The 72089-nt window shown below is 39.3% G+C and overlaps 2 protein-coding genes across 2 annotated transcripts; one reads left to right on the top strand and one right to left on the bottom strand.

Annotated features, from left to right (window-relative positions):
• The first annotated feature begins 24214 nt into the window (after positions 1-24214).
• On the top strand, positions 24215-33154 carry LOC107830021 (phosphoinositide phosphatase SAC8-like). Its single transcript, XM_016657494.2, has 20 exons — positions 24215-24509; positions 24606-24680; positions 26035-26162; positions 26269-26360; positions 26450-26507; positions 26934-26990; positions 27165-27198; positions 27321-27401; positions 27498-27604; positions 29888-29974; positions 30054-30131; positions 30598-30662; positions 31138-31236; positions 31360-31459; positions 31596-31704; positions 31792-31864; positions 31948-32041; positions 32143-32229; positions 32584-32650; positions 32786-33154. The coding sequence occupies exons 1-20, from the start codon at positions 24356-24358 to the stop codon at positions 32911-32913; spliced, it is 1773 nt and encodes a 590-aa protein (XP_016512980.1). The 5' UTR covers positions 24215-24355; the 3' UTR covers positions 32914-33154.
• Positions 33155-33863: 709 nt separating this feature from the next.
• On the bottom strand, positions 33864-39435 carry LOC107827551 (acyl-coenzyme A oxidase 4, peroxisomal). The gene is made up of 13 exons (XM_075254188.1): positions 39230-39435; positions 38581-38685; positions 37880-37986; positions 37644-37721; positions 37441-37564; positions 37243-37316; positions 37093-37152; positions 36860-36969; positions 36374-36533; positions 35691-35767; positions 34586-34757; positions 34417-34509; positions 33864-34260 (listed from the first exon to the last, which is right to left on the bottom strand). Exons 1-13 carry the CDS (start codon positions 39255-39257, stop codon positions 34129-34131), a joined length of 1320 nt encoding a protein of 439 aa, XP_075110289.1. The 5' UTR covers positions 39258-39435; the 3' UTR covers positions 33864-34128.
• Between the last annotated feature and the right edge of the window lie 32654 nt (positions 39436-72089).

The raw sequence follows: 72089 nt of genomic DNA, 5'->3' as shown, positions 1-72089 counted from the left end.
ACCATTTTAAATTTTTCTTATATAGGTGTGTGAATAATTGTGTTAAGTATTGATTAATGGGTATTTCAAATTCATTTTTAATTTAGTTGTATTTCAAAAATTAGAAAACAAAATAAAAAGTGCAAGAAATCGGATTGGGCCCATGATATTTCAAATTCTGAAGGCCCAAAACCAGCCCAAGTCAGCCAACCCAAGACCCATCCACCGGTCGTCAAAACGACGTAGTTCGATACCAAGACTACGTCGTTTCAAGGGCGGCTCATCTCAGCCGTTCCAATCAATCCAATCCAACGGTCCAGGATCACTATCAGTAACCCGTTTCAAAACCCAACCCAGGAACCAATCCGAACCAACCCCCCAACTTAGGCCAAACGGTGTCGTTCCGTTCTAAGTAAAAGATCCTGGCCATCAATCTCGATGCATCCAACGGCCAGGATCTAATTACACTTTACGTATATAAACATAATTCATTACCCAGCCCCCCTATACGAGCACCCCCATCCCGTCGTCCCCAAGTTCAAACCCAGACCTCCCATTAGAACCCTAGCAGCCGCCCTAGTCTCCCTCGCCATTAAAGCCGGCGGCATGGACGCCGGTGACCACCTCCTGAACACCCTAGGACCACCTCACTGTCCTAAACATGGATCTGCTATCCATTTGCCTCGAATCACCTTCCTTCGTCTCGAATCTTCATTTGAAGATTTGAGTCGAAACTCTGATCTATACCAAACCACCCCATCTTCATACCAGACACTCCCCTGACCCTCCTCGTGACCAAACCAAACTTGGTTTGGTCCGAATCTACCCACAACTCCCCAAAAACCAGATCTGAGAATCCAAAACCTAGAACACGGATAGCCTTGGAATCCAGCCGACCTTAACAAGGGTTCGAGGTCTAATAGACCTTAATCAAGGTGTTCTCATGTGAGAACACCCTGATTAAAGTTTGTTCGGCTTCAAATGGTCAAAGTTGAGTCAGTTTTGGGTCAGTTTGGTTTAAACATTTTTCGGTAAGTTTTTCTTTTCCTTTTTTGTTTATTCAACTGCCAATTAAGTCGTTAGCATGCTTTGTTGTATTTGTTTGTTATTTTCTGATAGTTTTCTTAATTTCTTCCATCTCTGTCAAAGACCTTTTTATTTGGTCGATTGTTTTCTGTGTATGATTTGAATGTATCCTGTGATAAGCATGTCCGATTAGGATAGTCGTCGCATAAATAACTTATATAGGTTCCCAGTGATCGACCAAAGTTGTCCGAAGCCCTTTAGGTCCCTGTATGTGTTTGTTTATTTGAACGATTGATTATTACCTGTTATAATTAGTATAGTCGACTCGATAAATGTCGTCGATTATTTCTATATAACTAATGGATCAAATAAGCTAATAATTTCACATGACTAAATGAACCATGTCACTGACTGAATGCTCGACATTGCCTGAGATTAGCCTATAAACTGCATTACAAAACAGCTAAAAGATTCAGTCTAGGGCAGCTTCGATTTTAAATTTTTCAGAAGTCCAAAATAACCCATTATTGCAGAGGGTCAAGACAGTGATAACCAGGGTTTAACAGGGGTAGTCTGGGGTTTGAAAAGAACAAAAAATGATTAGTTTAAATGAGCTGACAAGTAGGGTACTAATTTGGGATTAAACTAATACCAATGGGGAACAAGACACAAGAGTATGGGGTTTAAAATGAATACTAAAATGAGCCCATAACTCTTGATTAAAGAATAAACCAGGCGTGGGGAACCAATGGCTGGAATCAAAAGATGTTTAAGCATGGGTTTAATGGGTATGGGCAGTCTGCAAGTGGGAGGATCCAGGCAGCTTAGCTGCACTGGGTCGTTTGGCTTATAAATAGGCCATTAGAGAACTTAAAAGGGGTTGGACTTTTGAGTCTTCAGAAAAGAGAAAACAAAGTGAAAATTTTCAGAATACTTTAACTAAACACTGCCCAAAACTGCACAAGGAACTAAGTTGGTTGAGCTGTTCTGGCCAAGTCAGTTATTCTAACTAGGGTCATTACTGTTCCGTTAAGAGAAGGCTGTGTGTTTTCTGCTGTTGATTGTTACTACACTGAGTTTTCTGTATGCTGTGGATTGAGTTTTAGCTTTCTTGATTGTGGGAACTGTACTGGGTATTTGCTGAGCTTTGTGGTTATTGGGTCTTCTGTTGCTGTTACATTTGGTATCTTGGGTTTTCGGTTGGTTCGTTGCTCTTTTTCTGGGATTTGTCTGTCTGATGCTCAAGCACCTGTGGGCTACATAGTTGTTGTTGGTTGCGTTGCTGTGTTGTTGCTATCTGTTGTTGCTGTTGGTTACTTGCTGATGATACTCTTTCTCTTCCTTTTCTTATTGTGCAAACATCCAGGTACACGATTAATACTGTCAATGTAACTTGAAGTTGAGTATGAATGCAAAAAAGAGAAGAATTGAAGATTGTTTACTTTAAGCATAGACTGTTATATTGAATATCATGTAATGCATGATAGTTTACATTTTGTTTGGATACTGAAGGTAACTTGCAAGCCTAGTAAATATCAATGTATGAGGATTGAATGTTAGTTGTATATGTATGCTGTTAGATAAATATTCCTAATGCAGTAGGTTGTATCCCAGACTTAGGTTTAAATTGTGTAACATACTCTTTAATGTAGGCCAAGCATGTAAACTATCCACTACTAGTATAGTTCTTCCCCTTCCGATAAATTGGCTCATATAACTGTTTAAACCATACTTTAAGACATAGAACACAGAGCTTGCAATCTCAACCTCACAAAGGTTGAGCCCAAGTCGAGCAAATCAAGCAGGCTCCCAGCGAAAAATAGTGGCCTAGGCCCAACCGCTACTGCTTGGTTTGGGATTTGGGCCCTTAATATTCGTTTGGCTGATTGTGTACGTGGTCGTGCTTCTGAATTTGCGCAAGTACTCAGAATTCTGTTATAGATAACTTACAAGCATGTAATTAATTAGGACTATCTACTGTTTTCGATTAGTAGAGACAAACGCGACAAGAAACGTAGTTGCTATAGGATACCCTTTTAAAATAAAAACGAGATGAGCCTCGACAAATAAATAAAAACGCACAAGCTGCGGGGACCTCGTTAAATGTATATTATCGAAGCATTCAGTTTCCAGGATGGGTCGTTTAGCAAATCTCACGGCCCTCCCAGAATAATAACGCGATAGTCTCTTTAAGCGCGTACTTAATAATGTTATCTCCTTAAACGCGGGTGCACATTTATGTGACCCAAATCCGAATCTCAACGGAATGGAAATGTGTCTCTAACCACGGGTACATTGATTGTAGCGTGGTCTGAGATGCGTTTCCATGACGTTGCAAATTCTTTTCATAAGGAATGAGACGAGCCTCGACAAACAAAGATGTACAAAGCGCGGGGCCCTTTAAATGCATATGTATAAAAATACTTAGAATTCGGAACATGCCGTTTAGCGAATTTCATGGCTTTCCCCAAAAATAACAATACGCTAGTTGCTTTAAGCGCGCCTTTAATAGTTTATTTTCCTTAACTCGGGTGCACATTTATGTGACCCGAATCCAAATCTCAACCGAGTCGAGATATGTCAACAATCACGTGTACATTGATGTAACGTGATTCGAGGTATGTTTTCACGACGTTGCAATTCCTTGTAAAAATAATAATAATTATGAAAGCGGTTAAAAGATAAAATTTGCACACAAGTTCATATTTGTATAAAATCAGATAATTAAGCCGAATATAATAGTTGAGCGACCGTGCTAGAACCATGGAACTCAGGAATGCCTAACACCTTCTCCCGGGTTAACAGAATTCCTTATCCGGATTTCTGGTACGCAGACCGTAATATAGAGTCATTCTTTTCCTCGATGCGGGATTAAAATTGGTGACTTGGGACACCCTAAACCTCCCAAGTGGCGACTCTGAAATAAATAAACAAATCCCGTTTCGATTGTCCTTTAATTGGAAAAAACTCCCTTGCGCCCTCGCGGGAATGTAAAAAGGAGGTGTGACAGCTCTGGCGACTCTGCTGGGGACGCGACCCAGAACCACTGGTTCAGGGTTAAGAATTTGAGCTTAGAATAATTGTTATTATTTGGCTTTATTTATTATCTGATTTTATTACATGTTTTGAGCCTAATGTGCTAAATGTTGCTTTTACTGCTTTGATATTGTTTGAACTGTACATATAAACTGTGCCGAAACCCTTCTCTTCTCTCTTGAGGAGCACACGCTGGTCGTGGCTTCTTTCTGTTAGTGTCATATGCCAAAATAGAACGAGGATTCGGAGGAGTTTCAAAATCGGATGGCCTTTTGGTTACCGGTACACAGCTCCCATCCTTGGCTCGAGTTGTCCGCTCGGGTAAGCCAGGTCTAGAACAAACACCTAGGTTTTACAGCTTAGTATAACTTAACTTCATGCCGGATCCCTAGTAGGAACGCTTATTTGCATCATATGCATTTGACTTAGGGGACTCAGCACAGGGGCTGGGTCCGTCTAGGACAAGCAACCTGAGAATAAAGACTATCCTGCTACATCCTGCTTGCTTTATGCATTTACTTGTTTCAAGGCTTGCATGTTGACCGGTTTCTGAATATCGGGAATGTTTGAAAAAAAAGAGAGAAAAAAAAGAATAACGGATAGGGAGATAATTCTTGAAAGATCAATACCCAGAAAATGGTTAAAGCTCTGCCAGAATTTTGAAAAAAAAAAAAGAAAAAATGTGTGTCTTATTAATTTGTTTTAAAAAGTAAGAGTCTTTGATTCATTTCTAAGAGAAAAATAGTGTGTCTCCAAAATTCGGCTTATGCCTGAACTACGTCAGTTTGATTCTCGCAGGGTGCGAGATACGTAGGCAACCCCCATCGGGCTCAACTTGTTTTTCAAAATATAGGTACAATCCAAAGAACGAAAGTTTTTAAGGTGACATCATACTTTTCGGAAACAACCAAATTTCGTTTTTCTAGGGAAAAAAAGGGGTGTGTCAATTTGGTATTTGAGTCCAATGAGTCTGGATCTTTGCTTAAATCACCCCAATAAACATGCAGAATGAGCATAAGTCCAAGTTTGCCGGTAACAGTTAGAAGCAAAATCCCTCTGGAAGTGCGATTATGGTGGGAGGATTGGGAAAAGTCAGAACAGGACAAGATCAAACTGCACCTGGGAGGTTTGGTTAATTTGTTGAACGTCAGGCCTCGGTGCGACATCATAAAGGCTTTGGTTACATTTTGGGATCCGGCCCACAACGTGTTCCGTTTCTCGGATTTTGAACTCACCCCAACCTTAGAAGAAATGGCGGGTTACATGAACGTCACTGAAGGTTTGAGACACAAATACCTGATCGCTCCAAGAGCTGTGAATTCACACAAATTCATGGATCTGTTGAAGATAAGCAAGGGAGTCCCATACGCTGAACTGGATAGAGGTTTTTCTACCCTACAATTCATATACCATAGGTACGGGAGCATAGGAGGATTTAATGATCCAGAAAGTGGTGTTTGCAGCAGGGGAAATCTGGTAAAATGGAATGAGCATAGGCAGTTCGCTTTTATGGTGGCATTTTTGGGCCTTGTGGTGTTCCCCCGAAAAGATAGAAATATCGACCTGAAAGTGGATGGAATTGTCAAAGTCCTGATCACCAACGATAAAAGCATCCTTGCTCCTATGATAGTGTCAGAAATGTACCGAGCCCTCACGGCTTGTAAGGCCGGAACAGACTTCTTCGAGGGGTGCAACTTGTTATTACAGATGTGGATGATCGAACACTTGTGTCACCATCCTCAGTATATGCGCTACATGTCTACAAATGGGGGCTGCATCGAGGGTTATAACCTAAGGGTTTCAGGTTTCCGATCACCGGGAGGGTTTGAAGAATGGATATCCTATCTCCGGGTCATCACCGCAGATCAAATAAACTGGACTTTGGGTTGACTTTCTGTGGAAGAAATCATATACATGCCCGCCAATGGTCCTCACTTCCTCTTGATGGGACTCAGAGGTATTCAACCTTATGCCCCTTACAGGGTGATGAGACAGTTAGGAAGATGTCAAGTACTACACCCGGACGAAGATCTCAGCACTTATGCAGTCGAGGTCAGCAGTGACGGCCAATTTCCTGAAAAGACAGTTCGTTGCATATGGAGTGAATGCCAGTACCTGACGGAAAATACTCGGGTAGGTGATGTGTCTAGGGGTGAAGTCTCGCCGGCCTATCTCGCTTGGCATAACAAGAAGAACATTGTGAAACGGCCAACCAAACGGCCTCACCTCCAAGATTTTGTTGAGTCATCACAAGAACAATGGGACTGGCTCGCAAAAGAGGAAGGTTACCTGGTTGAAATCAGGAAGCTGAAGCGACAAGTTGAAAGGATTGTATTCGAAAACAACGTGCAAGTCGCCCAAGAGCAGGCTGAAAAAGACAAGCTAGCCCAAGAGAACCAAACCCTGAAGGCCCGCCTTCGCCAAGCCAGTAAGAATAACATCGACCGACAGAAGCGTTGCTCCGACGAAAGATTGATAGCCAGTTTGAGAAATCAGGTCATCCAGAGCCAAGAAGAATTAGACCAATCAGAGGCTTGCATAGCAAGGATGAAGGTCAAATGGGCAAAAGGTACAATGGCCCGGAGGAAGCGCCTACAGCAAGTCATGAGGGATTGTGAACTGAGCGTCAAAGCAGTAAAGGAAACGAATTCCGCTCTGCAAGAGCAAATATTCAAGCAAACACAAGATGCCCAAGCCGATAGGAGACGATATTACAATGCAATGACCAGGATGGAAAGGCAAATGGAGATGTTCCAGGATCAGCTCGCCACCAATGCACAAACGCTAGGATTAAAGAGCCGACAGATAAGGCAGTTGTTCGTAGAAAGGGACAACATTCGAGCAAGAATTGACGAAATCGGGCATTACATCTACCTGAAATGCTTGGCATGCGAGCAAACACCTCGGGAAACCCTCATTGTCTCCATCATGGGCTGCGTCCACCGGATTATGAACGAGTTGAAGAGCTTGCAAAGAGACCTTACACCTAGGGCCGCGAAAGGGCCGAAAGATGCCTCGTGGGTCCCTAAGTTGGAAAATTAGTCGTTGATCGAGTCCTGTTCGTTTTGTTTGTTGTTTCCCCATATGTTGTTTTCTTTTCTTCAAACCAAGTTTAAAACTGTGGAGTCTGTACTGTTGCTATTTTGTTTGAAGCAATGTGTAATAGCAAATTTTGATAATGAAATTAAGTGACTCCGGAAGAATTTCTATGTGTCTTTACTTTGAGGCAGAACTACGCCTGGTCTGATTCACGCGGGGACGTGATACGTAGGCAATCCCCATAAGATTTGACCGCTTTTAATGAATAAAGAAAAGAAAATACAAATAAAATAAAACACAGGGTTTTCCAAATACTTTAAAGGGACGAATGAGCAAACCGGGATGACGCATGTTGTTTGAAGCAAAGCATGTAGAAACGGTTAACTGCCTAGGTGCATTGCATCCTCTATGTGTTATGATCAAATCTGTTAAACTCTAACGCTAACAAAGTTTGTTGTTGTCTGATCCAGACAAGTTAGTTGTTAAAGAACTCTGGCAACACACTCATACCAAACCAGATCCAAAGGACCGGTAGCAACAAGCATGACTACTTCAGAGAATAGTAATGAGGAAGAGAGGCCAATGAGCCAGTTGCTAAAAGAAGCGATGGAAAAGATTGAAAGGATGGGACTAGAGATGAATGCAATGCAGCTAGCCCTAGCCAAAGCCCAAAAGAGCCCTGAACCACTGGGGCACATGCCGGAGTACCCTCACTCCGGCCCTTCCACAAGCCGCCCAAATCCCCTTTATCATCAAGAAAGAAGCCCTCATGATTCCCAAGCTCCACCACCCCATCAACCTCTCCCAACACCCAATATTCCCATTTTTGTGGGACCAACATCAGCCCCTTTGCAAAGGACGACCAGTGAGCCATTGTTTCAGGCTCACGATACACAATACTATCCCCCCGAGCCTACGTTTCATGCCCCCGAACCACAGGCTTACAATCCACATTTGGAAGTGCCGGCAGAGATTGAGAAGCCGGCTAAGGCCCCTGAACAGGATGAAGTATTGATAAAGTTCAAAAGCCTGGAGCAGTCCTTCAGGAACTTGCACGGGCTGGGCAATCAAGTCAACGTAGCATACAAAGATCTGTGCCCTTTCCCAGACGTCCAACTCCCGGCTGGGTTCAAGATGCCTAAGTTTGATTTATATGAAGGGCACGGTGATCCCATGGCACATTTGCGGGGATTCTGTAGCAAAATGAGAGGGGTAGGCGGCAAGGATGAGCTGCTGATAGCTTATTTCGGCCAAAGTCTGAGCGGATCTGCACTAGAATGGTATACCAGGCAGGATTCCAGCAGGTGGTACACGTGGGATGATCTGGCGCAGGCTTTTGCAGGTCATTTCCAGTACAATCTCGAGATAGTCTCCGACCGTCTCACATTATTGAGAACTGGGAAGAAACCCGGGGAAAGTTTTCGCGAGTTCGGGTTCCGCTGGAGAGAACAAGCAGCTAGAGTCGATCCTCCCATGAGAGAGGGAGAGATGGTGGACTATTTCTTGCAGACACTAGATCCAACCTACTTTGGTCACTTGGTGACAACAGTTGGAAAATCTTTCAACGAGGTGGTCAAGATAGGGGTCATGATAGAAGAGGGTCTGAGGTCTGACAAAATCTTGAACTATTCGGCACTCAAAGCCACAACCCAGGCTATTCAAAGCGGCACGGGAGGTGCGCTGAGAAGAAAGAAAGAAGAGGTTGCCACGATCGAGGCAGGCAGTTGGTCCAGGGCTGGCAGGCCGCACTACAACCAACCCAGACCTCACAGGTCAGAATACCCATACAACCCACCACAAAATTTCTATCCACCTCGAGAACCACATTGTTCCGTACACCAAGCCCAGGCATACACTCAGCCTCCGGTTCGCCCACAATGGCGCGCACCGGCTCCCCCAGAACATATATGCACCACCACAAAACACCTACCCTCCACCAAGGGCGTATAGAAACCCTTCAGGGGCAGGTTTTCGGGGAAATCCAGATGCTAGGAATGACAGGTTGCGGAAGCAGAGAACTTTCACGGAGCTGGGAGAAACCTACACCGCTTTGTTCCACAAGCTGAGGCAATTGGGTTTGGTTAGTCCTGTCCAGACTCGAGAACCAAATCCCCCACCTCAGAATTTGGATCGATCAATAAGTTGTGAATACTGCTCAGGGATGCTCGGACATGATACCGAGAAGTGCTGGAAATTAAGGCATGCCATACAGGATCTTATTGACACCAATAAGATCGAGGTCCAGACACCGGAGGCTCCTAACATCAACCAAAACCCACTGCCAGCGCACCACGAAACTCACATGATTGAGTTGGTGTGTGAGGGAGGAGAATTGAGAAAACCCTCACAAACAGTGATGATGATCCAAGCCGCCCCGAAAGAAGTCTCAACCAGTGGAGGAACGAGTGTACAGTCGCAGGGAGAAGGCGTCAAGCCGGTAGTGATATTGGGAAAGAGCCCGTCCGCCATAACAAGCAAACCCGAGCCAAGCAAGTTGGTAATATCAGGGATCCCGCCCACACCGGCAGTCGTGTTAAAAGGGGTATATAGAGAACTGGTAACCATAAAGCCTGTGGTCCAACTGCCGATGATTGACAGCAGGGCTGTGCCTTGGAAATATGAAAAGGCGGTGGTGATGTACAAAGGAAAACAGGTGGAAGAAGTCAGTTGTGAAGCGTAAGGGTTGACTCGATCAGGTCGATGTTTTGCTCCGGTGGAGCTAAGAAGAACCAACCCAGTTGCAACCAAGAAACCTGTGTCCGAAGAAGAGGCTGAAGAGTTCCTGAGGAAGATGAAAGTAAAAGACTATTCTGTGGTCGAACAGCTGAGAAAAACACCGGCCCAGATCTCACTGTTGTCGTTACTGATCCATTCTGAGGAGCATCGTCTGGCCCTGTTGAAGATATTGAACGAAGCTCATGTACCCAATGAGATTTCTGTAAACCACCTGGAAACCATTGCCAGCAAGATTTTCGAGGTGAACAGGATAACATTCTCAGATGATGACCTGCCGGTGGAAGGTACGGAGCATAACAAAGCTCTATACCTAGCTGTCAAATGTGAAGACTCGATGGTAACTCGAGTATTGGTGGATAACGGCTCAAGCGCCAATATTTGCCCACTATCTACCTTGAACCAGTTAAAGATCGACCACGGAAGGATCCACAAGAACAGTATCTGTGTCCGAGGGTTTGACGGAAACGGAACGGCCACTGTGGGGGATGTTGTACTTGAACTGACCATTGGTCCGGTCCTGTTTACCATGGAATTCCAGGTGTTGGACGCCACAGTATCTTACAACCTGCTGTTGGGACGACCCTGGATTCATGCAGCCAAAGCGGTGCCTTCCACCCTACATCAGATGGTGAAGTTCGAGTGGGAAAGACAAGAGATCGTGTTACACGGCGAGGATACAACGTGCACCATGGGCGGAACCATTGTACCTTTCATAGAGACCGCTGATGACAAAGGTCCTTGGGTCTACCAGATTTTCGATACAGGGTCGGCCAACAAAATTTCTGAAGGAGAAAGCATCCCGCACCCTAGGGTAGCTGCCGCAACAGTCATGATGGTCTCAGAAATGCTGGGTAATGGATTTGTGCCGGGAAAAGGCCTAGGAGTCGAGCTTCAAGGGATTGTCCAACCTGTCTCCCTTCCTAAAAATCTGGAAACTTTTGGATTGGGGTTCAAACCGACCGCAGCAGATAGGAAGCAAGCGCGAAAAATGAAGAAGAGGGTTTGGTTTCTGCCTAAACCAGTGCCACGCCTCTCAAGGTCTTTTGTCAAAGCAAGTGTCAAGGGGTCGCCGGTCCCAAAGATCCTATGGCCTTTGATCGGTATAAATGAAGACCTGAATCAGAGTTTTGAAAAGCTATTCACGGATGTCAGTATGGTGGAAGCTGGAGAAGGTTCCAGCAGAGCAGAGATACAGTTTGTGGGGCCTGAGGCCAAGACCAACAATTGGACAGTTACTCCTCTTCCTGTCCGAGGGGAGTCTTGGTAGTAGGCTTTGATTTATGTTTTGTGTGTTTTATTTTGTCCGGATTATTCAAGGGTGTAATCCAAATTTTACTTTAGTTTTTGTAAAAGTGTGAACCCTTTTATCCTGCAAGTTTAATAAAGTTCTTTTCTTTTGTCCCATTTTAATTTTGTTTTGTTCTTTTTCTTTCTGAACAGTTCTCTTTTTACTGGTTCTAACGACATGGCATGCACAGCGGATCTTCGACCTAGTCTAATAAATCAACCTGAATCCGACTCAAGGATGCAAAAAGTCGTTTGTGATGATGAATCTGAATGTGACGAAGGTGAAGCCTTCGAAGAGATAAACCGAGAACTGTGCCAATTTGAAGAGAAACCCAAGCCTAACCTAAATGACACTGAGGCTGTAAATCTAGGAGACGCTGATAACGTCCAAGAGACCAAAATTAGCATCCACATTGAGCCGAATGTCAGAGAAGAATTGATCAAAACCCTCATGGAATTCAAAGATGTTTTTGCATGGTCATATGACGATATGCCTGGATTAAGCACCAATTTAGTGGTTCACAAATTGCCCACTGACCCGGCATACCCTCCGGTCAAGCAAAAACTAAGGAAGTTTAAAACAGAAATGAGTGTAAAGATCAAAGAAGAAGTGATTAAGCAGTTGCAAGCGAAGGTCATTCGGGTAACTCGATATCCCGAGTGGTTGGCCAATGTGGTACCAGTCCCAAAGAAGGATGGAAAAATCAGGGTGTGCGTCGACTACCGCAACCTCAACAAAGCAAGTCCCAAGGACAATTTTCCATTACCCAACATTCATATCCTGATCGATAATTGCGCTGGGCGCGAGATCGGATCCTTTGTGGATTGCTATGCGGGTTATCATCAGATCCTAATGGACGAGGAGGATGCTGAGAAGACAGCGTTTATTACGCCATGGGGAACCTACTGCTATCGGGTAATGCCGTTCGGGTTAAAGAACGCCGGGGCAACATACATGCGAGCAATGACTGCTGTGTTTCACGACATGATACACAAAGAAATCGAGGTGTACGTCGATGATGTGATCATCAAATCTTGGCGTCAGGAAGACCATGTAGCAGACCTAAGGAGATTTTTCCAAAGACTCCGAAGGTATGATATCAAGCTCAACCCGGCCAAATGCGCATTCGGGGTTCCATCAGGAAAGCTGCTAGGATTCATCGTCAGTCGACAGGGGATTGAGTTAGACCCATCCAAAATTGAATCCATCCGAGATTTGCCACCGCCAAGGAACAAAACAGAGGTAATGAGTTGCTGGGTAGACTCAATTACATCAGCAGGTTCATCGCTCAACTCACAGCAACTTGTGAGCCCATATTTTGGCTGTTGAGAAAGGATGCTGCGGTAGGTTGGACGGCAGAGTGTCAGGAGGCTTTCGACCAAATCAAAGGGTATCTGTCTAATCCACCCGTATTGGTCCCGCCTAAGCCCGGGAAGCCCCTAATTCTTTACCTGACAGTCTTGGAAAATTCATTTGGTTGTGTATTGGGGCAACATGATGACACAGGAAGGAAGGAGCAAGCCATCTACTATCTTAGCAAGAAATTCACAGTACATGAGGTCAAGTACACTCAACTCGAGAAAACATGTTGCGCCCTAACTTGGGTAGCTCAAAAGTTGAAGCACTACCTGTCTTCGTATACTACTTATCTCATATCCCGTTTGGACCCATTGAAGTATATCTTTCAGAAACCTATGCCCACGGGAAGGTTGGCAAAATGGCAAATTCTGCTCACAGAGTTTGATATCGTCTATGTAATGAGGACGGCCATGAAAGCCCAGGCGTTGGCAGACCATTTGGCAGAGAATCCCGTTGATGAAAAATACGAGCCCTTAAGAACGTATTTTCCTGACGAAGAGGTAATGCATACAAATGAGTTGGAATTGCCCGAGGAACCGGGTTGGAAGCTTTTCTTCGATGGAGCTGCAAACGCGAAAGGGGTTGGAATAGGAGCAGTACTCATTTCCGAAACAGGACGGCATTATCCTGCTACGGCTCAACTACGCTTCTATTGCACCAACAATATGGCCGAGTATGAGGCTTGCATTCTGGGTCTGCGCTTGGCTGCTGACATGGATGTCCAAGACGTCTTGGTCTTGGGAGACTCGGACCTCTTGGTACATCAAATTCAGGGTGAATGGGAAACACGAGATCTAAAACTCATACCATACCGACAATGCTTGCATGATCTGAGCAAGCAATTTCGATCGGTGAAGTTCAAACACATCCCGAGAGTTCACAATGAGGTTGCGGATGCCTTGGCCACCTTAGCATCAATGCTGCACCACACTGACAAAATGTATGTTGATCCTCTGCACATCCAGGTCTGTGATCAGCACGCCTACTGCAATGCCGTAGAAGAAGAAGCAGATGGCGAACCCTGGTTTCATGATATCAAGGAATACCTCAGAATGGGGATATATCCAGAACATGCCTTTGGAGACCAAAAAAGAGCCCTTCGGCGTTTGTCGAATGGTTTCTTCCTCAGCGGAGGAATATTGTACAAAAGAACCCCGTATTTGGGATTGTTGAGATGCATAGATGCCAGTCAAGCAGCGACGGTTATGGCAGAGGTACATGCTGGAGTTTGTGGGCCACACATGAGCGGATATGTATTGGCAAGAAAGATCCTTCGAACAGGGTGTTATTGGCTCACCATGGAACACGACTGTATCACTTTCGTAAGGAAATGCCATCAGTGCCAGATACATGGAGATTTGATTCATTCTCCGCCAACGGAGTTACATACGATGTCAGCACCCTGGCCGTTTGTGGCATGGGGCATGGATGTCATTGGGCCCATCGAGCCGGCAGCATCCAACGGTCATAGGTTCATTCTAGTGACCATTGATTACTTCACCAAATGGGTTGAGGCTAAAACCTTCAAATCAGTAACCAAAAAGGCAGTGGTGGACTTTGTTCATTCCCATATCATCTGCAGATTTGGGATCCCAAAAGTGATCATCACGGATAACGGTGCGAATCTTAATAGCAGCTTGATGAGAGAGGTATGCCAACAATTCAAAATTACACACCGCAATTCCACCCCATATCGTCCCAAGGCGAATGGAGCAGTCGAAGCAGCCAATAAGAATATCAAGAAGATACTGCGAAAAATGGTGGAAGGGTCCAGACAATGGCACGAGAGATTACCCTTTGCTTTGTTGGGTTACCGCACTACCGTCCGAACTTCCATAGGCACAACTCCTTATTTGTTGGTGTACGGAACTGAGGCCGTAATACCAGCGGAAGTCGAAATTTCGTCCCTCCGAATTGTCGCTGAATCCGGGATTAATGATGATGAATGGGTCAAAGCTCGATTGGAACAGTTGAGCCTGATAGATGAGAAAAGATTGGCAGCAGTGTGCCATGGTCAGCTGTACCAGAAGATAATGGCAAGAACATATAATAAGAAGGTGCGCCCCAGGAAGTTTGAAGTAGGGCAGCAGGTATTGAAGAAGATCCTCCCACATCAGGTCGAGGCAAAAGGCAAATTCGCCCCAAATTGGCAAGGGCCTTATATCGTGACCAGAGTATTGTCCAACGGTGCTTTGTGTTTGACAGATGTCGAAGGTAGATGTGTCGACATGGCTATCAATTCAGATGCAGTCAAGATATATTATGCGTAATTTCTTTAATTATGGCAATTTTTGGTTTATTTTGTTTGTATTTGGCATTTATTGGATAATGAGATGACGGAGGCAATTTTTTCTTCTATCCAAACACCTTTTAACCCTTGCTTCCCCCTTTGAGCCTTAAGTTATTCTTTCATACCCCTCTTTTGGAATCATTAATGGAAAAGACGTGGAAAAAAAAAGAAGAAGAAGAAGAAGAAAAAGAAAAGAAAAAGAAAATGAAAAGAAGGAAAAGAAAAAAAAAAGATAAAATCATAAGAAATACAAAACCGTGGGAACTACGTTTGACCTGATTCCTCGAAGAGGATACGTAGGCGCCTCACGGCTCGGTCATAGTATGCATCATAGTGAATATAGGATGCATAATGTACATAGTGTGCATAATAGGCACAGTGTGCGTAACGCACATAGCGCAACATAAGTGTAAAAAAATAAAAAATTCCCCAAGCAAGAAAACTGGGGCAGAGGTTATGTTTTAAGTTCCAACAAAGGTTTGATTCCAAAGTTGTAGCACATCACCCATCAAATTATTTTCATTTTTATAGCCTTTCTTTAACCCCACACCAAAACCAATATCAACATCCAAAAGACCTCCCGATCAATGTCCAAGAGATGCCAAGTCAAGCAAATAAAGCCGAGAATGATACCCCAATCCCCAGCAAAGAAGAGATCATAAGACTGGGATTGAATTGATGGTCAAAGGGATCTCCAGAAGAAAGGGTCGTATCTACAACACCCCGATTCCTCGAAAGAAATAAAATGAGAGAGTCTTATCGGTGAAAACCTTCACAGGCACCGAGAGGCGATGTAAGATGAGGGATATGAAATGAGAGAGTCTTATTGGTGAAAACCTTCACAGGCACCATAAGGCGCCGGGAGATGAGAGAAAAGAGAGAGTCTCATTAGTGAAAACCCCTCGAAGGGCACTATGAGGCGACAAGACAAATCAACAAAAGCTACCACATTCGAAACGAAATGGACACTCCTTTATCATCCCCAGCAAATCAGACCATCGGGCAAATCGATTGGTACAAATAGACTGGGTCGGGAATCTGTGGTGCACGTCATGATCACGGGGACCAGTCATGTCCTCCAGATAAGTTCTTTTGAGTTTCTTCTCCCACCAAATATTGGTTCAGAAAGACTTTCTCCTATTTCTATCTTTTATTTCTTTTCCTAAAATTTGTCTTGAAAGGATTTTTCAAAGCTTACTACCAGAAACCGGAGGGGAATTCATCCAATGCAGGATAATACAAACAGTCTTAAAAGCCGATCCCAGGCAATGCAGTGATCGTGCCCGGCAATTTTGGAGGAAGTAAGCTCCTAAAGGGAGTGGTGTCGGGAGTTAAAAGCAGACTCCCACAGCATGTGCTTAAAGAGAAAGCAGAAAAGGGGATTAATTGAAAGCCAATCCCCAGCAGGCTAGAGACCCCCAGCAGGCAACTCTGCCCACTAATCAATTATGGGGACATAGAGCAAGAAAAGAGAAGAAAGGCAAAATCATCCGCCAGAAAGGCACCCTCTACCACCACGATGAAAACTAATTAAATCCTTTTGTCTGCTGCAGGAAAACAAAGGATTGATGATGGCAGCAAGATGCAACGCCAGGGAAGTCACCAAAAACCGGGGCATAAAATTTTCTATCGATTGTCAAAATTTTCTCGGAAAAACGGGGAAACAATTTCGAATACATTTAAGTTCTAGGTCGCCCACTAGTATAATGCGGGAATACTTTTAAGTTCTAGGTCGCCCACCAGTAAAATGCGGGAATACATTTAAGTTCTAGGTCGCCCACCAGTAAAATGCGGGAATACATTTAAGTTCTAGGTCGCCCACCAGTATAATGCGGGAATACATTTAAGTTCTAGGTCGCCCACCAGTATAATGCGGGAATACATTTAAGTTCTAGGTCGCCCACCAGTATAATGCGGGAATACATTTAAGTTCTAGGTCGCCCACCAGTATAATGCGGGAATACATTAAAGTTCTAGGTCGCCCACCAGTATAATGCGGGAATACATTTAAGTTCTAGGTCGCCCACCAGTATAATGCGGGAATACATTTAAGTTCTAGGTCGCCCACCAGTATAATGCGGGAATACATTTAAGTTCTAGGTCGCCCACCAGTATAATGCGGGAATACATTTAAGTTCTAGGTCGCCCACCAGTATAATGCGGGAATACATTTAAGTTCTAGGTCGCCCACCAGTAAAATGCGGGAATACATTTAAGTTCTAGGTCGCCCACCAGTATAATGCGGGAATATTTTTAAGTTCTAGGTCGCCCACCAGTATAATGCGGGAATACATTTAAGTTCTAGGTCGCCCACCAGTATAATGCGGGAATACATTTAAGTTCTAGGTCGCCCACCAGTATAATGCGGGAATACATTTAAGTTCTAGGTCGTCCACCAGTATAATGCGGGAATACATTTAAGTTCTAGGTCGCCCACCAGTATAATGCGGGAATACATTTAAGTTCTAGGTCGCCCACCAGTATAATGCGGGAATACATTTAAGTTCTAGGTCGCCCACCAGTAAAATGCGGGAATACATTTAAGTTCTAGGTCGCCCACCAGTATAATGCGGGAATACATTTAAGTTCTAGGTCGCCCACCAGTATAATGCGGGAATACATTTAAGTTCTAGGTCGCCCACCAGTATAATGCGGGAATACATTTATGTTCTAGGTCGCCCACCAGTATAATGCGGGAATACATTTAAGTTCTAGGTCGCCCACCAGTATAATGCGGGAATACATTTAAGTTCTAGGTCGCCCACCAGTATAAATGCGGGAATACATTTAAGTTCTAGGTCGCCCACCAGTATAATGCGGGAATACATTTAAGTTCTAGGTCGCCCACCAGTATAATGCGGGAATACATTTAAGTTCTAGGTCGCCCACCAGTATAATGCGGGAATACATTTAAGTTCTAGGTCGCCCACCAGTAAAATGCGGGAATACTTTTAGCTCTAGATTCTGGAATCGGTAACCCCACCTGAAGACGGAAGGTTACAACAGAGATCCCCAAGCAGGAAACAACAAAATCCCCAGCGCCAAGAAGCAGAAGGCTGCAAAAGCAAGCGCGATTCAAAAGGAAGAAGGAACGCGTCTCAAAAGAAGCAGTTTGGGAACGTTATAGCACGCCCAACATAACAAACTGTGATACCACTGAAGAAACCATTGGAAGAATTAAAGAAGAGGGCCATGTTCCCAGCAGATCAAGCAAAGTGATGAAAACTGGCATTCAGAAAAGGCGAAGGACCAGCATCATCTCCCAAGCTCGCAAAATAAAGGCATCAGAGGAAAGCGTTAGCCGACAAGAAAGCAAGGCAACAAGAACAAGTTGAAGATAGATGAGATCTCACACTCTAGCTTAGCTTCTTGTTTTTCCTTTCAAGAACAATGTAACAAGGAGATCAGTGAGCAGTAGCATCCTACAGCAGCATGCAACAGCGCACAACAATAGCAAGCACTACAGTCACACGGTAGTCCCATCTACCAAAATTTCCCGAACTACATTGACCTGATTCCTGTTCAGCCCAGGATATGTAGGAAACCTCTGAAGCAAAGGTTCGGTCAAATCTTTTTCAAAAAATGCTTCACGCGGAGTACTCGGACGAGCAAAAATCGCCCGCTTTATCTTTGCGCGAAAACACTTCGTGTCTTCGGGCAAAGAGGGGCAGCTGTAAGCACGTGATTTTTGCTTCACGGACAATCGCTCCAAAAGAAAATAAAAATAGTGACAAATGACTTCGCTGTACAATCTTTCGAGTTTTCCGTGACATGTGTTGTTAGTCATTTGTGGGTCTGTCCATCTTGCATTTAATCATTATCAAACAAAATACAAAAAATATGTATGCATTTCTAGGTTGTAATTTAACCATTTAAAAGTTTTTATATATATGTGTGTGTGAATAATTGTGTTAAGTATTGATTAATGGGTATTTCAAATTCATTTTTAATTTAGTTGTATTTCAAAAATTAGAAAACAAAATAAAAAGTGCAAGAAATCGGATTGGGCCCATGATATTTCAAATTCTGAAGGCCCAAAACCAGCCCAAGTCAGCCAACCCAAGACCCATCCACCGGTCGTCAAAACGACGTAGTTCGATACCAAGACTACGTCGTTTCAAGGGCGGCTCATCTCAGCCGTTCCAATCAATCCAATCCAACGGTCCAGGATCACTATCAGTAACCCGTTTCAAAACCCGACCCAGGAACCAATCCGAACCAACCCCCCAACTTAGGCCAAATGGTGTCGTTCCGTTCTAAGTAAAAGATCCTGGCCATCAATCTCGATGCATCCAACGGCCAGGATCTAATTACACTTTACGTATATAAACATAATTCATTACCCAGCCCCCCTATACGAGCACCCCCATCCCGTCGTCCCCAAGTTCAAACCCAGACCTCCCATTAGAAACCCTAGCCGCCCCATCTCCCTCGCCATTAAAGCCGGCGGCATGGACGCCGGTGGCCACCTCCTGAACACCCTAGGACCACCTCACTGTCCTAAACATGGATCTGCTATCCATTTGCCTCGAATCACCTTCCTTCGTCTCGAATCTTCATTTGAAGATTTGAGTCGAAACTCTGATCTATACCAAACCACCCCATCTTCATACCAGACACTCCCCTGACCCTCCTCGTGACCAAACCAAACTTGGTTTGGTCCGAATCTACCCACAACTCCCCAAAAACCAGATCTGAGAATCCAAAACCTAGAACACGGATAGCCTTGGAATCCAGCCGACCTTAACAAGGGTTCGAGGTCTAATAGACCTTAATCAAGGTGTTCTCATGTGAGAACACCCTGATTAAAGTTTGTTCGGCTTCAAATGGTCAAAGTTGAGTCAGTTTTGGGTCAGTTTGGTTTAAACATTTTTCGGTAAGTTTTTCTTTTCCTTTTTTGTTTATTCAACTGCCAATTAAGTCGTTAGTATGCTTTGTTGTATTTGTTTGTTATTTTCTGATAGTTTTCTTAATTTCTTCCATCTCTGTCAAAGACCTTTTTATTTGGTCGATTGTTTTCTGTGTATGATTTGAATGTATCCTGTGATAAGCATGTCCGATTAGGATAGTCGTCGCATAAATAACTTATATAGGTTCCCAGTGATCGACCAAAGTTGTCCGAAGCCCTTTAGGTCCCTGTATGTGTTTGTTTATTTGAACGATTGATTATTACCTGTTATAATTAGTATAGTCGACTCGATAAATGTCGTCGATTAATTCTATATAACTAATGGATCAAATAAGCTAATAATTTCACATGACTAAATGAACCATGTCACTGACTGAATGCTCGACATTGCCTGAGATTAGCCTATAAACTGCATTACAAAACAGCTAAAAGATTCAGTCTAGGGCAGCTTCGATTTTAAATTTTTCAGAAGTCCAAAATAACCCATTATTGCAGAGGGTCAAGACAGTGATAACCAGGGTTTAACAGGGGTAGTCTGGGGTTTGAAAAGAACAAAAATGATTAGTTTAAATGAGCTGACAAGTAGGGTACTAATTTGGGATTAAACTAATACCAATGGGGAACAAGACACAAGAGTATGGGGTTTAAAATGAATACTAAAATGAGCCCATAACTCTTGATTAAAGAATAAACCAGGTGTGGGGAACCAATGGCTGGCATCAAAAGATGTTTAAGCATGGTTTTAATGGGTATGGGCAGTCTGCAAGTGGGAGGATCCAGGCAGCTTAGCTGCACTGGGTCGTTTGGCTTATAAATAGGCCATTAGAGAACTTAAAAGGGGCTGGACTTTTGAGTCTTCAGAAAAGAGAAAACAAAGTGAAAATTTTCAGAATACTTTAACTAAACACTGCCCAAAACTGCACAAGGAACTAAGTTGGTTGAGCTGTTCTGGCCAAGTCAGTTATTCTAACTAGGGTCATTACTGTTCCGTTAAGAGAAGGCTGTGTGTTTTCTGCTGTTGATTGTTACTACACTGAGTTTTCTGTATGCTGTGGATTGAGTTTTAGCCTTCTTGATTGTTGGAACTATACTGGGTATTTGCTGAGCTTTGTGGTTATTGGGTCTTCTGTTGCTGTTACATTTGGTATCTTGGGTTTTCGGTTGGTTCATTGCTCTTTTTCTGGGATTTGTCTGTCTGATGCTCAAGCACCTGTGGGCTACATAGTTGCTGCTGGTTGCGTTGCTGTGTTGTTGCTATCTGTTGTTGTTGTTGGTTACTTGCTGCTGATACTCTTTCTCTTCATTTTCTTATTGTGCAAACATCCAGGTACACGACTAATACTGTCAATGTAACTTGAAGTTGAGTATGAATGCAAAAAAGAGAAGAATTGAAGATTGTTTACTTTAAGCATAGACTGTTATATTGAATATCATGTAATGCATGATAGTTTACATTTTGTTTGGATACTGAAGGTAACTTGCAAGCCTAGTAAATATCAATGTATGAGGATTGAATGTTAGTTGTATATGTATGCTGTTAGATAAATATTCCTAATGCAGTAGGTTGTATCCCAGACTTAGGTTTAAATTGTGTAACATACTCTTTAATGTAGGCCAAGCATGTAAACTATCCACTACTAGTATAGTTCTTCCCCTTCCGATAAATTGGCTCATATAACTGTTTAAACCATACTTTAAGACATAGAACACAGAGCTTGCAATCTCAACCTCACAAAGGTTGAGCCCAAGTCGAGCAAATCAAGCAGGCTCCCAGCGAAAAATAGTGGCCTAGGCCCAACCGCTACTGCTTGGTTTGGGATTTGGGCCCTTAATATTCGTTTGGCTGATTGTGTACGTGGTCGTGCTTCTGATTTTGCGCAAGTACTCAGAATTCTGTTATAGATAACTTGCAAGCATGTAATTAATTAGGACTATCTACTGTTTTCGATTAGTAGAGACAAACGCGACAAGAAACGTAGTTGCTATAGGATACCCTTTTAAAAATAAGAACGAGATGAGCCTCGACAAATAAATAAAAACGCGCAAGCTGCGGGGCCCTCGTTAAATGTATATTATCGAAGCATTCAGTTTCCAGGATGGGTCGTTTAGCAAATCTCACAGCCCTCCCAGAATAATAACGCGATAGTCTCTTTAAGCGCGTACTTAATAATGTTATCTCCTTAAACTCGGGTGCACATTTATGTGACCCAAATCCGAATCTCAACGGAATCGAAATGTGTCTCTAACCACGGGTACATTGATTGTAGCGTGGTCTGAGATGCATTTCCATGACGTTGCAAATTCTTTTCATAAGGAATGAGACGAGCCTCGACAAACAAAGATGTACAAAGCGCGGGGCCCTTTAAATGCATATGTATAAAAATACTTAGAATTCGGAACATGCCGTTTAGCGAATTTCATGGCTTTCCCCAAAAATAACAATACGCTAGTTGCTTTAAGCGCGCCTTTAATAGTTTATTTTCCTTAACTCGGGTGCACATTTATGTGACCCGAATCCAAATCTCAACCGAGTCGAGATATGTCAACAATCACGTGTACATTGATGTAACGTGATTCGAGGTATGTTTTCACGACGTTGCAATTCCTTGTAAAAATAATAATAATTATGAAAGCGGTTAAAAGATAAAATTTGCACACAAGTTCATATTTGTATAAAATCAGATAATTAAGCCGAATATAACAGTTGAGCGACCGTGCTAGAACCACGGAACTCGGGAATGCCTAACACCTTCTCCCGGGTTAACAGAATTCCTTATCCGGATTTCTGGTACGCAGACCGTAATATAGAGTCATTCTTTTCCTCGATTCGGGATTAAAATTGGTGACTTGGGACACCCTAAATCTCCCAAGTGGCGACTCTGAAATAAATAAATAAATCCCGTTTCGATTGTCCTTTAATTGGAAAAAACTCCTTTGCCCCCTCGCGGGTATGTAAAAAGGAGGTGTGACATAAGGTATATGAGAAAAGGTACGGCCTTATACACGCACCACCACCTGATCAGCTGAAATACGTTGATAATTCCACAATGGCCGAGATGATATTATGGGATGCCCTCAGAGGCTTGATGATGTTATGAACGCATACGCACGTTCATGGTATGACATTTATACGCATATGCATGACATTATAATATTAAATGATTCAGAGAGATATTTTGATATACATATTGTGTCTTTTACTCCATGTTTCTATGATGTCTATTGTTTACTGATTTTCATTCCTTACATACTCGATACATTATTTGTACTGATGTCTCTTTTGCCTGGGGACGCTGCATTTCATGCCCGCAGGTCCCGATAGACAGGTTGAGATTCCTCCAAGTAGGCTATCAGCTCAACGGAAGATGTTGGTGCGCTCCATTTGCTCCGGAATTGCTTATTTGGTCAGTATGATTTAGATATGTATTGATTGATATGTCGGGGCCCTGTCCCGGCCTTATGACGTTAATGTACTCTTAGAGGCTTGTAGACATATGTCATGTATATGAAAGATTGTATGGCCTTGTCGGTCAATGTTCAGTGTACGAGTGATTATTTTGGCCTTATATGCCCGTATGTCATATGTATAAGTATATCAGGTTGGGTCGTTTTATGTCGAGTGTTCCCTCATGTTTTATTCTTGTTACCTCATACGACCCTTTTGGTATGTTTTACTCATGATAATATGATAAGAAAGATATGTTACGTTGGTACTCGGTTGAGTAAGGCACCGGATGCCCGTCGCGGCCCTTCGGTTTGGGTCGTGACACAATCTTGGGTATTGGGCTTGGCACATTATGCTTTACTTGTTTTTTCCCTAAGAAGAACTTCATTTGGTGAAGAAGTTACTCAACAGCCCCAGTTTTAGATAATCCATCCATTCATATATGCTGTAATCAGCTCTAGCTAATGAAGTTAATTTAGCCAACCTAAAACTTGTAGTGGAGACAACCCTTAGTTAAAGATGTAATCCGACTTGCTTTTCCAAAAAAAAATAAAAAAAAGGATTCTTCTCTATATATGTGTGTAAATATTATATTTTTCTTTAAAAATGATGTACATATATGCTATGGGGCAACGAGAGAGACAAAGCTCTTCCAAACGAAAAAAGCTCCAACAGTGGGGTAAAAGGGAAGTTTTGTTCTATTGTGACGAATTCTTTAAAGAAAATTAAAATGGAAAAGAGAGTTTAAAAAAAAAAATATAGCAACTAAATAAAACAAGAAAGAAAAAGAAAAGATTCAGAAGAAAAAGGCGGATGGTCATATTTTGCTCCTGAATTATGCGAAAATGATCTACATTTGATTTTCATTAATAATTGGACTCATCCATGTTTCTATGGTTACAAAAATAGCTTAATTTACCGACAAGGTTTAGAGACAAAATAGAATAATGTGCAATATGAAGAACAAAATTCTTTTAGAAAGTCCCTATTTATTACAAAATCCCCATTTTTTGGGTCAAACTTAAACTAAAAAGAAAAATGTAAAAAGAGCATTTTTTAAGAAAATAGTAATAATTATCACATATTTAACCATTCCACGTTGGTTCCAGACAATCCAGCCTTCAGATCAATCATTGGAGAATCATTAATAGCGTTTATCGACGCAACTTTCTTAAATTCCCCTTTGATTATCTGATAGACTCCATTAATTCTCCCCAAAAACCCATTCCAAATTTGAAATTCCAAAAAATGGAAATTGAAGCAAATTCAATTCAGCATTTTAAGCTATGGAGCCAATTGGAATTACAGGAATTTTCAGACAAATTCGTTATTCGGTCAACGGAATCTCCTATTGAAGGCTTCTCCGTTAGCCGCTTCGATGGAACCATCGAGAAGCTCAACGGTGAGTTGCAGTTTCATGTTCCGTTTAAAAAAGTACTTAAATGATCAATTATTTGTGATTTTATTTGTTTCTAAATGCTTACTAAACAATTTTTAGGTGATATGAGCTTTGGAAATCCTTCAAAAGTCTCTACGATTTATGGAGTCGCTGGAACAATTAGGTTGTTGGCAGGTAATTTGATATCGAGTTATGCTGCTTTAGCAAAAGTTCTAGAGTTGCAAATATTCAATCTTTTCCAGTTTTCCTATTTTTTTTGTTTTTGATGAACTGTAAATAGTTGGAGGCAGTAGTTAGTAGTTACCTTCACTATCAATCAACTACGTCTTAATAAAAAATAGGTAGGGTTGGTTATATGAATACTCCGATTCCATTCTGCTATATTCATGTCCATTTTGTTACATGCTCAGAGAATTCGTCATAGTTAGACTATTTTTATGTTGGTAAACGTCGATCTTTTTCAAACTTGCTTTTTAAGTTGCTGAAGTGTAAATAGCTGGAGGCAGTAGTTACTGCACTACCTGGTGAAAATGTGATCTGGCCATGCTTCATTGCATGTCGACGGTTAAATATCCTTAAGAACGTCTGATGGAGAAACCTGCACAAAATCTAGAGATAGTATCTCGTAGCATCAATTATTTATTGTGTTTCCTTTATTATGTTAAGTTGCTTTTGCTGATGTGTTTATTTGGATTCATGGCGCAGACAGAGATTGATTAGTACTTTCAATACTACAAGAACAAAGTATTGAAAGTCCTTTACTATTTCCTTTTGTGTAAAATTATCTTCTCAAAAACAGTCGCATATTGAAATATGAAGTTTAAAATATTCATAAAATGCTCATATACATTTAGTTACTCTGTCAAGTGTTTATAGTTGGTGAAGGGCTTGTTGTTAAAGATCAAGCCAATTAACAACTAGTTAGGATTCCATGTTTCATGTTTATTCTAGTTAAGGTGCATTTCCTAGGTTTTAATTTTCCTTTATTTTACCCTGACATTTTATGTCTGCATTGAAATGAAGCTTCTGTCATGCCACCACTTTTTGGGCTTTTAATTCCTTTTATTTGTTGTTGTTTTGCTTGAGCTATATATCCGAGACTATAGTACTTTCCTGCAGTGGCGGAGCTAGGAGTTTCACTAAGGGGAGACAAAATATAAAAAATTAAACACACATAAGTCAAGGGGATTCAATATATAGTATATATATGCATAAAAACAATTTATCTAGCTCTGCCACTGCTTTCCTGTGCTGCCAAACCCTGTATCATATGTTTGATTATGCATGCACAAACACTTACAGCAATACTAGGAATTGACATATGTAAATCTTTCATCAGATCCATATCTATAACTGCGTCATAAAAAGTAAGGTAGCAATTAATCTAGCTGTTTCAGGTCTTCCTTGAGTGCCAACTTGATTAAACTTAGGTTGTTAACTAAGGGAATGTTTAGGAATGAAGAATGGATAACTCGTGATTTAATTCCAGTTCTGTCAAGATTTAGTTACATTCTTTCTTCTTTTGCAGGATCACATATATTGTTAATAACTTCCAGGAAGGAAGTGGGTAACTATCTTGGTTTTCCTGTTTTTCGTGTGATGTCCATGAAGTTTCTTTCATGCAATGAGGCCTCAACACGTCTAACAAGTGAAGAAGTATGGTTCTCGTAACATAATAGCCAAACTTAAAATACTTTTTTTTGAATAATTTGTTGGTTTTTACTCTTTTCTCTTTTCCTGTTTCTTTTTCTTGTGCTGGTAGAAAAAAGATGAAGCTTACTTCATGAATTTGTTGAGAGTAGTGGAATCAACTCCAGGCTTGTATTATTCCTATGAAACAGATATAACACTGAAGTACGTTCAAGCTGTGAATAACCCCTACTTTTTATCAGTTTAGTCTTGCCAATACTTTTAGTTTCAAGAAATCTAAGTATTCTTACCAGCTTGCAGAGAAGATGCAATTTGGCAAAAGGGTGGATGAGTAAACCAGTTTGGAAGCAGGTTTGTCTACTAGCTGATGCAGTTTTTGAACTCTTTCATAACATTGAATTTGTAGAATGTTATGATAATACTGCTTCCAACTGGCATGTGACCACACATTTTCTTAAGTTTTGAAAACTTGTTTCCATATGACATTATGGACTAATTTTCACCTCTCAGATTGATGTGCATGTGGGACAAATATTGCAGCGTCATATTGAACTACTCTGCCCAATAGTTTGCTTCCCTATGAAGACGCCACCTGTTACATAGTTTTAGAAAAGACTACAGATACCAAATAGAATAATATATTTTTTGGCACCATTCTCTTTAACTAATAAGCTCCGATCACCTTTATGCACAGACAGTATACTGTTTTTCATTAGTGTATCAAACTTGCATAGAGTTGTTTTTTTCTTGAATAATTTGGATTTGGCTTATTTTTAGGCTGATCCGCGGTTTGTTTGGAACAAAAATCTGTTGGAGGAACTGATTGAAAATAAGGTTTGTCAAAGATCTTCGTAGTCTAATACTGGGGATACATTGTCTTCTGATAAATAAGTTCCTTTTCATTTAACAAATTTTAGTATTCCATTGATTACCACAGATTCTTAAAGGTGTATTTGACACTGATATGTAGCTTATCTAAAATCGTCTTTTTTTCCTCTGTTGGTGCAGCTCGATGGATTCATCATTCCTCTTTTGCAAGGAAATATCCTGAAATTCTTGTCCCTACTCTCTCTCCATAGGTTTAAGAATACGCAATTCATAAAAGCCATATCAATGTGTGTTTGTTTCGAAAGTGCAAACACTTTTTCCTTAACCAGGATTTAAGCTTTCAGACTGGACATCTTAAACTCAAAGAATCACCCGCTACCATAGCATTGATTTCAAGGAGATGCACGCGACGCTTGGGTACATCTCCAGCACAAATTGCATTAAGCATGTCACATTGATTTGGATTCAAGCCCAAATCTGTTTTCTTAAGTTAATATTACTGTATTAATTTAGGGACACGAATGTGGAGAAGAGGGGCTAATCTAGAAGGAGACACTGCTAATTTTATTGAAACTGAGCAGTTGCTGGAGTTTGAAGGTTTCAGGTCTTCTTTTTTGCAAGTATGTATTCAAAACATGATTCTTCAGTTAAATTGCATCTCCATGGTTTTCTCATATTTTAGTTGGCAGATAAGGATTTCATGATGTTGCTAACGTATCTAAATGACCGTTATAGCTGCTTGCTTAGACGTACACATTTCCTCTTAACAACAAAAAAAGAGGACACTTAAAGACAGAAATGAGAACTATTACATGAGAATAAACATGATAACTGTTTCTCCAAGAATTTGAGGGGGGGGGGGGGAGTTATATAAAAGAAAACAGCTAATTACTTACTCACAATGTCCATCAGTCACAACTTCATATATGCCAGTTGCTGAAGTTCTAACTTCACTGAAGAACTACATATTTGGTGTTCCTTTGTTTCACCAGAACATAAATGTGAAAAATGGTACCATTGTATGGTACAACTCTTCAAAAGTGATTGCCTTTTACAAGATGTGAACCATTTAAAATGTTGGGACAGGAAATTCTTGTAAAGGAAAGTAGAGAACTTATATAGCTTCACATGCATTTTTTTCGCTACTTCTCATTTTCATTTTCTCCATGTTTTCAATTAGTAATTGCCTTTTTCTTTTTGTTTTGTAAACCTCAGCCCCATCATAGCCCCTCCCCAGGCGCTAACTGTGGTTCTTCCCTCCTTCCCCTTGGTGAAGTGGAGTGCAATCTCTTTACTGAAAACCCCATGTGTATTTGTAGTAAATATATTATTTCATGTTTTAGTTGGCAGCATTTTCAGTATGTACAGTCATTCAAATCACATTTAATATTCCTAGTTGAAGTGTATTAAAAATTTTACGAGAGCAAATGCTGTATTAATTACTTTCTTAGCACTATTAATATGCTATGCATATATGAATGCACATATTTTCTGCATCACAGAAAATATCTATGATGCCAATTGTTTATCATTGGTTCTAGTTTGGAAGCATATTTATCATTAGGCATGAGAAATGAGAGAGAAGATGAAGGGGACACAATTTTGTGGTCTTTAATTTGTCATGTCAGTCCTATAAAATTGGAAAGGTAGAGTTTCAGAAAAAGGAAATCTTTTTAGATAAAATTAAATGGAGATGATTGTAGATGATTTTATGCTAGTTCCTAGAAAGCGTCTTTTCTTTGATAAAGTGTCAATTTATCCTATGTATTTGCTCCTCTTGTGAAAATTTGATATGTGGTGGGACATACAATGCAACTTACAACAACAACAACAACAACAACAAACCCATTGTAATCCCACAGGTGGGGTTTGGGAAGGGTAGTGTGTACGCAGACCTTACCCTACCTTGAGAAGGTAAAGAGGTTGTTTGTGGTAGACCCTCGGCTCAAAGAAAGATGAAAAAGAAACAGTAGCAACAAGCAATAACACCAGCAATCCAATAAGAAAGTCGAAGCGAAAGAAACAACAAATAGTAATAGAAACCTAAGACTAAGAAATTACAAGATTAACACCAATATTACTGGTATAGACAAGGAAAACTCTCGACTACCTAACCTTCTACCCTGATTCTCGACCCCCACACCCTTATGTCAAAGGTCATGTCCTCGGTAAGCCGAAGCTCAATGGTCATGTCCTCGGACATATATTGCAACTTGATTTTCATAAATGAACTTTATCTAACTTATGTATCCAAGCTAGAATTACTAAGCAAGATAGCTTTGTCCATGTGAGTTCAAATGTTGCTACTGCCATGGCTTGTCATTCAGCTTCCATGCTTCTTATAACTATATTTTGCTTTTTACTCTTTCCAGATAAAGATTACCCCAAAACATAATACCCAGAGGTGGAAGCTCTATCTGAGGGTGAACCTTGTCCAATTTGCATTTGTAGGGAAAACAGTTTATTTGTGTCCTTTAACGTTGGGAAGTAGTCCTTTTCATGGGACTTTCTAATGTCTCTCGTGATTACCTATGAGGAACTAGTGTTTGTTTCTCACAACTGCTTTGATACTATGTAAAAATGGGAGAAGAGGTAGGCAGAATAAAGAGAGCAAGCACCACACTCCTACTATATCAGGGCCTTTAGCTTTCACTGAGAAGAAGAGATCACTTCTAGCTAGCTTTTTCCCTAACCCTAACCAATGAATGATAGGCTGGGTTAGCCTAATTGAAAACGAATTGACTTTCAGTAATCGGAGGCAGGTCATGTACAAACATCTTACAGCCAGGGGTTTTTTATAGATCTGCACAAAAGAATAGTTAACTTATAGAGAGTGCAATTTAAAAAAAAAACGTGAATTTCAAGGATCTAAGCATTGAGAAACCATGTCTTTTGCATTTCAGGTTCGAGGTTCTATTCCACTCTTGTGGGAGCAAATAGTTGATTTGAGCTATAAACCACGGCTTAATATTATCTATCATGGGGAAACAGTATGTACTTACTCTTCATTATCTCTATGTCAAATCTTCTAGTGTATGAAATATGAGAAATTGCCTTTCCTCTGTTCAGCCGAAAGTTGTGGAGCGCCACTTTCATGATCTTTTGCAAAGATATGGCGATGTCATTGCAGTTGACTTGACAAACAAGGTAAAAAGCTTTTCTGTTGATGTTTGGTTCATTAAATAGCTTTGATGTGCATAATATGGACATTTTTACAAACATCAACTCTGGAGAATGCTTTCAAGTATACGTGTATCCATGCTCAAGTTTCATTTATCCATCTTACTGAGTTTTTTGAATATATCAGGAAGGAGAGGTTGCTTTTTTTTTATTTTTTTTCTGTCAGGGCATTTCCTAAACTCCGATTACTATAATCTAAGGCCCTACTTTGCATTCTAAGATATCTCAATCCTTATGAATGATGAAATTTGTGTTAAAACAGTAACTGTTTATTTCATTTCTTGATAGTCATAGCAGTCATGTTCCCCAGTAAGCTGGTCTTTATGAGACTCCACTTAGCAATTTATACCAATTTTACTGCTACAGGAGCTAGTTCTTTTAATGACTTTCACATTTACAAATATCTTGACTATTTCCGTCATCTCTTTTGCAGCTAGGTGATGAGGGTCTATTAAGTTCAGCTTATGCAACAGAAATTCAAAAGCTATCAAGTGTGAGGTGACTGACTCTTTTAAACCTTTTATCTATACGAGGCTGTAAGATCATTTCCATTCCATAGTTTCATAATGCCTGAAGTTAGAAGTTGGAGAGAGAAGTAGAGAAGTTAACAGTTGGCTACCATACTGACGATATAATAGCTATCATCACATTCCTGAAGTTTGTAGATGTACAGAGAAGTGGAGAATTGTATAGTTGGCTACAGTTACTTCTGATATGGTGGTCATCATCAAAGTCAGTAGACATCTGGATAAAAGATTGTCCATCCTTCATTCTGATCAAAGGATGGGATTGGAATATTATGCACAGTTTCTACAGTTAGCAATATGTGAACTGTGTTATAATAGTTTTTTAGTCTGTTTTCAAATCAATATTTCAGCAATTTTGTGCCTACTGCACTGCAATTAGATTTTTTGAAGTATTGACTACTCAAATTCAAAAACGAATTTCTTGATTTCTATTTGCACTGTCTCAGATATGTGTCGTTTGACTTTCATCACTGTTGTGGGGGCTCAAACTTTGAAAACATACAACTTCTGTTTGATCAGATCTCTGAGGATTTTGAGAAGCACGGGTAAGAATAAAACTAGAACAACAGTGACACTGTTTGCCAGGAAAAGATGCTTCGATTTGACAATGTTGAATCTCCATGATACTGTTTTTTTATCCCCTAAAATTCACTAATCCAGCTGAGCAGATACTTCCTCATAGACACAGAAGAGCAGATATTAGCGAAGCAGAGAGGAGTTATTAGATCGAACTGCATTGACTGCCTAGATCGAACAAATGTTACTCAGGTTGGAAGAAGCATGTCAATGTTCTTTATTCGATAAAACAAGTCCTTAAAATGCTCCAATCACACATAATATTGTTTATTTTATATGATAATTTCCCTTGTGCTTGCCCTTTATAGTCTGCCGTTATCTTGTGCAGAGCTACCTGGCTCAGAAGTCTTTGAATTCACAACTGCAAAGACTTGGTGCACTTTCATCGAATGAGTGCATTTCTATGTTCAGTGAAGATTTTGAAATCTTTAGGACTAGTATGGACTCTGTAAACTTGGTGATCCTGTTGATTCATACTTGTATTTGTTGTCTACTTAGTCTTCTTAGTCCTGTAATATTTGCAGTGTGGGTGGATCAAGGTGATGAAATCAGCCTGGAATATTCTGGAACACATGCTCTAAAGCGGGATCTTGTCAGGTAATGCATGAAAATATTTTGGGTTTAAGTTAATCAAGCAAAAGGATCATTTTTCTACTCTAATTTACTTGAAACTATACCAGATATGGAAAACAGACTATGACAGGACTTATACAAGATGGGATGAGTGCCCTTTCAAGATACTTCTTGAACAATTTTCAGGATGGAGTTCGTCAGGCATGCTGCAGACACTTATAATCTTATATGAAATGATCTTCTCTTATTTATTCTCTTTAGACTGCAAGTTATATCACCATGTACTTTCCATGCTTTTGCAGGATGCAATGGACCTTATAAGTGGTCGCTATAGTGTTAACAGGGGAAGCCCCTCCCGCGTCCAGCATAGTGGATTAGAATCACTCAGTGTAAGCAATCACTGTTTCTTAGTAAATAACCTAGATTATAGCAGGCCTTCTCCATCTTCTATTGAATATAGTAGAATCAAGAATCTTACTGATTTGTCTTCACAAAGTTAAATCTCTTTCTATGACGATATTGCTGCTTTTACATGTTGTGTGGTGCAAACTTGTTATAAAAGTTGCCCAGAAAATGATTATCAATGACCAGATTATAGTGAAAAAGCATCAATCCATTCCAAGTGGTCGCTTGTCTGAAAAATAACTGCTGATTTGTTGCAGTAATTTAGCCAAGTCATTTTACTTCTTTCCTTGTACCACATTATTACACTGGCTATCGGTCATATGAACAAATATTTGCAGTATCTACCTGTAGCATCAGCTCTTTTAATTGGAGGATTGACCGTGACCACCATCACGATAAACCAAGGTATCATTTTACTTCAGTTTTTTTTTTTTTTTGAGCTGAATGGGATTGTCAGTACTCAGTATGCAGTATTTGCTGAGTTTTATCTCATAGTTTCATTTCTCAAAATTCTAATTTAGCATAATCTACTTTGAGTAGCGGGACGAAATACAAATACCTATTTGTCCTCTGTGCTCTGTGCTGGTGTAACTGCTGGAGTTATGGCAATTGTCAAAGCAAATGGAAGGCAAATCTGCTCAAGACCTCGATTATGTGGACTGCTGTAAGTTTGAGCATCATATTATAGTAGATATCCAGAACCATGAGGCATCTTTGCTCCATGGACCTTGGCTGCTATTGAAGCCTGAATGGAACCAAGCCGTCAAAGAATTTGGGAACTAGGAGGACGGGACTACGCCAGGAGGAACATGCACTGTTGTAAATTATAATGAAACATGAGAAAACCTCTTAGCAAATCGGAAACATGACTGGTTATATATATTTTGCTTGTACTAAATTTGACTTAAACATGGCTGGAAGTTCAATGTTCCCATAATGTTTACATCCTGATCACAGGAATTGATGATCATATATTTGCATTGTGTCAAACAGTTGAAGCAAAGTATGAATATCCAAACATGGCATTCAATTAGCTGTAATGGAAGTGTACTTTAAAATGCTTTATGCTCCCACCTCTTTATAGTGATTTGTTCAGTTCAATTAAATTTTCAGGTTGACACTATTTTCCCAAATAGCCACATATTGCTTTTTAGTTTGAAGAATAGAACTTAAAAGATGAAAATGTTGCATCGTGAAATTAAAGATTTTTCCGACACTTCTGAGAAGTGTTGCATTGTGAAAATAAAAAATCACCGAGCCTTTGGTATAATAAGCTGTTAGGACTTTCCTAAAAATGAAGATTAAACTATAACGAGATGACGATAGATGAAAGACATTCAATTGAGTTTATGATTCCTAAAGACAAATTAATTGGCCCCAAATATTAAAGGACCGATTGGCATGTTTTTGTTCTTTAATTTTTTACCAAAGATGTTTTTGTTACTAAATTTGAGTAATTTGGCGGTACTAAGCTTATGTCAACCTTATTCATTTGCAGTAGCCTTGAAAAATTCATATACATTTGGAACTACTACAAGCAGTACCCGATGGGAGACATGGGTGTTACATTCTTCATTTGTCTCTTCTGACTGGTGTAAAATGAATAAGAGGTATTTGGTTTTGGTGTGAATTTTTCAAAATCTATTCAAATAAGAAAAATTATATTAAAATCAGAAAGATAACAGTGCATACCAGCTTGCATAGCCAAATAGATACATATAATGAACAAGTGCACATATACAATGTTTGCTTTATTGTATAGACTTACTTTATGATTATGATCTAAAAGGGATTAAATATTCTTGAGTGAGTTCCCTTTTTGTACACGTATTCTAGAGGTGCACTCAATTCACCAGAACTAGAATACGACGATGGTTGAGATACTACAGGCGACTTTTTGGCCTCAATGTTGCTGGCTTGAAGCTGGGAAGACCAGTAATTTCTCTACCTGTTACCAGTGTGTTGATATCATAAGTTCCCTCGTACGTATAGATAGGCTCCAAGTCACAGAATGCCTACAGATATTGACAGATATGGAGAAAATGAGACCAGAAAAAGTAAGTTGCTGCCGACATGATCTATACAACTCTACAAGTAAATACAATAGGACTTAAGTATTCTCTGCTTTGCATCTAAGAAGGGAAGTTAGCATTGAGTGTTCATCCACAAACCTTTGCTACTAGAAAGTCAGCCAAGATACCGTTTCCGCCAAGTAATTCCCGTCCAAAGGAAACCGTTTCTCTCGCCCTCAAGGAAATCCATGACTAGAAGCAAGCAATTAGTTATCAGTCAAAAAGGTCACATACAACCACCCTTAAAATCAGTAGAATAAGGTCTTACTTTCCCCAAGCTAGCTTGACCAGGTGTCATTTTTCCACTCTCGTACAGCTTGCAAAGGCGCCAACCAACAAGAAGCATAGCCTGAATGTTTCCCAACATCTGAACCAACTTCTGTTGATTGATCTGGAAAGCAGCCAGCGGAGCTCCAAATTGCTTCCTCTCTTTCAAATACCTTGAAGTTTGACAAATAATTTAGCCCAAACAAATGTTGAACTGTGGGAAATTTATAAAACATTGAATGAGAAGATTGACAAATAAAGGGCACAACAATATGCTAATGAAAGTTCCTCTAATCCGCTGCATGGTAAAGCTATCGTAAATAGTAACTTCTAGTACTGTTTTATCTTCAATTACTTATTTTCTGAGAGAATCAAATATCAAACCCCATCATCAGTTAAAATTCCTTTGCTTGATAACTTTGACTGTTCTATTTTGAAGTAGACTGATGTGACATTAAAAATTCAATAATGACTATGCTTCAATTCTAATCTAGTTGGGCCGGCCATAATTTTTTAATTTTTAAACCACCATTGGTGATGATTATGCATTGCCTAATCTATGTATTGATTACAACAAAAATACAGAGCCATATGACTCCTTAATATCCACCCCGTTGTATCTCGACTCTTTACATTTTAATACTGAATCATTTTCCTTTTAAGACAAGTAATGGGTTCTAGAGGTTCTCTACATTAACATAAAATCCCTACACAAAATAAAAGCCTCCTAATCAACACCAAACTTTAATGTCAATTTCTTAATCCAACTAGTTGGTACCACTTGTAAGGATCTTTTGCTTCTATAATTCTATTGTGTTTTGTTCTTCGCCAAGAGAAGAAAAACGTTTTTGAGATATTGTAGGTTTTTTAGACAGCTTTCTTTCACGTGAAAAATAACATATCGGATGCATATTTTTGTGAAACTCCAGATAAGTATAATGTCACTGCTACAGTAGAACATTGTAGACAATTGCAATCTCAAAAATCAACTTGCCTTATATATCCAGCAGGAATTAGCTTAAAGTCCATGATTTGATCCAAATGGTGTGTATAATTAACTTTCATTTGATGGTAAATAAAACAGGTGACCTAATTAATAGTAGTACCTGTGACACATATCATAGACACCCATTGCAATGCCTATAGGTTGCCATGATACCATGACACGTGATACAGCAAGCACCTGTTCAGGAAACAACGTATAGACTGTAAAGACAGTTTCAGCTAGTTAAGTAATTGGAGGTGCCAAAATATTGGTAATAACTTACAGGACACGATTATAAATGACAGAACTTCAAGAAAATGAATTGCCAAGATGCATGCTTGTAGCACTGGGAGTAAACAAAATCATTATAATGAGAACAGTTGTTTCATCAATTAGTAGGCCTATCACACTAGGAATAGATCCATTAGCAAACACTGAAAATATGGGGATTGGAGGAATTAAAAATGTAATCCATTTCTTTTTTTGGATGCCTATGTATTTTCCTTCTTTAATGAATTTAGAGAACATTTTCGGTTTTTCTTTTTGGGGGGTTGGGAGGGTGAGAAGGAGGGGGCTTCTGTTGGATGACAGGTATATTTTCAAGAATTTTAGAAACTTTATTGGCATGACTAGAAACATACATTCATTCATTCTCTTAAGCTTTTTGATTCTTGCTCCCTAGTCAGACCAAACCATTAGTGACAAACCTTTTAGTGTATTAAACCAATAAAAACATCAAGATGATCCTTCGGCTCAAAGATTTATTATCAACGACAATTAAGCATTGCAGCCATACAGCCATACCTTGCTTGTATCCTGGAAAGAACTGACGCCAGGTAGTCTATCCTCATCTGGAACAAATACATTCTTTAAGAGAATATCTCCATTTTGAACCATCCGCAGCCCAATCTTGTTTTCTATTTTAGTAGCTTGCAAGCCTGGAGCATCCTTCTTTACTATGAAACTGAGACAAAAAAATAACCAATTTTGAGACAAAAATAAGTGTTCAGGACGGAGAGAGACCCATGAGCAAAGTGACCTTCACTTTACACAACTAAGCATGATAGTCATACCTCTAGATTCTACCCTGGGAATAGGAGCAAGCAACAACCAACTCGTTCTACAAGAAGGTTAAACGAAATCCTAAATACTAACATTTATCTTAAACTAAACCTAAGTCTTGAGATGGTAAAAGCTAGAACACGCTGGCTTTTTATCACAAGAGACATTCAGAATGGCCTCAAGTCATGCTTGCAATAGGCGAAAGATGTGGTGAACTGGATCACTTACCCATTTATTTGGTTTGTGGCTGTGTTTCTAGCAAAAATAACCAATACATCCGCAAAAGTGCTATTTCCTATCCATCGTTTTTGCCCATCAAGGATCCAACCTCCTTCAACCTAACCATTAGAAATCAGAAAAGCAGGGGAGCATCTTAAGCAGCTTTTACCCTAAAAAAGGAACACAAAAAATGAAGAATGGTATAGAAATTAAAAAACAGGACTAAATTTTAGATTCTAGACCTTTCTGGCAGTTGTCCTCAAAGCACTTGCATCACTTCCATAGTCTGGCTCAGTTAGCCCCTAACTCCAAAAAGACCTAGATTATAACTACTTATGTATGATAGAACAGATGCTAATGCTAAATCAATATCTAGAACCAAAATATCTTACCCAACAAGCTACGGTGCTAAGTTCAGCCAGAGATGGTAAGTATTTTTGCTTTTGCATTTCTGACCCGCATAGAGCTATTCTTGAAAGAAATCAATGATTAATAAGTTCTCTATCATTATTTTGAGACAACTGTATCTGAAAATGCCAGGATAAATAAAAATGGTGCGAGCAGAAACTTTGGATAATAGAAAAATTTACCAATAGTGAGCATTGCCAAAGATGAATGCACCAAAATGAATGTCGAGCAGCTTGCATCAACTCTGGCAAGTTCTGCTAGGGCAACGGCACTTCCAGTTATTGAGAGACCTGGACAACCATACCCCTGAAGCCAAAAGTAAATAAATGCCTCATAGACGTTGAGAATGCAGGAAATGAAAGCTTATTATGCTCTATAGAAACACCTTTATAGAGCCACCAGATATGTGCAAAGCACCTAGTTTTGGAATGACTTCAAACGGAAACTCTGCTTTCTCCCAGTACTGCACAATCAAATTAAGAAAGGAATAAGTCTCAAACGCTCAACTCCTTTCCTTAAAAATTTGAGTTCGTAGGGAGCAGTAACTATATCAGCAACTAATAGAGCCATGAAATGGAACGACTTAACACATACAAGAAATACAGAGAACTAAAGAAATACCTTTGTCATTATAGGTGCAACTTCTTTTTCCATGCACTCTCTTACTTTCATTCTGATTGCTTTCTCTTCAGGAGTCAAAAGATCATCAAGCTGATAATAGTCCGAAGCTGTAAAGCTTACATCTCAGTTAGTGAAATCACCAGCATACATGTGACCACAAAAATAATAGTCCGAAGCTGATACATGATCTTTTCAAATGTTAATCCCAAGTAAATCAAGCTACTCAGCTTGAATATCAAACAACATCATAACAAAAATAACTCAATCCTTAAAGAAAAGAGAGCAACAAAAATTTGTTTCCCAAAGTGCAAGCAAAGTTTGGGCCTCCCAATTAGTGGCGACAGATTCAGAACTACCCATGAAAAACTAGCTGAGAAAGAACCAACCAAGTGCCAAATAACCAAATTCGTACACGAAAAGTAAGTGTCACCTGGCAATTCTTCAAAAGAGTACTTAGCTTCTTTCTTCGAACCCTAAATGCAGTCAATACACTTATACAACAACAACTACTACCCCTCCATCCCAAATAAGTTGGGTTCGGCTATATGAATCCTCATTGATCATGTTCTCCGTTTAATCTCATCTCATGCCAATATTATGCAAATACAAATAGAAAGTACTAAAAGTTCTCTATATTTTCTAAACATACAAATCTCTGAGTCAATACACTAATAAGTAGAGTAAAAATTAATCCATCTTACCGCATGTAGGAAAGTCGGAAGCTGGAGTTGCTTGAGGAAATGCAGTGGAAACATCCAAAGCTGGTAAATCAAAATAGGAGCTTTTCGCCTCTTTATACATTTCCTCTGCATCACATTTACAAATATAAGTCCTTAATCAAACGAGCAACACAGAGTGACTGAAGCACAAACAGAATTACTTTATTAACATCATACTAATTTAAGTAAATTTCTTAAAAGATGATATTTTACAGCAATTTTTGCCAGATTTAACAAATATCTTAGCTTTTTCACCATCCAAAGATTCTAAAGTTCAAAACAAAGGAATGATCACTAACTATTTAAAAATATTGACATCTGTTTTTTCTGACATAAAAAGTATTTATAGTAATATTATTAATATTATTTAAAAACCATATTCAACAAAACAGTAATCCCCAAAAACTCTTACTGATAGAAAAAAAAAAATGTACCTTTTTGCGCTGCAATTAACTAATGTGTTTCATTTCCCTTGGCTTTTTAATATTTCAAAGACTGATAATTTCCTTGCATCTGATTCTAAAGAATTTGCAACTATGACTCTTTGAAGAACGAAAATATTAAAATCTTAATTACATTAAAAAATGAACCCAGCAATTTTCTCCGAACGTAAAAAGGAAAAAGAACCCACCTTGAGTTCTTGTTGATGGAACTTTCATGAAGATACAAGCGAGGATTCCCGAGCTGAGAAAGAGTGGATGAAGAAACTACAACAAGAAGAAGAACGAACAATGTTTGGCACGCAAATCTAGGTACGTTTATTTAAGAATTTATTTGATTGATACATGGAACGACCGTCATATTTGTTCATTATTATCAATTCATTTTGCGTGCTTTGACTAACATATTGTTTGAGTGGTTGTTATTTGATAAGGTATAGTATAGTATTGTATTATATTGTAATTGTTATAAATAGAATTCTATTTAAGTTGAATGTCTATATTCTAGAGAGATTTTAGGGTTTATTACTTGGTGGCTAAGTTACCATCTTTCTATAAATAAAGGTTCTACTTCATTGTAAATTATCCCATATCAATAAGAATTCCCTTCTCCTTACTTTTGTCTGCAATATTCTTCTTCTTCTTTTATTGTTTTATAACACGTTATCAGCACGAGACTCTAACCAATTAAGTAGAAGATTTGGGATTGAGCATAATGATTGTCAATTATTCTATGAACTTCCTTCATGATTAAATTCTGGATTTAAGGTAAGTATTTTACTTTTCTCTTTCAAATTCTTGACATTCTATAATTTGATTTTAAATACAAGCAAAGACGATAAATTTTGATTGCAACTCCAATGGAGTTTGAAAGATATTATAACCACCAAAAGTGGTAAAATTTCTATGTCTTGCCATGATCAAATTCATGTATGATTGTGGGCAAAGAATTGAAAACTCGTCCCATTGAATTTGCTCCATTCTCATTCCCTTAAGAGAATGTGATAGCAATATGTGATAAGTCTGAAAGAAGACAAAATTATTACTATGAATGTGTCAATGGATGTGTCAATGGATGTGGGCGTGGCAATATACGAAATTATAATTATCATCATTATGGTAATGAGAACAATAAGGATTCTCAAAATAATCCTTCACTCTGTGAAAGTAATATTTGTCATCGATTTGACATGAGATTTTATAAACGCACATATAGATGATTATTGTCTATTCATGATGTGAATGTGACAACATCTAATTTATGAATACATATTCATTCTTGGAAAAATATGAACGTGCTAGTGGTAGTGAATATACCACACTCACCTCTAGAGGGATGTTTGAGAGGAAATAAAAAAATAATGACATTATTATGGCATAAATGGTCGTTAATCACGTACTTATTGTAACGCCAAAATATTTTGGCAATGTAATTATTAAAAGACAACGGTAATGCAAGAAACAGATATTGCATATAATTTTGACCATAACCATAATGGTATAACTTTCTCTTTAAAAGAAATATTCACCATATGGATGTTGATGAATATGTGGTAGTACAAAATTAATTGAGAGCTCTGGAAGAACCAATTATACTATTTTGGAGAAACACAATTGATTACCAATAAGGTATTGTGTTGTAGTAAGTCTCAAAGAAATTTATTCAGTTTCGAAAGTATTCGCGAAAGCGGTTGGTTATATTGAGACTATAAATAAAAGAAGATTTAATATCTTCTATTACTACAACTTGTAGCGGGATAATATTTATGTGAAAAGTTACCCGTTTTATTCTCCAGTTTATACTACACAAATAAAAGAATACCACAATAACGTAGAACTTTATTGATATAAAACCCACATCATAATAAATTTGGAGTTTATTGATATCCAGTTGGCATAGCTGGTTTAGCCATATCAATTTAAGTATGATGTGCAAAAATAATAGAGAACTCACATGGGTAAATATTAAAGAACTAGAAAGTTCTTTACGATTCTCTTATATTGCTTATTCTCATTAATTAATTGACCAACTAAAGTTGGGATTGAATCCCATAAATTCTGGAAATATCAAAGGTAAATATGGGCCCATTCACCTGCCATGTACCATATAAGATGCATTTATGAGATGGTTACATGTGCAATTATTATTAACTCGCAACATGGTGTTTTGCGAGGTAACTTGCTCAATAGTTTAATTTCGAGCATAATTTTCAGATTTTCTATTCAAGAAGTTTATCTTGATAAGTTGGTTTACATCACAGCTGGTTTAGCAAAATAATTTATTGAGTGCCTCCACTTAATAGCTAAATTATTGCTGATGAGAACAAAGTTATCTATATCAGTTTGATATAGGTCATATACGAAAGTATATTACATTCTCACCTCACAAGTGGTTCGGGGTCAGGAACCAAATAATTTCATCTTGTTATTATTGATGTGCGGTGTATATATTGATTAAGACCATAACACACAAAGATGAGTTCCCAAAATTGAGGAAGCAAGTTAGTTTTTCTAACATGAGGGGGAGACATGATAAACAGTTGAGAAAAAGTTACGTGCAATGAATTATCATTTGAACATTTAGATCCTCGAATAAGATAATATGAACTTGAAGTTCATAAAGGGATAATTCATTTGCAATATATTGCAAAGTATGCCAGACGCATTTGCTTACCCAAAGAAAGTAACTATATTCTCATTTGCTTATATTAAGTCCTAGAAGGACAAAGTCTATGGTATGCTTAAAACATATAGACAAATCGGTTTCAAATAGCTTCTTGATAAAGAAGATGGGCAAATGATCAAAGTGATCATAATAAGGAGGCAAGTGATCTAGAAGATCACATGACATAACACTTCATAAAATCTCATGAGAGATTCAGGTACCTGAATATATGAATGAAGAGATCTCTATGTTATGTCTTTATGAAAAAATATTGGAACCGATATAAAATGTTCGTCGACGACATCTATGATAGCGCTATATATAGAATTGATTCCATATGAAAGACATATAATTTTGTCTATGTTGTTCAAATACTTGAAAGTATAAAGTCAATGGTATGTGCAATCAGTTTCCGATATCTTATATGTCTAGCATGACATAAAAACTTGATATGCATCTAAAGTCTATTATATGGCTTATATGACTTAACTTATATGACAATCCATGAAGGATTTAAGTCGCTTAAAGCATATACAATTCTTGGTCTTGAAGTACCACATCCTAAGTGCAATTTGTGCACATATGTATCTTGCTATAACTATAAGCATGATAATGTGATAGCGAGAATACCTCTATGGAGATATTGAAAAGGCCATTCTATGGCAGTTTATGAAGATACATTCAAGTTAATATGGTTGATTTGTTTATCAAGTCTCTACCAAAGATCGTTTGAAGATGGTGCACAAAATTGGAATGCAAATTCTTAAAGATGTGAATTAATGCTCTCATCAAGGGGAGTTAATATGCGTTGTACTCTTTTTCCCTTACAAAGTTTTGTCTCACTGGGTTTTCCTTGCAAGGTGTCACGACCCAAAATCCCAACTCGGTCGTGATGGCGCCTCTCGTGAGGCAAAGGCCAGCCAATCAACAAAACAATACATCTCTTTATAATTGCGTAACATGAATAAGTCTAAATCATGGGCAATATAATCTTAAATGCGAAATAAACATGATAGAACAAGGAAAACTCTCCCAACTCAGCTCGAAATCGGGGTGTCACAAGTCATGAGCTATTACAGAGTTTACTAATATTTTACAAAGTCTGGAATTATCATAAATAACAAAGATAAGGGAGAAAATGGGGCTGCGGACGTCAACAGCTACCTCGTTACTCCTAGTCACCGCCTGGCCTGGAAAGAATCAGCGCTCAGGAGCGAACTCAGCTCTGCCTGTATCTGCACACATGGTGCAGGGAGTAATGTGAGTACTCCGACCCAGTGAGTAATAAAAATAAATAACGACTGAAAACATGAAATCTCATAACGGCACAATATAGCGCTATCCCAAGCAGTAAAATCAGTTATACAGTAAAACAGTGAGTATCAGATAATTCTTCTTTTAAAACAGTAAAGACAAATAATTTCCACAGCAAGGATAAATCAAAAGCTTGCCCCTCGGTCTCAATATGTAAATCTCAGTATAGTATCAGCCCCTCGGGCTCACTCCCAACTCACCAGCACACAACATCGGCCCCTCGGGCTCACTCCCAACTCACCACACACAAGCAACGGCCTCTCGGGCCCACTCCCAACTGACCTGGGTACCCTGCGCTCACTGGGGGAGTGTACAGACTCTAGAGGGGCTCCTACAGCCCAAGCGCAATATCAATAGGCCTGAAAGCCTTCACACATCACACACGAGGCCTGAAAGCCTCCTCATATAACACTAGAGGCCTGAAAGCCTCCTCACATCACTCAACATATCCTCACGTATGGCCCTCGGCCTCAATTAGTCCAGAAAATAATCATAAGCCTCTTGGGTATCAGTAAAACAATAGTGCTCAGCTCAACAACATTATAAATATCATTAAATCTCGAGTTGAGTATAAATGTAGCTGAGTTCACAAAATAATATAATTCAATTGGACTGAGTTCAAATAATATTTCAATTCGTGAGGAAAATAGTGATGTAAATTCACAAAAAATTTCAGATAATTGGCACAAAGCCCAAATATGGCAATAAGCCCCAATCATAGTGAAAAACAATAAATCTTTATCAATTACGCGGTGAAAATATCATCTGGGATGGACCAAGTCACAATCCCCAATAGTAAATGACCCCGTGCTCGTCATACAACGCGTGTCTCATCTCAACATAGCAGTATGTTGTGCAATCCGGGGTTTCAAACCCTCAGTGCATCATTTAAAATCATTACTCACCTCGAACCGGTGAAATCTATAGCTTGCGATGCCTTTGCCTCTCAAATTGGCCTCCACGCGCGTCGAATCTAGTCAAAACCACAACGAATACATTACAATAGGCTAAGGGAATATAACCCAATCGAAAAGACTCGAAAAATATCAAAAATCACGATATTTGCAAAACCCGAGCCCCAGACTCACTTTTCGAAAAATTACGAAATTCACACCACCGGATTTCTCGTCTCGCCACGAGTCCGTACATATCAAATTTATCAAAATCGGAGTTCAAATGACCCCTCAAATTTCCATTTAATTCTCTTAAGTTTCAAGCCCTAAACCACCATTTTTGTCCATAAATTACTTGAGTTTTCAGCTCTAATCCATGTATTTAACTTGGAAATAAGTAGAAACAACTCACCTTTGTTGCTTGATGAAATCCCCCTTGAAATCCTCTCCAAATCCAAGCCAAATGAAAGAAATGAAAGAAATAAGCCAAATCCGTGTTTTAAAGAATCTGCCCGTGCTTCGCCGAGTTGTACCTTGCACTTGTGCTATACAAGTTGTACATCCTATTAAAATTTTCCCTTGTCGGACACCTTCTGCTTAAACACCCATAACGTCTTGTATAAATATCCAAATGATAAATGGTTTGAAGATTTAGAAACTAGACTCGAAGATCTTTAATTTGATAGGTTGTACACCATATAAATATTTATATATCCCGAGATATGAGCTTCTAAAGCGCATCCGTAAATTTTGTCGAAATCGCTCTACCAGCCATTTTCGATCCATCATAACTTTCTGAGATAATATCCAAATCACGAATGGTTTAACTTTCTGAAAACTAGAATGTAAGAGCTACAACTTTTGTGTCTTGCAAGTTTTCTGATTTCTTATAGATTACAAGATATGAGCTTCCAAACTGGACACCTCGCGCCTGAAATTTTCTGGGCACAGCAGAAGTCTAAAAATTTCTGCAATTTTTTTCAAAGATGAAATAGTCCGTTTAACCACCCAAAACTCACCCGAGGCCCGTGGGACCTCAACCAATCATGCCAACATATCCCATAACATCGTTCAAACTTGTTCCAACATTCGTAACGCTCAAAACAATATCACAACACCAAATTCGCATCAGATTCAAACCTATGAACTTTGAAACTTCTAATTTTCACATCCGATGTCGAAACACGTCAAAACTAGTCCGAATGATCTTAAATTTTGCAGACAAGTCCAAAATGATATAACAAATCTACAATAACTCTTAGAATTCCATTCCGAGTCTCGGATCAAAATCTTACCTATCAACCGGAATTCGCAAAAATACTAACTTTGCCGATTCAAGCTTAATTCTACACCGGTCATCACAAAAATATTCCGAACACACTCCTAAGTCCCAAATCACCTAACAAAGCTATCCGAACCATAAAATTAGCATTTCGAGCGCTCTAACACATAAGTCAATATCTGGTTAACTTTTCCAACTTAAGCTTCCTTAAAAGAGACTAAGTGTCTCAAACCTTACCAAAATCATTCAGGAATGACTTCAAATTTTGCACACAAGTCACATTCGACATTACGGACTTGCCCCAACTTTCGGAATCGCATCCGATCCCGATATTAAAATTTTCACTTCCGGTCGAATTTTCTCAAAAGCCTTCAAATTTCTATATTTAGCCAAACGGCTCCAAAATGACCTACGGACCTCCGAATTCACTTCCGATTGCGCTCCCAAATCTAGAATCACCATACGGAGCTACTCCCAGTCTCGGAATTCCAAACGGGTATCAATAACACTGAAATGCATTTTAAGCCAAACTGATGCATTTTCTTCTAAAATGCTACCTTCCACAATAGGCGCCAAAACGCTTCCGGGTTATCCAAAACCCGATCCGGGCATACGCCCAAGTCTGAAATCATCATACGAACCTGCTGAAACATTCGGATCCCAATTCCGAGGGCGTTTACTCAAATTCCAATCCTAGTTCATTTCTTCAATTTTAAGCTTTCAAAATGAGAATTTCCATTTAGATTTGACTCCAAACTTCCTGAATTTTAATTCTGACCATACACACAAGTCAATATACCTGAGATGAAGCTGATGGCCTCAAACTGCTGAATGACGCGCCGGAGCTCAAAACGACCGATCAGGTCGTTACGATCTCCCCCACTTAAACATACGTTCGTCCTCGAACGTGCTGAGAACTACACTGAAGTAGTCTGAAATCACTTGTTTAACACCTCATGCACCTTCCCGTGCTACCACCACTCAGTTGAGCACATTAGCTCGATAACTCTGTAGATATACTCCCTTATTCAAGCAAATAAGCCAGTAGGTCCAATTCCAACATCTTGAATTTCCTGCCAAGCCTGTTTCCATCATACGACCACCATATCAATCTCCACACGCTGTACCCAAACATGGCTGCATAACTTTGCTGAATTCACACTTTGTATCACTTTACTCATAGGACCACAATAACATTCTTTAAACATAATAGTCGAAATTCCACAAATCTGATGCTCCCATTGCATCTCATGACCTACATAGGTCTTGCTCTAGCTTTTACAACACTGATACGACTGAAGAGATGTGCCAAAATTCATAATCAACTGTTGAATCAACAATTCATTGGATCTATACTCCTGACAAGTTCCATTACCTTGTCTCAAACCAAAGAATGATCTTTGCTCTATAATATACTTCATATAATCAGTTTGCACTGACCCCAAATCTAGTAACCTCGTCTCACCCAGTACGAACTGCTCAGGCAATAAGTCACCTCGGACATAATCAAAAATCCCACAAGATGCCACAATGTGCCAGTGGGCTACCAATTCGAACGCGATACAAAAGGAAGGCGAACTCTGGGAGGAACTACTCAACTCACACACTAACATGGACTTCCTCAGAAAACAGGGAAATAGAACACATAAAAGCAAATATGGGCACTGAACTGAACATCACACTGTTGCAGCGCGCAACCCGATCCAAACAACATACCCATGGCGGCGTGCCACCCGATCCACATATAGAACTCACATAAGGAGATACACGTCGAGCTGAATAGCTCACCACATCCAAATACCGAATATCGGTCATAAACACACTAAGGTGCATAATACCATTCCCAAGGAAACATATAGCGTTATAGGCTACAACTCAAGCACAACTGAGGTGCGATACATGATCTAAGTCTCAAGAGCCATCCTGCTCATATAACATCACCGCTGAGCGGAACCTCAACACATAAGAAATTTACCAACCCGTATCACAACTCATACATCGCAATATATCTTTACATGAATTATCTGACCACGAAATAAGACCGTGACTATCCTTCCATAAAGAGCGCATTGCTGAAATAAACACAACTGGCCTGACGTAAGGCTCACTTCCACATTTAAATCTATCCCCCGACCTCAAGTCGATCCTGATCGTGCCAAGCTAGGCTAATAATATTTCACAGGTCTATAACCCAATAAGCAGAGTGCCCTCCAGGCATAAATTCTCAAATGGATGATATTACCAAAATCCTCATACTTGGTTTAAATTTCTAATTAATCAAGTGACTACATGTCACACTTATACAACCTTCCTGTGGGACAAGCTCCCACCATCTTCCGAAATAATTAACGGGTTCGCACATTCAAACCACCGGCTGCTCTAACGCGGAAAAGTGATCAAGAATCCCTAACCAGGATGCAAAGCCTTTCTCACAGAACACTAGTCTCAGGTGATACTGACATCAATACCCATCTTACTCAAAACACTGGAACTCCTTTCCTACTCATCCGAGCTTGTGACATCACAGTCATTGACCAAACTGCGACCTTGGTCCTTACTTCAAATTCCATACCACTCACAGCACCTCACGTGCCGATATACGATAGACATGATTTCCATCACAACTCTGGAACTACCGATAGGCTAATATTTCATCACATAAGACTTTCCATTTAACTTACTTCGGGAGAACTATAGCAACATACAGGCGAATTCTCATAACCATCGAATATGCCAATATCTAAGTAGTGGTCCAAGCCACCATATCCCTTCTGGGATTTGCCTCCATATAACAAGCCGTAACAGAAGAATGCTTCTGAACAAAATCAATTACGGTGGCCGACAAGCCTCACACGTACTGCCACAAATCACTTGCATAACTTGCTCACGCTGAAGGAATTGATACTGACACCAATATGCCAATTCAACTATGGCTAATCAACCTACCTCCTTCCAATTTACCCTTAATTTCCTTGGAAATAATACTTCTCCATTCAACACATAACATACTCCATCTGCACTCCTCCGGAGTGACCTTGAATCACAAGACCATGCTGTCTCAAATCCCACGAACCATTTCATATCTCCCAAATGCTACACCGCAAGTCAAAATATTATAGAACAGTTTGGGCACCTTCTCATAAGCTACTACAAAGCTTGATTCTTATCTGTATCTATAATGTCGACATCATTAGGCACCACACTTTGCCCTTTGAATTCATGAGGACCGTTACTGAGAGCCACCCGCTCCGACTTGGCCCCGAATGCAACCACTCCATAGAATTTTATAACATATAAATACCCTCTCTATGAAGCACCCAGTGGGATCACTTCCCTCGAAGCCTGCACCTATACGAGACATAAATCATGAATCTTCCCTCAAGTCTGAACATGAGCCAATAAGGCTAACCATAACATGCATTCAACAATTCATTTACTCAAATTACCACTCATGGTCCTTTTCCGTAGCCGCAATAACCCATCAATGCGCTAATAACCAGAATTCACGCAGGTAATTAACCATGCAACCCAATCGTAAGCGGTGGGACTCTCCCACTTAGCTCAAAGCCACTATTACACGACTTTCGAACACATTATAACCATTCTCTCGAGTCATTTACTCTTATTCAAAATGCAATTCACCTGATCCAAGGAACATAACCACACGTGCCTCATTATCACTCTGACACCGCAGGGTATGACCTTATTCCAGTACAACTAAACATCTTCCTGCTCCATGCACCGAGCATTCTTTACCAACGACAGCTTAAGACATACTGTGATTCTCACACATCTATAAAGCACCATGTAGCCTTTGTCCAAGTTTTCCCTCACTCGTGCCATCTTCGGACCAATTTCCGTAACCAGAGCTGATTTGCCAGCATGCCTCGAACCGGAACCAACATAGCACATGACCGCACAATTATCTAATCAATAGAAAACTCCCCAACTTGGCTCGAAGCCATAGATCACAACAAATATACATTATTGCTGCCGTAATACATGGTGAGATTAAACTCACTCCTTCATTCACTCACACAACAGTTAAGCCCACTATTAGGCGACAATTTTTTTTTACTAAGTCCCAAATTTTTCAAAAATTTCGGCAGAGTTTCCTTTGTAATTGGGTCTATCCACCTGCCAGAAAATCACCAAAACCATCCTAACAACACATTCACAACTTGACAAAGCATCACAATGAAAAATCAAACACTTAATAGTCCACCTATCATCCAACAGGTCTCCATCGTCACTTCCAAGTCATATAGATACATCTCGCAGTTGTAACATACTCATCACGTAGCTATCCATCCATCATTCCCACTAATAGGGACAATACCGAACATATAAGTTCAAAACACTTGCTCATATAATCAGCACCCCGGTGCTCAAGCCATAGGCAATGATCCGGCCTCAAGTCCTCCCGACTGGCCTAACATCAACTCACAGAGATTACACCTCGCCCATCGATCGGAGAATTACAAGCCATCAAGGCACATCCAATACTGAGCATTCGTTCGCGCATACGAATATGTGGAAGGAACTGTAAAAGTTACTTTTTCAAGCTGAATCAAGGAGGCACGATTAAGAATTCAAGAATATGAAGTTTTTCCTAAAGGTTCTGCAGCCTCCCGAGGATAAGTACAGACGTCTCAGTACCGATCCGTGAGACTCTACTAAACCAACTCATGACTCGCGAGACCTAGTAACCTAGGCTCTGATACCAACTTGTCACGACCCAAAATCCCAACCCGGTCATGATGGCGCCTCTCGTGAGGACAAGGCCAGCCAATCAACAAAACAGTACATCTCTTTATAATTTCTTAATAGGAATAAGTCTAAATCATGAGCAATATAATCTTAAATGCGAAATAAACATGATAGAACAAGGAAAACCCTCCCAACTCAGCCCGAAATCGTGGTGTCACAAGTCATGAGCTACTACAGAGTTTACTAATATTTTACAAAGTCTGGAATTATCAAAAATAACAAAAATAAGGGTGAAAACGGGGTTGCGGACGTCAACAGCTACCTCGTTACTCCTAGTCACCACCTGTCCTGGAAAGAATCAGCGCTCGGGAGCGAACTCAGCTCTGCCTGTATCTGCACATATGGTGCAGGGAGTAATGTGAGTACTCCGACCCAGTGAGTAATAAAAATAAATAATGACTGAAAACATGAAATCTCATAACGGCACAATATAACGCTATCCCAAGTAGTAAAATCAGTTATACAGTAAAACAGTGAGTATCAGATAATTCTTCTTTTAAAACAGTAAAGACAAATAATTTCCACAGTAAGGATAAATCAAAAGCTTGCCCCTCGGGCTCAATATGTAAATCTCAATATAGTATCAGCCCCTCGGGCTCACTCCCAACTCACCAGCACACAACATCAGCCCCTCGGGCTCACTCCCAACTCACCAGCACACAACATCAGCCCCTCGGGCTCACTCCCAACTCACCACACACAAGCAACGGCCTTTCGGGCCCACTCCCAACTCACCTGGGTACCCTACGCTCACTGGGGGTGTGTACAGACTCCGGAGGGGCTCCTACAGCCCAAGCGCAATATCAATAGGCCTGAAAGCCTTCACACATCACACACGAGGCCTAAAAGCCTCCTCATATAACACTCGAGGCCTGAAAGCCTCCTCACATCACTCAACATATCCTCACGTATGGCCCTCGGCCTCAATCAGTCTAGAAAATAATCATAAGCCTCTTGGGCATCAGTAAAATAATAGTGCTCAGCTCAACAGCATTATAAATATCATTAAATCTCGAGTTGAGTATAAATGTAGCTGAGTTCACAAAATAATATAATTCAACTGGACTGAGTTCAAATAATATTTCAATTCGTGAGGAAAATAGTGATGTAAATTCACAAAAAAATTTCAGATAATTGGCACGAAGCCCAAATATGGCAATAAGCCCCAATCATAGTGAAAAACAATAAATCTTTATCAATTACGCGGTGAAAATATCATCTGGGATGGACCAAGTCACAATCCCCAATAGTAAATGACCCCGCGCTCGTCATACAACGCGTGTCTCATCTCAACATAGCAGTATGTTGTGCAATCCGGGGTTTCAAACCCTCAGTGCATCATTTAAAATCATTACTCACCTCGAACCGGTGAAATCTATAGCTTGCGACTCCTTTGCCCCTCAAATCGGCCTCCACGCGCGTCAAATCTAGTCAAAACCACAACGAATACATTACAATAGGCTAAGGGAATATAACCCAATCGAAAAGACTCTAAAAATATCGAAAATGACGAAATTCGCAAAACCCGAGACCTGGGACCACTTCTCGAAAAATTACGAAATTCACTTCACCGGATTCCTCGTCTTGCCACGAGTCCGTACATATCAAATTTACCAAAATCGGAGTTCAAATGACCCCTCAAATCTTCATTTAATTCTCTTAAGTTTCAAGCCCTAAACCACCATTTTTGTCCATAAATTACTTGAGTTTTCAGCTCTAATCCATGTATTTAACTTGGAAATAAGTAGAAACAACTCACCTTTGATGCTTGATAAAATTCCCCTTGAAATCCTCTCCAAAATAATCCAAGCCCAAATGAAAGAAATGAAAGAAATAAGCCAAATCCGTGTTTAAAGAATCTGCCCGTGCTTCGTCTAGTTGTACCTTGCACTTGTGCTATACAAGTTGTACATCCTATTAAAATTTTCCCTTATCGGACACCTTCTGCTTAAACACCCATAACGTCTTGTATAAATATCCAAATGATAAATGGTTTGAAGATTTAGAAAATAGACTCGAATATATTTAATTTGATAGGTTGTACACCATATAACTCTTTATATATCCCGAGATATGAGCTTCTAAAGCGCATACGTAAATTTTGTCGAAATCGCTTTACCAGCCATTTTCGATCCATCATAACTTTCTGAGATAATATCCAAATCACGAATGGTTTAACTTTCTGAAAACTAGAATATAAGAGCTACAACTTTCGTGTCTTTCAATTTTTCTGATTTCGTATAGATTACAAGATATGAGCTTCCAAACTGGATACCTCGCGCCTGAAATTTTCTGGGCACAGCAGAAGCCTAAAAATTTCTGCAATTTTTTTCAAAGATGAAATAGTCCGTTTAACCACCCAAAACTCACCCGAGGCCCGTGGTACCTCAACCAATCATGCCAACATATTCCATAACATCGTTCAAACTTGTTCCAACCTTCAAAACGCTCAAAACAATATCACAACACCAAATTCGCATCGGATTCAAACCTATGAACTTTGAAACTTCTAATTTTCACATCCGATGTCGAAACACGTCAAAACTAGTCCGAATGATCTCAAATTTTGCATACAAGTCCAAAATGACATAACGAAGCTACAACAACTCTCGAAATTCTATTCCGAGCCTTGGATCAAAATCTTACATATCAACTGGAATTCGCAAAAATACTAACTTTGCCGATTCAAGCTTAATTCTACACCGTCATCACAAAAATATTCCGGACACACTCCTAAGTCCCAATCACCTAAAAAATCTATCCAAACCATAAAATTTGCATTTCGAGCACTCTAACACATAAGTCAATATCCGGTTGACTTTTCTAACTTAAGCTTCCATAAAAGAGACTAAGTGTCTCAAACCTTACCAATATCATTCAGGAATGACTTCAAATTTTGAACACAAGTCACATTCGACATTACGGACTTGCCCCAACTTTCGGAATTGCATTCCGACCCCGATATCAAAATTTCCACTTCCGGTCGAATTTTCTCAAAAACCTTCAAATTTCTATATTTAGCCAAATGGTTCCAAAATGACCTACGGACCTCCGAATTCACTTCCGATCGCGCTCCCAAATCCAGAATCACCATACGGAGCTACTCCCAGTCTCGGAATTCCAAACGGGCATCAATAACACTGAAATGCATTTTAAGACAAACTGATGCAATTTCTTCTAAAATGCTATCTTCCACAATAGGGGCCAAAACGCTCCCGGGTTATCCAAAACCCGATCCGGGCATATGCCCAAGTCCGAAATCATCATACGAACCTGGTGGAACCTTCGGATCCCAGTTCCGAGGTCATTTACTCAAAATTCCAATCCTAGTTCATTTCTTCAATTTTAAGCTTTCAAAATGAGAATTTCCATTTAGATTTGACTCCAAACTTCCTGAATTTTAATTCTGACCATACACACAAGTCAATATACCTGAGATGAAGCTGCTCATGGCCTCAAACTGCTAAATGACGCGCCGGAGCTCAAAACGACCGATCGGGTCATTACACAAGGTTTTTAACGAGGCAACCAAAAGGCGTATTGTTAGATATGTGTACTCTTGTTCCTTCCCTAGAATTTTTTTTCCCATTGGGTTTTATTAAGTTAAGGTTTTAACGAGGCACACTATCTGTTGAATAGACATTCAATGTGGAGTGTTATAAATAGAATTCTATTTAAGGTGAATGTCTATATTCTAGAGAGATTCTAGGGTTTATTACTTGGCGGCTAAGTCACCCTCTCCCTATAAATAGAGGGTACTACTCCATTGTAAATCATCCCATATCAATAAGAATTCTCTTCTCCCTACTTTTCTCTGCAATATTCTTCTTCTTCTTTTATTGTTTTATAACAATAATGTATTATTTTCATATATATAATATTTGGATAAATCTATTATTTGTCGTCGTTTTATAATGTCATGCGCCAATAATATAAAGAATAAACTTGTAATATTATAAAGAAAAAGTAAGGTATAAACAAAGTCGGATTTAGGGGGCGGAGGGGGTCCCAAACTCCCTTCGCTAGAAAATTACACCATTCATATAAGGCAAAAATCAGTTTATACATATATATATTATATTTTGAATCTCTTTAATATTACCCAAAAGAATAGCTCAATGGTCAAGGGGTTTAAAACCTTTGTTAGGTTGCTAGTTCAATTCCCACTAACCATAATTTCTTTTAATTTTTTATTATTATATTTTTTTGGAACCTCCTTAGCGAAAATCCTGCCTCCATGATACAAGGTAATATTATTATTTAAAAAGATAGGGTAAAGGATAAAATTGAATTATTTAATAATTAAAAAGGGCAAGATGAGAGGAAAAAATAGAGATAACAACGCTACCACACCAAATTAATCGTTCCATAAAGTGACTTTTCATCGTTACGTAACGACGGATTCAACGATACGATATAATAAAATTTAAGTAACAATCATAACAAACATTATATTTAAAATAATAATACGATACAATACAACAGGTAATAACCATCCAAACAAGCTGTAAACACAACAACGTTTTTAATAAAGAAAGACTTTGTACATTGAAAAATAGGTTACGACAAAGTTGTATCTGTATGACCTATAGGTCAGGAATTCGAGACGTGGAATCAGCCACTCATACTTCATGCTTGCATTGTGGTATAACTACATCACACCCGTTGAGGTACTATCCTTCCCCGGACCATACGTAAACGCGTGCTACTTTGTCCACAGAGATGTTTTATATGGATAAACATGTATATTTTTTTTTAAAAATTATATTATCCTCGGTTATAGAATAACATCACAATAATATATGGATAATTAAAAGATGTAATGATTAATAAATCCAGACGATGAAAGTAGCAGAGATGAGGATGTTGAGGTGGATGTGCGGGCACACTAAGATGGAAAAGATTAGGAACGAAAGTATTCTGGAGAAGGTGGGCGTGGCCCCCATGGATAACAAGCTGCGGGAAGCAAACTCAGATAGTTTGGGCACGTTCAGAGGAGAAGCCCAAATGCCCCGGTGAGGAGGTGTGAGTGACTGGCTTTGGTGGGTATGAGGAGAGGTAGATGGCGGCCTAAGAAGTATTGGAGAGATGTGATTAGGCAAGATATGTCGTAGCTTCAGATTATCGAGGACATGACCCTAGATAGGAAGTTGTGGACGTCAAGCGTTAAGGTTGTAGAGTATGAGGTAGTTGTGCATATTTCTACGGCACTCCAGAGTGAGGCTAGTCTGTTAGGATTTAGTCATAGACTGCTAGTGATTAGTATTGAGTTTCACTACTCTTTCGTTCCTCTTAGTGTCGGAGCTTTATCTACTGGTTATTATTTTGCTTTTCAGCTATTTCCTGGTCTTGTGATGCTGTTATTTTTTCTATGGTTTTTGTTGATGGTACTGATATATTGCCTCTTTTCGTTTTCTTGAGTCGAGGGTCTTTCGGAAATAGCCTCTCTACTTCTCAGGGTAGGGGTAAATTTTGCGTACGCACTACCCTCTTCAGATCCCACTAGTAAGATTTTACTGGGCCGTTATTGTTGTTGTGAAGTAAAGAAGTCAAAATGCATATTTCGATTAATTGAAGAGTAAACATGTTTAATTGGATATTACAAGGAACATCAAGATTTTTGATTTTTGAGAAACACTGGAAAACGATTTCCTACCACATAATTTATTGAGACTTTAGTATATCTTAATGGCTAGTTGAGTTAGTAGGTTTGAGTTTGTGGAATAATACATGGAAACGTGGAATCCCCTTTGGCAAAAGTTGAACCGAACAGAACATCATTTTGAAGTACCTAATTATGATGCTTTATTAGTTTTTAAGATATAAAAATATTAGGTAACTCAATTTGTAAGTTAGTTTGGGTCTGGACTAGGGAGGTTTTAAGGTCTAAAATAGCATGTGCTAGCCAGTTTTCGGATTGATAATTGAAAAATAGTCAGCGTTTGCAAAGTCATTGAAAAATAGCTACTATTTTGCTGTAATACGGAAAGTTCCAGCATAATACATTGAAGATTGGTGCACCTGTGTATGAACTTTCAATATATTATGCTGGAACTCCAATACGCAAAAAGTTCCAGCATAATATAATAGAGATTGTAGCACTTGTGTATGAACTTCCGGCATATTATACTGGACCGACACATTATACTAGAACTCCAGTATATTATGCTGGAACTCCAGTATATTATACTGGAAATATATTGGAATTCCAGTATATTATGTTGGAAATATATTGGAATTCAAGTATATTATGCTGGAATATTTTTCGGATTTTGAAAAGTAGTTTCGTTCAGATTTATCTTTATATGAAAAGTGACTAAATTTCGATTACCTTTGAAACTTTGACTATTTTTCAATGACCACTTGTAAATCGGGCAATTTTTGAATTTCTCCCAAAAAGATTAGGTAATGCAATTTGTAAGTAAGTTTGGGTCTGGATTATGGTGGTTTTACTTCCTATACCAACTTTGTTGGAAAAAGTAGCTTATAAGGATAATTAGGCAATCTCCAACCCTAACACCAAATTTTATATCAAAATGGTGTAACACCAAATTTATTCCAACTGTTACACCATTTTTTACACCAAATCTTCTCTCTCTTCTATATTATATTATTATCTTCTATTTACTTTTTATTTTTTATTTCCTTCAAACCAATACTATCTTTTTTCTTTTTTCCATATTCATTATATATAATTCACATTCACCACTTATATAATCATTTATTACAAAATTATTTTAAAGGATAAATCAACTAAAAATGAAATCATTGATAAAAGATAATTAAATAAATATTACATCATAATTAAATTTAATTTAAGTACCACATAAATATTTAACTTTCGCCTCTATTCTCCCATAAATGCTCGATTAATGCATTACGAAGTGCGAAATACGCATCTTTTTCCTTAATTTTTTTGTGTCGAGCTAAAAATTGTTCAAATCGGTGATCTTCATCAAAAATTATAATTTTATATAAATATAATATATACAAAAATTAATATATCAAAAAATAGTATATAAAATTAAAATTATAAAGATCTTAATATAAAAATTAATTATATACACAATATATGATAAATTAAAAGTCCCAAAAATAAAAAGATTGAATAAAATAATAATAAACCAAATTTGGAGTGATGAATTTGGTGCAACACTATTCATGCTCTATAATGGTGCAAGATTTATTGTTGCATTAAAGCAAAAAAATACCATTTATTGCATCAAATTTGGATTTGGTCCAAGAAATGGTGTAGCCTTGGAGATGGTCTTATGCTGTGGAAATAGGAGGTCCATTCGCTCGTGTGGATTTTCAACGACTAGTAACTCGAGTCGTCTTGCTTTAGACAATCCGCTTCCGCTAAGGAGACATTAGATAAGCCCCTTTACTCGCCATATTACAAAATCAATACACACTAATCAATAAATGGTTCTCCATATTGTGTAGTATATGTCTATATGCATATTATTTTATTTTTATAGAAAAAAAAAATTTTTACACACACATCATATATATATATATATATATATATATATATATATATATATATATATATATATTTCTTTTTTTTTATCATCATACTATATTATAAGTGTGAAGATTTTTAGGTGATATCATTTTACTAAAGTGTCCTTCAAAAACTAAGTGACTGATTTACCATCTACCTAAAAGTAACATTTTATTTGCTTCCTTCTATACAAATGTACAAAAACGTATACTACACCATTTTATATATTGAATTAAAACTTATCTAGAACTATGAAGAGCAGTTATTGTGATACATGCATTTAGAACCTTTTCATTTTCCAAAGAAAAAACTTATGAAATTGTTACGTATATCCTTTCTTCCAATTTGGCCTTTTATACCATTGCCACCTTCTCCTACTCTCCTTTAGACCTTTATGTTTTTTCTAACGTGACTTTTGAGATTCTAACTAATTTTTAGATGTTCTTCTTGCTTTATAGATATAGTTGCTACACAAATTTTTTCTGTGGATTGTCCATTATCTAGAGTGCAGAAAATATAAACCAAGTTGCTCAAAGATCAAGAGTAACTGAGTAAGTGGTGAATTTTGGTAGGGTTATAGAACGATTTAGTCTTTTTTTTCTTTTGTTTATTTTCCGTTTTCTCCACTGTTTTCTTTTGTTTTCCCCTCCCAAATGTTCTCTTGGTTTCCTTTTTCCTGTTTGGTATGGAAGACACTATTTATATGAAAATATTTTTTTGATAAGATTTTTTTAGTTAGTCATCTTGAAATTATAGAAAATTTGAGGTTAATTATGAAATATTACTTTCCGGTATTAGCATTATTATTTTAATTTATTATACATGCATGTTCGCCATTTGCTACCGCTTACTGGCCTTAGTCAATATTCGTTCACGAGAGGCACACACAAAAGAAATCTTCGCATGTAAATTTATATCTTTATTGTTAATGCACTTTTTATAAGTGTCTTTCTTATTTTATATCAGCTGCTCTTATTGAATATATTTTTATATCTATATCACGAAATTCGATATTGTTGTCTATGCATATGTCACGATCAAAATATCACAAGTCAGTCGTGATGACACCTAACTCAACCCGCTAGGTAAGTCAACTAACAAAAAATACAACTCAACTGAGATTATAAGAGAATAGAAAATAGATAACTGAACATTTACAAATTTACCAAGACCAGGTAGTACGAATCACGAGCTTCTAAGTTTGAAATTTCAAAACTGATATAGATAAATACATATTCTGTTTGAAGGTTACATAAACATATTAGCAATAATCTAAACTACCAAGGATAAGTGGCAGTTGTATCCAAACACACGAACATCTTCCGAATCAGCACCCGACGTTACCAGCAACTCCGCTCCAAAATCTGCACGGAACGTGCAGAAGTGCAGTATCAGTACAACCAATCACATGTACTGGTAAGTATTTTGTCTAACCTCGTCGAAGTAGTGACGAGGCTTTTAGTTAAAAAGATACTTATTGCAATAACCTGTACAATAGTTTAACAGTAAAGCAGTTCACAGTATAACGGATAAAAGTATCATACGCAACTCGGCGAGACAATTAATAACTACTAAAAAGAACCACAGTAAAATTTTCACGATCTTTCCTTGTGTGAGATATATGTTTAAAAATGTCAAAATGTCAAATCACATGGCACGATAACACCCTTCGTGCTTTTATCTCATCCTCACCACGTATAAATAAATTTATATAACAATTCAATTAGCACGTCAACTCCCTTCCTGCGTTCAACTCATCTTTCCCAAGTGATCGTATAATAGAGCCTACCATATCACAAGAACACAATAATAGGAATTACTAAGTAGGAAATACACAAGTAACAATAGTGGACAAGGATACACATGTGGGTCACAATAAAGGACTAAACGGAAAGCACACGAGTAACAACAACAATTGGAAAATAGGAAATATCAACTTCAATTAACTAGTATATTGGAGGCCTAAGTACAAATATAACAATTAAGAAGAAAACACATGTTCTTTACAAGTTAACAAGTAAGGGCATGAATGACTAGCGTAGTGAAAGGCTTATACTACAGTGCAATAGAATAGATACAACATGAGTATAATTATAAAAATAGGAATAGACATGGTAATTGTAAGTTAAGCAAGTAAAAGACATGGACGGTGCAACAACAATTGAGATAAAGGTCAAGTAAAGGACAATAACAACAAGTTACACCAAATATGTAAATACAACAATAACAACTCAAGGTAAGGCATAAACGTATACACGGGAAACAGATATCACATCATAATGCAAGTCCATCATCTTCACCTGCACGGAAATACCCTTCGTGCCATGACCTCATGATATTGAAAGCATAACAATATAAATAAAATAGCACGGTATCACCCTTCATGCTTTTACTCTCATATGATATGGCACGACATCACCCTTCGTGCTTTGCACTCTCACTCACATGATAATGTATAAACAATAGCATGGAATCACCCTTTGTGCTTTACACTCTTCCTCACATGATAGTGTATAAACAATGGCACGACATCACCTTTCGTGCTTTACACTCTTTCTTACCAAGCATATGTATATAAATGGCAAACAAGGTAGGAAGCATAAATAACATCAATGAGAGTGCTTAAACGGATAATCCAATCATATTCCAAATCACAACTTCCCAAGTCAACAATGGTTCAACAACCCTCAAGAACCGTATTATTCAAATACTTCCATGAATCTCATAAATAATCCACAACACAAGTATAGAGTCTAGCATCCTAAGAATATCGGTTGTAGTAATGTAGTAATGATTTCGCATAGAGATGACCAAATTAGACACATCAATGTATTCTTAAAATTTTCATCAAGTTTGATCAAGTTATTACAAACTAAGTCTTGGTATCTATCATTTAATATTATGTCCTTAGTATCTAAGAGTCAAGGCATTAAGCAGAATGTCACGAAATTCTACAAACACAAATATAACATAATCCATCCCCGAGCATGATTAATTCTGGCACATCCATATACGCTCGTCACCTCATATATGTATCACCCCCACATGTAGCAAACAATAACAAATAGGAGGAAAGATTCCCTCAACAAAGTTAGGCAAAATACTTACCTACATTCGGTTAACTCATCACTCACTCTAGCCTTTTTCCTTAACAAATTCGCCTCCGCCCGGCTCAATCTAGCCATCATGACTTGAATACATCACACAATGCAAGAGAAAATAATTTCAATTAATAAAGCTGTGATTTTTATTAGATTTGCTAAAAGTCAACAAAAGTCAAATCCCCAGGCTCGCCCGGTCAAAACTCGGGTCCACGGGTAGGTCTTGACTACCCATAACCTCACAAGTCCAAATATGTGTTTTGTATTCGAATTCGAGTCATATTCGGCTTTCAGATCTCAATTTTTCATTTTTCAAAATTTTGACAAAATCCCCAATTTTTTTCATAGATTTCTCATGAATTTGATGTTAAATATGGTATAAAATCATGAAATTTAGTTGGAAATTGGTTAAAGATACTTACCCAGTATTTTGGTATAAAAATTCCCTCTCAAAATCGCCTCACCTCGAAGTTAGGGTTCAAAAATATGAAAAATGAAGCAAAAACTCAGAATTCTCAGCACTTAACAGGCTGCAGATGTCGCATTTGCGAACAAAACTTCGCATTTCCTAATGAACAGTGTTTTTGCAATTTTCATAAATGGTTGGCAATTGTGGATGAACAGTATTTTCACAATTGCCATAAAATATTCGCAATTGCTAATGAATAGTGTTTTCGCAATTGCCATAAAAGGTTTGCAATTGCGAATGAACAATGTCGCACCAGAAACCAACAAAATCCAAACTTTTTCGAAATGATCCGAAACCACCCCGAAACTCATCCGGAACCTCGTGGACACAAACCATATATGAATTTCAATCATAAAACACGCTACGGACCTACTCGCGCACTCAAAACACTGAAAAGAGGTTGTCTTAACATGATATTGACCATGGTCGAACTCCCAAGTTTCTTAACTTTACTAGTCTCTCAACCAATGATCCAAAAATACACCCAAGCCCCTCGGGACTCCAAACCAAAAGCGTACACCAGTCTAAAAACATCATACGAACTAGCTCGCGGGATCAAATCACCAAAATATCACTTAGAACTATGAATTGGACACCAAATCAAATGAAATTTTCAAGAAAGCTTTGAAATCTCTATTTTTATCACCGGACGTCCGAATCACGTCAAACCGACTCCGTTTCCCACCAAATTTCACAGATAAGTCAAAAATACTATATTGGACCTGTATCGAGCTCTGGAACTAAAATACGGACCCAGTATCAACAATGCCAAACATTCAATCAATTCTTAAAAACATTAGATTTTTCAGACTTTTAATTGTCAATAACAGTTCATAACTCAAGCTAGGGACATCGGAATTCGATTCCGGGCATATGCCTAGATCCTATATTTCAATACGGTTCCACCAGGACCGTCAAAATACAGATTGGGTCTATTTACTCAGAACGTTGATCGAAATCAACTAAAATTAACTTTTTAGGCAAAAATTCTTATTTTTATTATTTTTTTTGCATATAAGCCTCCTGAGTTATTACCCCAACTGCACACGCAAATAAAAGAAGGCTAGAATGAGGCTCTAAAGGCTTTGAAATATAGAGTTTGGCTCTAAATCACCGAGCGAAGTGCAGATTCTCAAAATGACCAGTCAGGTAGTTAAATCCTCCACCACTTAAACACACCTTCATCCTCGAACGTGCCAGGAGTCTTTCCAAAGCTATCAAATCATGGTCTTACTAAGAACAAAACCAGGGGTGATCCCACGTCACCCTGCTCCACATAAGCTTGTCAACACAACACTATTAGAGATCCTTGTTTTCAACGTTGGTCCTTAAACCTTAGAGCCCAATCTCTATCCTCTAGAATTCATTACAAGACCCAAATCCCACATCTATACACTGTATAAGTCTGAACAAGCTGTATCAAGTCACAACCATAATACAAGATGTAATCACATGATATACCTCATCACTTTGACACTCACAATAGGAACTACTGACCACCATTACTGCCCAAAAACAAATCTGATGCCGGTAGCAAACCCCATATCAATTAGAACCTCGTTCAAAACCTTCATACCCTACTTATGATGAAAGAAACACGCATAACCGATTAACCACTCATCTGATCAATAAGCCAAGAAACTCACTCGCCCGACCAAGGCCATTGCCCAAATCCTCAACAAAATGTAGTGTTATTCCTCTAAACCTTCCTCATCCCAATACAATAGCACAAATCTCAGGTCTAGAAACCTCTTCTCAGCCAATACAAGTAGCAACACCGACAAGTATCAACAATAAACATATGGAGCCACACATAACCCAGTTCCAAATACTAACAAGTAATAATTCCGACATGACAGATAACTGTAAGAAAACTAAATAAGAAAACTACTAAACAAGTTAAACAGGCAGGGAAAATTTTAGCATTTTACTATGAACTATCCTCAACAAAGTGAAAGCAAAATACACGAAATAGAAATAAGGAGCCACATTTCATCACTGTACCGTTGCGGCGTGCAACCCGATCCCATCATATCAATCCATATAAGGTACCCTTTTGTCACGACCCAAACTGGAGGGCCATGACTAGCACCCGACCATACTTGCCGAGTACCAACGTACATTTTATCTAACCTTCTTTATTATCTTTTACGGCTGACAAGATCAATATAAATGGTAGACATGGATCATGGACAACCAACAATAAAAACTGATGGCATGAACATATATAATATGGGATGACCAGACAATCAAGAAACTATATATAAGGTATGAGCTACCATGCTACCATGAAAGACTATACAACAAAAACTAGCCGACAAGGCATACCAAACTATACATGAGTTGACACCTATCTATGAGCCTCTAAAGGAATATAAGTGCTGCAACATAGCCGGAACATGGCCCCGACATACCCATAATGTCAATAACAAAAATGCATACCAAGACCAAGGCAAGTCCGGAGAAGGGATCTCGCCAATCACCACTGAACTGGACAGCCTACTGTGGTGGGGGAGGTGCACCTGCCTATTTATCAGGACCTACAGCACGACATGCAGCGTCCACAAATAAAAGGACGTCCGTACGAATAAAGTACTGAGTATGTAAGGCAGGGAACCATAAATATGATCAGTAATGTAAGCAAGGATAGAGAATATACAACCTGTAATATCTTAGTACCTCTAAGGGCTACTGACATGAAATACATGATACATATGTATAAATACATAAACCATTAAAACATTTGCCTCTGTGGGCATCATCATCATCATATCGTACCCGACCATAATAGGCTCGGTAAAAAACGTACCCGACCATCATAAGGCTCGGTAGAATCATAACCGGCCACGTGGAGCTCGGTAAAACCCAATTGATCAGTGGTTGCACAATAGGTGCCGTACCCGGCCAACTATAGCGCGACTCGGTAGAGTAAAATAGATACATATATATAATGCATTGTCGACTCATGGAATCACATTCTAAACCTTTCAGGGTGACGTAAGGTCGGTATCCTCTGTACACGTTATTAGAACCAACTCTTCATTACGAACCTTATAAGAATCAGGAAGTACCAACAACATTGATATCATAAGAATAAGAGAAGCAACATTAACATTAATCGTTCCATAAGAGGGAAAACAATGTAAGTACTGCTAGCTTCTAAGAGTAGAGTATCTTTGGAAGCTCGTTCATTACATTATGTACAATCGGAGTCGTGTAAAAGAAGGAAAGGGATAGCCTAACATACCTTGTATATACTGCCCCAATCTCAATCTATGCATTTGTCAAAACTCCTTAGTCTACAATAAGAGGAACGATACTATCGTTATCATTTAAGCGTCATAACTATTATGTATCGACCACAACCTATTTTACGATGAAACGAACAACACCTTCCCTATATATATGACTTCACACCATTCAAAACAATCACCAAACAGCCCAAACAACATCAATAATAAACATATTGAGCCTCCCAAATAGTCCACGCACAGCCTAATCACTCCATACATACGACGACCACCGTAGTCGTGTCAAACGACCCGGAAACTTTACGAATAACTATCATCCCACAACCCTACATATATATGATGTTTCTCCACACCCTTCCTTCTCCAAAACTCCACAAAACAGTAGTAAAATACGCAGCCCAATAGCAACACAAAACAGTCCACAAAACAATAACATTACTACCAAGCCTTTCGATATATATTTCACAAGTTCTAGCTTCAATGGCTTAGCCGCAACTTGGATAATCTTAAATACATATAGAGTAAGAGGTTCCTTACCTTTATACAGAAAGAACAACTCCAATTTGACCTTAAATTCCCATGAAATATCCCTCCAATGCTGCCACAACAACAAAAAAGCGAAACTAGCGATCAATTAGTGTTTTTCGGCACTAGAATCACTTTAGAAGGCTTGAAATCACCTAGGATTGATATTAAGAACATGAGGGGGTATTTACAGAATATAAACCCTTTAAAACAACCTCCAACACGAGCTGGAACGACACAAAAATGAGCAACAACAAGAAGAACAAGAGACTTACTAGAGCCACGGAATTCCCGACACTTGATTTGTGTTGTTTGCCCTTTTTTGGGTCTTGAATCTTGAGAGAACCTTGAGAGGATGTTCCTAGGGTTGTAAGGTCTGAAACTAGTGAGAAGAAATGACTTAAAATGGGTTTGAGGCATCCTATATAGGTCCAAATATCTTAAACCGCCTTAGTGGGCCCCATAGAGAGGTGCTTGGCGCAGTCTTGCGAAAATGCGAATATCTCTCTACTACGAGATCGTATCGATGAACGGTTTAATGAGTTGGAAACTAGACTCATATATATTTAATTTGGTTGGTAGATCACCCCGTAATTACCTGTAAATTAGGAGAAAAGATTAGAAACATTTGACCTAATGTTTAAGTAAAATTATGAACCTAAGTTGCGACAGCTTTTGTCGACTTTTGTTTCATAACTCGTTTGACTTCAAGACTTATGATACGGATATTATATGATTAAAATACCTTAATACATGACCTCTTGAGTGTATTAAGCACCGCTAGATTTACCTGAAAATACGAGTTACAACATCCTTGATTCATTTAACTTCTAATACTTGTTAATCACCCTTATACACTCTTGTATCACTTAAGACCAATAGGATTGACTTCTTATCATCTCAAAGATAATTCCTTCTTGGATTTATGTTAACGAATATATGGCATGAACTAACACATGTGGATATGGGTTGTAACACCCTCCCCCCCTTAGGAACATTCATCCTCGAATGTAAGGGTTCATGGGGAGTTTAAATCATCGTGGATTCCAATGGAAATTTCCGATCAATTTTCCCCTATATAATGGTCACTAGCAAAACTTGCAAGCAATTAAGCCCAACATATGGCTTCACAAGGCTACACAAAGCATTATGCATATTTACATTATCTACATATCACCATTTTGTATTAAGGAGGAATATTCTCAAATTATTGCTTACCTCATAGAGCCGTTTCACCTTCCAATGTATCATGTCTTCCACCAGCATCCTTGTTATCTTCATTCTGGAATAGGTAAGGGTATTTAGACTTCATCTCCTCTTCTGCTTCCCATGACACACAATACTTTGATGGAAGCTACATCTTTTGTTCTCAGCTTGCGGACTTGTCGATCTAATATCGCCACTAGAACTTCTTCATATGATAGGTCCTCTGTAACTTGTACATCTTTGATAGGGACGACTCGAGAAGGGTCTCCAATACATTTCCTCAACATAGATACATGGAATACTGGGTGGACAAATTCCAATTCAGATGGCAATTCCAACTCATAAGCAACCTGTCCAATTCATCGAAGAATTTTATACGGCCCGATATACCTTGGACTCAGCTTACCTTTCTTCCCAAAACGCATAATACCCTTCATTGGTGAGATCCTCAGGAAAACCCAATCACCAACCTCAAACTCTAGATCACAACGTCGGACATCAGAATAAGATTTTTGCCTGCTTTGTGCCGTTCTCAATCGATCCTGTATCACTTTCACCTTCTCAATAGCTTGGTGAATCAAATCTGGCCCATATAATTCTGTTTCACCGACTTCGAACCATCCAATTGGTGATCTACATCTCCTCCTGTATAGTGCCTTGTATGGGGCCATTTTAATACTGGAATGGTAGCTATTATTGTAGGCGAATTCTATGAGTGGAAGATGGTCATCCCAATTCCCCTTAAAATCTAGAACACATGCTCGTAGCATATCTTCTAGTGTCTGAATGGTACGTTCAGCCTGTCCATCAGTCTGCGAATGAAATGCAGTGCTGAGATTTACTTGTGTGCCTAAACCCTTCTGGAAAGACCTCCAAAAGTTAGCCGTAAATTGAGCTCCTCGGTTTGGTATAATAGATACGGGCACACCATGAAGCCTAACAATCTCCTTGATATAAAACTTCGCATAATCTTCAGCCGTATAAGTTGTCTTCACTAGCAGAAAATGGGCACATTTTGTAAGTCGATCAATTATCACCCAGATGGAGTAAAACTTATGATAAGAGCGAGGTAATCCAATAATGAAGTCCATATTAATCACCTCCCACTTCCAGGTCGGAATCTTTATATTCTGAAGCAATCCACCGGGTTTCTGATGTTCTATCTTTACTTGTTGACAATTGGGATACTGGGCTACAAATTATGCAATAGACTTCTTCATGTTATCCCACCAATACTGCTCCTTGACATCATGATACATCTTTGTCGAGCCGGGATGGATGGAATATCGGGATTGATGAATCTCATTCATAATCTTCTCTCGCAACCCTGCCACATTAGGCACACACAATCGGCTCCGGTATCTCAGTGCCCCATCTTTTCTCGATCTCAAAAGCCGTACTTTTACACTGTTGAATGCTTTATCTTAATCGTACTAAGATAGGATCTTCATATTGTCGTGCTTTTACCTCGGCTACCAAAGATGATTCTGATGTATTCTGTACAGTAACACCTCCGTCATCAGAGTCTAACAATCTGATTCTCATATTAGCTAGCTGATGAAGATCTTTAGTCAACCCCCATCTACCTGCCTCAATATGTACTAAGCTTCCCATTGATTTACAGCTGAGAGCATCTGCCGCAATATTGGCTTTACCGGGATGATATAATATCTCGACATCGTAGTCTTTCAGTAATTCAAGCCACCTACGCTGCCTCAAATTCAACTCTTTCTGCTTGAAGATGTATTGTAAACTCTTGTGATCTGTGTAGATGTCAACGTGGACACCGTATAAGTAGTGTCGCCATATCTTCAAAGCATATATTACTGCAGCCAATTCCAAATCATGGGTTGGATAATTCTTTTCATGCTTCTTCAATTGTCTTGATGCATAAGCAATCACCTTCCCACGCTGCATCAATACGCACCCCAAACCTATACCTGAGACATCACAATATACCACATAACCTTCTATTCCTTCGGGGAGAGTGAGCACTGGTGCGGATGTCAATCGATTTTTCAGCTCCTAAAAACTACGTTCACAAGTGTCAGACCACTGGAATTTGGTAGCTTTCTGTGTTAACTTAGTCAATGGTGATGATATAGAGGAAAATCCTTCTACAAACCGCCTATAATATCCTGCTAGCCCTAGGAAGCTGCGGACTTCTGATGGTGTTATAGGTCTCGGCCAATTCTTTACTGCATCGATCTTCTGAGTGTCGACACTAATACCCTCATCAGATATCACATGGCCAAGGAATGCTACTGAGTTCAGCCAGAATTCACATTTGGAGAGCTTAGCATATAACTTACGATCCTGAAGCGTCTGTAATACTATCCGCAAGTGGCCCGCATGTTCCGCCTCCGAACGAGAATACACTAGAATGTCATCAATGAATACAATCACGAACACATCAAGATAGGTCCTGAATATAGTATTCATGAGATCCATAAAAGCTGCTGGGGCATTTGTTAGCCCGAACGACATCACCAAGAACTCAAAGTGCCCATATCTTGTCCGGAAGGCCGTCTTTGGAATATCCTTCTCCTTAACCCTCACTTGATGATACCCTGAACGTAAATCAATCTTGGAGAAATACTTGGAACCCTGGAGTTGGTCAAACAGGTCATCAATTCTTGGAAGTGGATACTTGTTCTTTATAGTAATCTTATTCAACTGTCGATAGTCGATACACATCCGTAACGACCTGTCTTTCTTCCGCACGAATAGGACTGGCGCACCCCAAGGTGAAGTGCTAGGCCTAATGAAGCCCTTATCCAGCAAGTCCTTCAACTGCACCTTCAACTCTCGCAACTCTGTCGGGGCCATTCTGTATGGAGGGATAGAGATCGGTTGAGTGTCAGGCAACACATCAATGCTAAACTCAATCTCCCTTTTAGGAGGAAGGCCTGGGAGTTCATCTGGGAAAACATCTGGAAATTGATTGACCACGGGGATTGATTGTAGAGTAGGCGGCTTCGCCTCCGCATCCCTAACGTGAACGAGATGATAAATGTAACCTTTTGAGATTATTTTCCTTGCCTTAAGATAGAAAATAAACCTACCTTTTGGTGTAGCAATGTTCCCTTTCCATTCAATGACGGGTTCACCCGGAACTTGGAACCTAACCATCTTCGTACGACAATCAACATTAGCATAGCATGAGGACAACCAGTCCATTCCCATTATCACATCAAAATCAACCATTTCTAACTCAAATAAATTTGCCGAGGTTTGACGACTACAAATCATCACAGTGCAACCTCTATATACCCTTCTAGCAATCACAGAATCTCCTATCGGAGTAGATACCACAAGAGGTTTACTTATCAATTCAGGTTCAATGCCAAACTTATTAGCCACAAAGGGTGTAACATATGATAGTGTAGATCCCGAATCAATCAGCTCATATACATCATAAGAAAACACAGATAAAATACCGGTAACAACATCTGGAGACGACTCGAGATCCTGTCAACCTACTAGAGCATAGGTTCGATTTTGACCACCCCTCAAACTCGGCACTGCACCTCTACCTCTACCACGACCTGTCGACTGCTGAAAACCCCGTGCTGGAGGTCGAACTGATGAGGAAGAAGCAGACACAGATCCAGTTGGCTGAGCCATACCATCACCTCCCTTGTTAGGATAATCCCGCATCATATGGCCAGGTTGTCCGCAAGAATAACATGCATCAGAACCTCGACGGCATAGTCCAAAGTGGGCCTTGCTGCACTGATCACAATGTGGTGTTGGGGGTCTCATCTGACTAGTATCCCTGTGATGTTGCGAGCCAGATGCCCGCGAACTCTGACCTGGACTAGAATAGGATCGATCATATCAAGGCCTCTGAAATTGTGGAGGAGCACTAGCTACAGGTGGCGCCGAACTCCTCGAAAACTATGGCCTGACGCTGCCTCTGAAGTCATCAGAATACCCTGCAAATCTCGCCCTCTTATGTTGGCCCCTATCTTGCTCCCTAACTGCCCTCTACTGGCGCTTACGATCCTCTAGGGTCTAGGCATAAGCTTGAATATGGGAAATATCCATGCCCTCTACCAAGGAAGTTGTCGTACACTCATTTATCAGATGTGGTCCCAACCCATTCACGAACATATGCACCCTATCACTCATCTCGGACACCATATGGGGAGCATACCTTGCCAAAGAATCAAAGTTTAGACTGTACTCTCGCACACTCATATTACCTTGTCTAAGGTTCAAGAACTTATCAGCTCTAGCTCGTCGTATCTCAACTGGCAAGTAGTGACGAAGAAAGGCCTCAGAAAATTCCTTCCACACAGTTGGAGGAGCGTTCGGACACCTGGATCTCTCCCAACTATCATACTAGAGAACCGCTAAATTCCGCAGCCGATAAGAAGCCAACTCTACTGCCTCTATATCACTAACATGTATAACCCGCAGTGTACAATGAACCTGGTCAATAAAAGTCTGTGGGTCCTCCTTGGGGTCTGATCCAATAAACACTGGAGGGTCTAAATTAATAAAATCACGAACTCTTGTACTAACTGGTTTATCAACAGCACCTGTATTCTGCCTCTGAGCCTGAGCAGCTACCAAGCTAGTCAACAACTGCAAAGCACTCCGCATATCCTGGTCTGTAGTGCCAGACAGAGGAACTAGAGGCGCTGGGTGCCTTCTAATATCCTCTGGAGGAGATGGAGTAGATGAGGTATGAGAGGGCATCTCACTCTGAGCCTCACTTTGTCCTGCTCTGGCTTGGGGCACCTGACTGGTACCCTCTCCCGCTGCTGTATCAAGCCGTCTACTAATCGTTTGCTTCCTAGTCGAAGGCATCACTGAAAGAAAACAAGGTGAATATTAGAGACGAACACTTACGACTCAACTCTACGCACGATCTAGATTCAGGAAGAAGGTAACAACCCTAGATGTCATGTAGCCTCCTGATTATAAATGTGGCGCGCTACACATCCATAATCAAGACTCTACTAGACACGGCTTATAGAAAACCCCTAGGACAACCTGCTCTGATACCAAGTTTGACACGATCCAAACTGGAGGGCCATGACTAGCACTCGACCATACTTGCCGAGCACCAACGTACATTTTATCTAACCTTCTTTATTATCTTTTACGGTTGACGAGATCAATATAAATGGTAGACATGGATCATGGACAACCAACAATAAAAACTGATGACATGAACATATATAATATGGGATGACCAGACAATCAAGAAACTATATATAATGTACGAGCTACCACGCTACCATGAAAGACTATACAACAAAAACTAGCCGACAAGGCATACCAAACTATACATGAGTCGACACCTGTCTATGAGCTTCTAAAGGAACATAAGTGCTGCAACATAGCCGGAACAGGGCCCCGACATACCCATAATGTCTATAACAAAAATGCATACCAAGACCAAGGCAAGTCCGGAGAAGGGATCTCGCCAATCACCGCTGAACTGGACAACCTACTGTGGTGGGGGAGCTGCACCTGCCTGTCTATCAGGACCTGCAGCATGACATGCAGCGTCCACAAATAAAAGGACGTCAGTACGAATAAAGTACTGAGTATGTAAGGCAGGGAACCATAAATACGATCAGTAATGTAAGCAAGGATAGAGAATATATAACCTGTAACATCTTAGTACCTCTGAGGGCTACTGACATGAAATGCATGATACATATGTATAAATAAATAAACCTTTAATACATTTGCCTCTGTGGGCATCATCATCATCATATCGTACCCGGCCATAATAGGCTCGGTAAAAAACGTACTCGACCATCATAAGGCTCGGTAGAATTGTACCCGGCCACGTGAAGCTCGGTAAAACTCAACTGATCAGTGGTTACACAATAGGTGCTGTACCCGGCCAACTATAGCGAGGCTCGGTAGAGTAAAATATATACATATATATAATGCATGCTCGACTCATGGAATCATATTCTAAACCTTTCGGGGTGACGTAAGGTCGGTATCCTCTGTACACGTTATTAGGACCAACTCTTCATTACGAACCTTATAAGAATCAGGAAGTACCAACAACATTGATAACATAAGAATAAGAGAAG

Source organism: Nicotiana tabacum, chromosome 5, assembly GCF_000715075.1.
Source record: "Nicotiana tabacum cultivar K326 chromosome 5, ASM71507v2, whole genome shotgun sequence".
NCBI classification, from domain to species: Eukaryota; Viridiplantae; Streptophyta; class Magnoliopsida; order Solanales; family Solanaceae; genus Nicotiana; species Nicotiana tabacum.
The sequence above is the reverse complement of the archived record's forward strand: the minus strand, read 5'-3'. Positions and strand labels throughout refer to the sequence as shown.

Bases quoted from the DNA above. Each gene is read 5' to 3' on its own strand.
- LOC107830021 (XM_016657494.2), top strand. From the start codon at position 24,356: ATGGAAATTGAAGCAAATTCAATTCAGCATTTTAAGCTATGGAGCCAA. The intron at 27,199-27,320 runs ATATCCTGAAAT...ACCAGGATTTAA, and splicing joins CATTCCTCTTTTGCAAGGAA to GCTTTCAGACTGGACATCTT. The intron at 32,230-32,583 runs GTAAGCAATCAC...AAATATTTGCAG, and splicing joins GTGGATTAGAATCACTCAGT to TATCTACCTGTAGCATCAGC.
- LOC107827551 (XM_075254188.1), bottom strand. From the start codon at position 39,257: ATGAAAGTTCCATCAACAAGAACTCAAG. The intron at 34,758-35,690 runs GTACTACTATTA...TCAAACTTCAAG, and splicing joins GTCTATGATATGTGTCACAG to GTATTTGAAAGAGAGGAAGC. The intron at 34,510-34,585 runs GTAAGACCTTAT...GCTTGCTTCTAG, and splicing joins GTCAAGCTAGCTTGGGGAAA to TCATGGATTTCCTTGAGGGC.